At 49.5% G+C, this 71,020-nt stretch overlaps 1 protein-coding gene across 3 annotated transcripts; it reads left to right on the top strand.

The window, feature by feature from the left end:
- Nucleotides 1–22,762: 22,762 nt before the first annotated feature.
- On the top strand, nucleotides 22,763–60,330 carry KCNA6 (potassium voltage-gated channel subfamily A member 6). Of its 3 annotated transcripts, none has more exons than XM_027967988.3 (2): nucleotides 22,763–26,149; nucleotides 59,917–60,330. In XM_027967988.3, exon 1 carries the CDS (start codon nucleotides 23,475–23,477, stop codon nucleotides 25,068–25,070), a length of 1,596 nt encoding a protein of 531 aa, XP_027823789.1. In that variant the 5' UTR covers nucleotides 22,763–23,474; the 3' UTR covers nucleotides 25,071–26,149; nucleotides 59,917–60,330. The 3 variants fall into 3 exon arrangements, with proteins under 3 accessions (XP_027823789.1, XP_012030929.2, XP_060270241.1); XM_012175539.5 differs by having other exon boundaries at nucleotides 22,763–28,198; XM_060414258.1 differs by having other exon boundaries at nucleotides 22,763–46,295.
- The last annotated feature ends 10,690 nt before the right edge of the window (nucleotides 60,331–71,020 follow it).

The following is a 71,020-nucleotide window of genomic DNA, read 5'->3' as shown; positions in this document are numbered from 1 at the left end:
ATCCTCGGTCGTCCCCTTCTCCTCCTGCCCCCAATCCCTCCCAGCATCAGACTCTTTTACAATGAGCCAACTCTTCGCATGAGGTGGCCAAAGTATTGGAGTTTCAGCTTCAGCATCAGTCCTTCCAAAGAACACCCAGGGCTGATCTCCTTTAGAATGGACTGGTTGGATCTCCTTGCAGTCCAAGGGACTCACAAGAGTCTTCTCCAACACCACAGTTCAAAAGCATCAATTCTTCGGTGCTCAGCTTTCTTCACAGTCCAACTCTCACATCCATACATGACCACTGGAAAAACCATAGCCTTGACTAGACAGACCTTTGTTGGCAAAGTAATATCTCTGCTTTTTATTATGCTATCTAGGTTGGTCACTGGAGAAGGCAATGGCACCCCACCCACTCCAATACTTTTGCCTGGAAAATCCCATGGACGGAGAAGCCTGGTAGGCTGCAGTCCGTGGGGTTGCTAAGAGTCAGACATGACTGAGGGACTTCACTTTCACTTTTCACTTTCATGCATTGGAGAAGGAAACGGCAACCCACTCCAATGTTCTTGCCTGGAGAATCCCAGGGACGGGGGAGCCTGGTGGGCTGCCATCTATGGAGTTTCACAGAGTCGGACACGACTGAAGTGACTTAGCAGCAGTGGCAGCAGCAGCAGGTTGGTCATAACTTTCCTTCCAAGGAGTAAGTGTCTTTTAATTTCATGGCTGCAGTCACCATCCGCAGTGATTTTGGAGCCCCCCAAAATAAAGTCTGACACTGTTTCCACTGTTTCCCCATCTATTTCCCATGAAGTGATGGGACTGGATGCCATGATCTTCGTTTTCTGAATGTTGAGCTTTAAGCCAACTTTTTCACTCTCCTCTTTCACTTTCATCAAGAGACTTTTTAGTTCCTCTTCACTTTCTGCCATAAGGGTGGTGTCATCTGCATATCTGAGGTTATTGATATTTCTCCTGGCAATCTTAATTCCAGCTTGTGCTTCTTCCAGCCCAGCGTTTCTCATGATGTACTCTGCATAGAAGTTAAATAAGCAGGGTGACAATATGCAGCCTTGAGGAACTCCTTTTCCTATTTGGAACCAGTCTGTTGTTCCACGTCCAGTTCTAACTGTTGCTTCCTGACCTGCATACAGGTTTCTCAAGAGGCAGGTCAGGTGGTCTGGTATTCCCATCTCTTTCAGAATTTTCCACAGTTTCTTGTGATCCACACAGTCAAAGGCTTTGGTGTAGTCAACAAAGCAGAAATAGATGATTTTTTGTAACTCTCTTGCTTTTTCCATGATCCAGGGGATGTTGGCAATTTGATCTCTGGTTCCTCTGCCTTTTCTAAAACCAGCTTGAACATCAGGAAGTTCACAGTTCATGTATTGCTGAAGCCTGGCTTGGAGAATTTTGAGCATTACTTTACTAGCATGTGAGATGAGTGCAATTGTGCGGTAGTTTGAGCATTCTTTGGCATTGCCTTTCTTTGCACCTCCCAGCCGAGAGCAAAAGGAGCCCCCCACCTTGGAAGATGCTCCTCAACCGAGATGACATTTATTGATCATCTACTAGGTGCTGGGCTCTGGGGCTGTGCAAATGCTGTTCATCATCCTCCAAACCACCTGAGCATGTAAGCATTATGCCCACACTCTACAAAGGCAGAAAGTAAGTCTCTCAGAGATTAATATACCAGTTCACGGTCACAAAAGTGGTGAATGATCAGATGAGGACCATAACTGGGTTTCCAGGGTGTACCAGGATTGAAAAATATAGCCTTTGAAATAAACAAAAAACATAATTTCAAATCACTTTTGTTAAAGCACACCTTTCCTCCAGACTCTATAAATGATATGTATTTATTGAAGAAACATTGCTACCAATCTCTTTCTTTTCTTTGGTCCCTCGGTTTGGGAAGTCTCTGCTTATCTGATTTTCCTTTCTGGGATTTTTTTTTTGAAGATTTTTTATTTTAATGTGTACCATTTTTAAAGTCTCTATTGAATTTGTTACAATGCTGCTTCTGATTAAGGTTTTATTTCTCTGGCCATGAAGTATACGGGATCTTAGTGCCCTGGTCAGGAATCAAACTTGTGTCCCCTGCACTGGAAGGTGGATTTTTAACCACTGGAACTCCAGGGAAGTCCCCAGGATTATTTGTCTCAGGGTCAACTGATCGCTTTATTTCTACTGTGCTGAGTAACATATCTTAGTGATTGGTTACAGGCATCAGGATGTGGAGACCATTGGAGGGGCCATTATTCTACTTACTACCGTGCTGAGTGGATTTATGTTAGGATTCTGCTTATTCAGCCATCTACTGCAATCTGACACATGGATGTGCAAAGGCTGTTGTGAAGCACAAAACAGGAACATTCCCCCCAGACTGGAGAAGGAGAAGGCAGCTGGCCAGAGATTTAAGGGGGTGGGATGGGGCTGGGGGTCCATGCAGCGCAAACAGAGTTTGGAAAGACCTGGGTGGGATGGCAGTTAGGATTGTCTACATTGCTGGAGCATAAGGTACTTCTCCATGCTCTGCCTGTGTTGTCCTTGAGGAGGGGGCCTGAGATGGACAGGTAGGAACAGGCAGGTCTCGGGGGACCCTGGGTGCAGTTAAGGTGCTGGACTTCATGCTGCAGCCACAAGTAAGCCACTGAAGGATTTCTGAACAGAGGAACAGTGGTGCCAGCATCCTGGCCAGGTATCATTACATTCCAGGGATTCTTCCATGCGTGCTTGGGGCTTCCTTGGTTTCCTCCTGGGGACCACACACACTCTACCTCTTTCTAAAATGAGCACAGTGCAGCTCTTTAAGACCCTCTTAACACATCTTCTGGGGCATCCCGGGTAGTGCCAGTGGTAAAGAACTTGCCTGCCGATGCAGGAGACATAAGAGATATGGGTTCGATCCCTAAATTGGGAAGATTGCCTGGAGAAGAAAATGGCAACCCACTCCAGTACCCTTGCCTGGAAAATCACATGGGCAGAGGATCCTGGCAAGCTACGGTCCATGGGGCTGCAAAGAGTTGGACACGAATGAGGGACTGAGCACAGCCCACCCTCTGGGTTAACCCTGGTGCCTGCTGTTGCTAAGGCTGCTGCAAGGTCCTCAAAGGTGACTCTGCAGAATCTCTTCCCATATCATGTCCAGGACGAGGCTCTGATTATCTCCCTGCTTCGAGTGTCTTCCCCTACCTCCCGCCCCCCAGGGGCCATCTTCATTAAGGTCCTAATTAGGACAGCATCAATGAGCTGTAAATGCAGCTGTAGGAGATGATCGCTTGTCTCAGCAGTTCTGTTGTTTCTCTGAGAGCAGGAGCAGAAGCAAGGATGGAGCAGCTGTGGGATGGGGTGGAAGCACCGGTGTTAGTCAGAAAATCTGCCTGTGAAGCCCAGCTCTGCCACTGAACAGCATCTCACAGTGAGCAAGTCACAGAAATTCAGTTGTAATTCAATTGGATAATCTTTAGAATGGGGGATGTATTAGCCCGTCAGGCCCCTCTGTCAATGGAATTCTCCAGGCAAGAATACTGGAGTGGGCTGCCATTTCCTTCTCCAGGGGATCTTCCCCACCCAGGAATTGAACCCAGGTCTCTTGCATTGCAGGCAGATTCTTTACTGTATGAGCCACCAGGGAAGCCCTGTATTAGCCAGGGTAGGCTAACTGCGGTAACCAACGTTTACCTAGTAGTTTAACTCGATAAAAGTTTATGAATTGCTCATAAAACAGCCACGCAGGTGTTCTGTTTAGCTCTCCTCCACCTTGTGACTCAGGGACTCAGCCAGCCTCTACAGTATGGCTCCCTCAACCCCCCCACCCTGCAGTCCTCGGCATCCTCTTTATCTGGTCAACAGATACGGGAAGGCGAGAGAGTGTTCAGGTTTGTGTGGGTTCATGGGCCAGCCTGGGAAGTGACCCACATCCTTTTCATCCACATTCCACTGGGCCAAACCCAGTCACATGGCTGTATCCGCATAATTGCGAGGGAAGCTGGGAAATGTAGTCCAGCTGTGTGTCTAGGATGAGAAAGGAAATGGCTCGCTGCACACCGGGTCAGTCTTTCCCCCTATCTAGCTCTATGGGCAAAATGTTTACAGAGTTAAACTGCTGATAGATCAGTGCCTCTAGCAGTGCCTCGGACAGGTAAGTGTTGAAAGTGGGTTTTTTCCCCATGAAAAATTCACACTACTGTATAGTGAATTAGCTCTATGTATACATACGTGTCGGAGAAGGCAATGGCACCCCACTCCAGTACTCTTGCCTGGAAAATCCCATGGATTGGAGGAACCTGGTAGGCTGCAGTCCATGGGGTTGTGAAGAGTTGGAGATGACTCAGTGACTCCACTTTCACTTTTCACTTTCATGCATTTGGGGAAGGAAATGGCAACCCACTCCGGTGTTTTTGGCTGGAGAATCCCAGGGACGGGGGAGCCTGGTGGGCTGCCGTCTCTGGGGTCTCACAGAGTCGGACACGACTTAGCAGTATACATACGTGTGGGCTTCCCTGGTGGCTCAGAGGTTAGAGTGTCTGCCTGCAATGTGGGAGACCTGGGTTTGATCCCTGGGTCGGGAAGCTCCCCTGGAGAAGGAAATGGCAACCCACTCCAGTATTCTTGCCTGGAGAATCCCATGGACGGAGGAGCCTGGTGGGCTACAGTCCACGGGGTCGTGAAAGAGTCAGACACGACTGAGCGACTTCACTTTCACTTTCACATGCACACACTGGGGCTTCCCTAGTGGCTCAGTGATAAAGAATCCACCTGCCAATGCGAAAGACACAGGTTCCATTCCTGGGTCAGGAAGCTCCCCTGGAGAAGGAAATGGCAACCCACTCCAGTATTCTTGCCTGGGAAACCCATAGACAGAGGAGCCTGGTGGGCTATAATCCATAGGGTTGCACAGAGTCGGACACAACTGAAGCCACTTAGCCTGCACGCATGCATAAGTAGTGTCTATACGTCAACCCCAATTTCCCAAGTCATCCTACTCCTCCACACTGTTACCTCCTGGCTGTCCATACGTTTGTTCTCTACGTCTGTGTCTCTATTTCTTCTGTGAAAATAAGATCATCTGTACCATTTTTCTAGACTCCACATAGATGCGTTAAGGTATGCTGTTTGTTTTCCTGAACGTGGTTTTTGTGCCCAGGAAAGTGTGTCTCTGAAGAAAACAAACACCCCAGGAAGGAAATGTAAATTGTGGGTTGTGAGAGCTCTCCTCCTTCATGGTTGCTTTAAATGTACCAGGAAACAAGATTCAGTAAGAAACAGTCCATTAGCAGCAGTAAAACATCCTTCAAAGGAAAACTGCATTAGCCTCGGCACCCTTAGGACAGAGATGCTGTCTGCCAGGGGATGCATCTTCCTGTCTGCTCTGATGGGGTCAGAGTCCCTAGGCTTCTTCAGCTTCCTTTGCTGCTGCTTCTTCAATGACTTTTCCCCTTTCCCATCCTCAGACCACTCCCCCACACCCACACTACTTTCCCTCATGGAGGAGTAATAGGGGCTGACTCAGGAGTGATACACAGGAGATGGGTGGGTTACACTGGACCAAATAATTTAGAGGAATAAGTAAGGCAACCTCAGTCACAAATGGCTCAGTAGGTAAGGAATCTGCCTGCAATGCAGGAAAATCAGGAGACACAGGTTCAATCCCTGGGTCAGGAAGATATGCCTGAGAAGGAAATGGCAATGCATTTCAGTATTCTTGCCTGAAAAACCTCATGGACAGAGGAGCCTGGTGGGCTACAGTCTATGGGGTCACAAAGAGTTGGACACGACTGAGTGACTAAGCACACAGTCATTGAAAGGAGAATGAAGTGGCATTTGGCCTAAGAGAAAGGTCCGGACTAATTCAGACGCTTGTGCAAGGGAATATGCGCATCACTTGAACAGAAAGCACAGGGACCGTTCATGCTAACGTCTTATAATGAAGTAAGACTGTTTCTTCCAAGTGTTAGGGCCCTAATGCTTTTCCAGTCCCCCATCCTGCTCGGCTCCCACGTCAGGATGGAAACTTAATTAGGAATGGAGGACCTTCCATCTCCCTTCCTGCATATTTCAGGACTGCTGATTTCATTAGGGCAAGGATTTATTTTCTGAAGACATAAGGTGGAGATTATTTCTTCTCCCTTTCACCAGTTCAAGCCCTACCTTGGAAAAAGCAGCAAGAAGCAATTACCAAGTGAGCATGCTGCTTTTACAGCCATCCCGGGGGACAGATGCGTCTCCACCAAGTGTCTGGTTGTTGAGAGCTGCAGCGAGCTCGGTAATGAACCCTGTGATCCGAAGGCTGGGGGCTGGCTGGGAGGGGCCTTCTAAGGATGGCTTGGGAAGCAAGTCTGTCTCTGAAGATGCCCAAGAAGAAGCCATCCAAAGGGAACCACTGAGCTGTGTGTGTGAGGGCTGCGGGGCAGGCTGTAGAGAGTGATGAATGCGGGTCGTTGGAAAGAAAGGACACGATGAGTTAAAGCGAAATGATGCTTGTGGCTCAGGACTCAGAGCTTTTATCCAGCCATGAGCTATTCTTGCCCTGCTGGGGGTGGGGAGAGGGCTGGAGGCTGCTTCTGCTTTAGCAGGAGGATGTGAAAGAGAAGAGAGGGTGCTGGGCTGAGACTCAGGGGGCAGACTGGAGGTTAAGGCTCGCTCCGCCCAGGAGCCAGAGGAGAGCAGAGGAGGAGGAGCTGAAGAAGGCGCCTGGTGGTGATTAGAGAACCCAGGACTCAGGATCTCTGTCCTAAAGGCCCCAGGGTTCCTGTTCTAGGGGCGAGGACCAAAGAGAGATGATGGGTGAAGACACTGGGTGAAAGATCTCTGTCTGTTCTTCCTTTTGACTCTTTTCCTGGTGGCAGATCTCCTCTGGAAAGAGGGTCCACATGTGTGTTGTTAAAAGCCTGGATTTGGGGACTTCTTTGGAGGTCCAGCGGGGTTTCAGTGGCAGCTCAGTGATAAAGAATCCACCTGAAGGCAGGAGACACAGGAGACACGGGTTTGATCCCTGGGTTGGGAAGATCCCCGGGAGGAGGAAATGGCAACCCACTTCAGAATTCTTGCTTGGAGAATCCCATGGACAAGAAGGGCCTGACGGGCTACAGTTCATGGGGTCGCAAAGAATCAGGCGTGACTGAGTATGCACACAGGTATTACACACTGGTGGTCCAGTGGCTAAGACTCCACACTCCCAATGCAGGGGGCCTGGGTTTGATGCCTGGTTAGGGAACTAGATCCTACATGCTACAGCTAAAAGATCCCTCATGCTGTGACTTAAAAAAATCCTGCAACAAAGACCCGGTGCAGCCAAATAAATAAATAAATATTAAGAAATGTTTTTCTTAAAAAAGCCTAGGTTTGAATTCCAACTCAACCATTTGTCAACTTGGTGAACTTGGAGAAGTTTGTTAAACTCTCTGAGCTTCAAAGAACAGTGAGGATTAAAAGAATAATGTATGTAAAACCCTGACAGTGTCTGGTTCATAGCAATCACTTGTCAAAGTTAACTGATGCTGTGAAAAATTCTTAGTTTGATCAAGGAGATGAATGTGGGAAAGACATCCCAGACAGTGTGAGAGAGCTGTCCTCATGCAAATAGAAATCTGAAGGCATTTTTCATGAGGTTTGCCCCCATTTGGAGTTCAGAGACCTGGGTTCTAGTTATGGTGCCACCACTGACAACCTATGCCACATGGAGCCTTTCAAGAGCAGGCCCTCTTGTTAGAAATCAGGACGATGCTGAGGGTTTTCTTGGCTGCATGGGGTTCCATGGGGGTCATCCAAAAAACTGGAGACAACTCATGAAAGGCAAAAGTCTACATGAGGGGTCACAGGTGGGTGAGCTGGGAGCTGAGACAAGATGACTAGGGCGTGAGAGATGGAGGAGGAGACAGAGAATGTACTAGAAGCTCTGGTAACCATCAGATTGTTTTGAGTCCGTTCTAGTGAGGTGGGGGAACCTAGAATCTGTTATACAGAGTGAAGTAAGTCAGAAAGAGAAAATCAAATATCATATATTAACACACACATATATAAAATCTAGAAAAATGGTATTGACAAACTTATTTACAGGGAAGGAATGGAAGCACAGATGTGGAGAAGAGACTTGTGGACACAGTAGGGGAGGGAGAGAGTGGGATGAATCGAGAAAGTAGCATCAACAAAGATACACTGTCAGGTTTAAGATGGATAGCTGGTGAGAAGTTGCTGTGTAGCGCAGGGAGCCCAGCCTGGCCTTCCATGATGACCTGGAAGGATAGGATGCAGGGAAGGGAGGGGGATTCCAGAGGGAAGGGATATATGTAGAATTATGGCGGATTCCCTTTTGTTGTATTGGAGAAGGAAATGGCAACCCTCTCCAAGATTCTTGCCTGGAGAATCCCATGGACAGAGGAACCTGGTGGGCTACAGTCCATAGGGTTGCAAAGAGTCAGACACAACTGAGTGACTAACACCCTTTTTTTGTATGGCAGAAGCCAACACAACATGGTAAAAAATTTTTTTTAAAAAAGCAAAGAAAAAAAGGATCGTTTTTTATGTCTGTGAGTCTGTTTCTGTTGTCTAAGGAAGTTCATTTTTTCCCTATTTTTGAGATTCCACATATAAGTGATGTCATACATTTGTCTTTCTCTGTTTGACTTATTTCCCTTCATGTGATAATCTCTGGGTCCATCCATGTTGCTGCAAATGGCATTGTTTCATATTGTAGATGGCTGAGTCGTGTCCCATTGTATATATGGACCTCATCTTGTTCATACAATGGAACATATGTATATATGTTCCATTCATCTGTGGATGGACACTTGAGTTGCTAGCAGATTTGTGAATCAGTGTGTGTACCAGCACATTGCTGGCAGGAGGCCAACGGAGAAACTCCTAGAGCTCTAAAGGGGTGAGAAAAAGTGATCAGATTTGGGGCATATTTTTAAAGCTTCCTCCTGTGATGAACTAGGATGAGTGACCTTCTTGCTCTCATTCAATCCTCACACCAGCTCAGAGCCAGCTTTAGCCCATAGAGGACATCATGCAAATTAGAGAAAGATGCCCCTTGCTCTGGAAGTGAGCAGCCAGGTCAGGGTGCAGCCTGCCAGTTCACGACGATGTCCTTCTAACTCCACTGACGGAGGTACTGTCAGGACTCCTAGTTCATAGATGAGAAACAGGCAGTCGCTATGAGTTGAGTAACTTCCCTGGAGTGGGGGAGAGGAGATTGAAACCCAATATACAACCTCACAGCCCAAACAGAACCTTCATACCTGGGCTATAAGGCACCCAGACTGCAAGGGCAAGGAGGTAGAAGAGGAAGAACCTAGGGCCACAGACTTCTATGGGAAAAGTTTTTTCCTTGTGCCAACAGAAGGTAAAGTGAAAAGAACTACAGATATTAAGTTTCTACTTGATGAAAAGTATCCCATATGTCTTCACATTCATTTGGGGGAAAAAGACATTTTAGCTTCATGTTTCCCCCGCTTTGGTCTATGCTTCTTTAAAATAAATTTTTAGCTTTAGCTGGAGGACAACTGCTTCACAATGCTGAGCTAGTGGATCAGCTGGAGGTGCACGTATTTCACCCCCTCCCACCACACCCATCCCACCACTCTCGCTGAGCACCGAGCTGGCTCCCTGTGCTATTCAGCACTTTCCGCTGGTTCTTTACTTTCTCCGTGGTAGCGTATGTACGTCGGTGCTGATCTCCCAACGCGTCTGCATGTCCATTCTCTGTGTCCATGTTGCTATTCCTCCCTGCAACTGGCTTATCAGCACCAATTTTCCAGATTCCGTATATATGCATTAGCATGATAGTTTTCTCTTTCTGACTGACTTCACTCTGTAGAACAGGCTCTAGGTTCGTCCATCTCAGCTCAACTGGCTCAAATGTGTTCCTTTCTACGGCCGAGTAGTATTCCGCTGTATATGAGTACCACGTATAGATGGGAACACGGAGGCTCAGGGAGGCTGGGAAACGCATCCAGGTTCACACAGTTGGAAGGTGGCATCTGGCCTGTGCTCCTTCCTCGTCATCTCCCTTGAGCTTGGGCCCTACCAGTGGGCAAAGGAGCTCCCCCTCTTTCTCAGATCAGTGGGCATCTGAATGGGGAGCAGGCCGCCCACTCCCTCATATTTTAGGGGCTTGACATCAGGGCAGTTGTATGGAGATCATTTCTTTTTTCCACTCATTCAATAAAGTATGAATGTCTATTATTTAGACAGTGATGTATGGGGGCGGCAGTCAGATCACGACGGCTTCTCTCTGACCTTGTAGATTAGTTCACACCCTGCCTGGCTCCCCTTTACAATTTGGGGTGCAGGCCCCATATACTCAGTCCCCACCCACCCAGGGTTCCAAGGGAACCTGGGGATGCCCGTGTGGTTTGATATTTCCCCAACTGGGAATCGAATCTGGACATATGGAAGGTGGGCTTCCCTGGCAGGTCAGTGGTAAAGAATCCACCTGCCAAGCAGGAGATGCGGGTTTGATCCCTGGGTTGGGAAGATCCCCTGGAAAAGGAAATGGCAACCCACCCCAGTATTCTTACCTGGGGAACCCCAAGGGCAGCGGAGCCTGGCGGGCTTCAGTCCATGGGGTCGTAGAGTCAGAAAGGACTTAGTAAGTAGGCAACAAAATATATGAGAAGTATCAAAAGTTGCAACTTCCCTTTCCTGTTTCCATAATGTCCCTTTGCCCCTTCCTCAGCCAATTCCTGAGCTGATGACACTGAGAATACAGAGAGCAGAATTTCCAGAGAGTGGGGGCCCACCCTCCACCTCCCCTGTCCCCCTGTGTCCCCCATTCTCAACCTCCTTGTTTTTGACAAGAGAGCAGGAACCTGTTTTGTAAGGATGCGAGGCTCTTCCCTAGCACGGGCCCCTTCCTGGCTTCGGGAAGGACCAAAGGATTTTGCTGGACGTGTTTTTCATGGAAATGGAATTCAAATTGGAACCTTATGTGTTGCAGAGCAGGGCTAGAGTGTGGCCTGCACCAGCCAGACTCGGATTCCACAGGTCTGCTGACTCGGCTTAGCTGAGCTGCAGCTTTCTCTCTAAAGGAGGGGCTTTCTGCTGGTGCTTTTCCTGCATGGACTCCCTTCTGGTGATGGGATGGTGAAATGTGATGCCTAGGGGTGAGTGAGTATGTGTGTGTGTGCGTGCATGTGCACACGTGTGCATATGTGTGCAAGTGTGTGCACGTATGTTTGCGTGTGCATGTGTATGTGTTTGTGTGCATGTGTGTGTGTGAGTGTGTGTGTGAAGAGAAAGTGCAGAGGGCTAGTCCCACTTTGAGGAAAGTTCTGGGCTCCCCTGGACTCTACCACCCCGCCCTCACTCCCCAGGAGGCAATCTATTGTCACAACTCAGCTGGGCTGGAACTTCCGCCATAAAACCTAATAGCTGAGCAACTCTCTGCAGGTTATGTGGCTGCTCTAAGGGGTTCAGTTATCTCTGTCAGCATCACAAGGCAGCTGACACCTAATGTCTTCAAATATTGATTTGTTATCATCATAGCTCATGATTCTGGGGCTCAGGAATCCAGAAAAGTCAGAGTGGGGATGTTCTGTATCTCTTCTGTGGTGTCTGGGGTCTCAGCTGGGATGATGTGAATTACCGAGTCCTGAAACAGCTAGGGCTGCTTGAGGAGTCTCTCCGTCTCTGTAAATGTGTGTGTGTGTGTGTGTGTGTGTGTGTGTGTGTGTGTGTGAGGGTGTGTGTGCACCTGTGTCTATACACCTATGTCTGTACATGCATGCGTGCTTAGTTGCTAAGTCGTGTCCAATTCTTTGCAACCCCATGGACTGCAGCATGCCAGGCTTCCTCTGTCCATGGGATTCTCCAGGCAAGAACACTGGAGTGGGTTGCCATGCCCTCCTCCAGGGGATCATCTTGACCCAAGAATCGAACTGGCGACTCCTGCATCTGCTGCATTGCTTCTCATTTACCCACTGAGCCACCTGGGAAGCCTGTACACCTGTATGTATATACTTCCCCCTCCCCAGTTAGGTCGATTGTCCTGGGGGTTAGAGTCATGCTTCTGACTATTTCATTCAACACTCTCAACCCAGCATGTAACACAGTGCTGGTATACAGGAGATGCTCCATGATTATTTGTTGAATAGACGAGTGACTGCCTCTCGGGTTACCAGTGTGTGTGACCAAGACTGTGGGCGATGACAAGACAAGTGAGCATGGTGACAGCCCTCTCAGGAGCCACTTGTCCCCTCCCCACACAGAAACACTGCTCAGGTCACCCTGGACTAGGAGAATTCTACTTGACAGCTAGTACAGCTTGAGGAGTCCAGGACTCACACAATCTCATCCATGCTCTGTCTCATATAGCTGAAAATGTGCACATTGACTGCTCTAGTCTTTTCGCATGAACAGGTTCTGGGAATAACTAAGAGACACAGAGTGCTTTGAGATCTCGAGATGACAGATTGGGTGGGAAACATCCTCTACTGTAATTTGCTGTTAGCGTCAGATCCTCCGTCTTGTCCTCATGAGCATGTCCCCAAGCGGAGTGGTCCAGGCTTGCTCGGGAAGATGGGGGGAAGTGGCCTCTGGGTGTTGGGGGTGTCTGCCTTTTCTTTCGCTGCCTCTGAGCACTGCAGCTGGTGATACACATCCTCCTGGGCACCACCTCCAAGAATCAGGTCCCGGGCCAGCTGCGGGCGGTGGGGGGGTGGGGCGGTGTGTGTCTAGAGTCGACCTCTCCCCTTACTAAGGGAAGGACCTAGTGGGTGATGCCAGGGATCATGATGTGAGACTGGTATTGGGAAACCTCTCTCTACTGATGCTGTTGCTTTGGAAGAAAATGGAGTTCTTTCTACCTTCAGTGAACAAATCCCCAGAGACTTTCTGAAATGGTAACAGCCTAGGATGAGGAGCTCACAAGACAGAGAGTGAGGGTTGTAGAACCAGGGTTAGAATTTACCTTAGACCCCAAAGACCTCTCATATAAACCTCTCACTGTGCAAGCGAGGAAACTGAGGCCTGGGAAAGTGCAATGTGGGCTGAACATGGACACCCCAGATCTGGAAGTCAAGCTCCCCAACTTCGACTTCAGGGCTCAAGGCTCTAAACGTGACTGTTCTTTGCCAACTGTAAAGCACTGTGAACAAGTGAGGGCCTTATTCACGACATTATGAACACGTGTCCGCTGATCATTGGATGGGAAACATACATGGAGAGAGAGCAGCCATCACCCCTCCCCTTTCTCCCCTAAATTTCCCCTCCCACCTCCACCCCGCCCCCACCCCTTCTCTGGACTCTGACCCCCTTGCTGGTGACCTGGCCTGGCTGGGAACGACATGTACATTTTGGAAAAGAGGCTGTGGAGGACGAAGAACTTGTGTGAAGGCTGCTTGGCTGGGCTTCCAGGTCTTCAGAAGAAATTCACGAATGGTGGGGAAACCAGGCGAGAGTCACGACTCCCCTTCACTCTCCTCCTGTGTGGCCCTTGAGGCCCCCGAGGCCCCCGAGGCCCCCAAGGCCCCCAACCTCCAGGTGTCCCGGAAGACCTGCGCTATGCAGCAGGATTCTGGAACCCCTGCTGCCAGCCTGGCAGCCAGCATCCTGCCTCCACTGTGGTCAGAGCCCGGCTGCCTCTGGGAACTGTATATGGGTGGAAATGAGGTCCTCCCTTCCCCAGGCCATCTCCAGGCTTCCTGAACCGCTGAGAGCAGTGGGAGGAGGGATGAATAATTTAGTAAAAGGCCATCAAATATAATTTGTTCCTGGGAGTGAATTAGAGGCTGTAGTTAAAAAAAGAGAGAGGCTACCATCGGTGGACCGGGAGTGTTGCATTATTCAGCCCCAGCTATTTCATTCCCTTGGGGAAGTGGATGAGCCAGAACATGAAAATCACACTCTTAGCTCCTCAGAAAAGGAAGCAGCGCGTTGGAGGCCCAACTACATCTAACTTAGACTCACTGGGCAAGGGACAGTGGCTCTCTGCCTGCAGGGTGCTTGGGGCTTTGTTGTTGTTCAGTCCCTATGTTGCAGCCAACTCTTTTCGACCCCGTGGACTGCAGCACACCAGCCTTCCCTGTCCTTTACCATCTCCCAGAGTATGCTCAAATTCATGTCCATTGAGTCAGAGGTGCCATCCAACCATCTCATCCTCTGTCACCCTCTTCTCCTCCTGCCTTCAATCTTTCCTAACATCAGGGTCTTTTCCAGTGAGTCAGTTCTTTGCATCAGGTGGCCAAAGTATTGGAGCTTCTTCAGCATCAGTCCTTCCAATGAATATTTAGGGTTGATTTCCTTTAGGATTGACTGGTTTGATCTCCTTGCAGTCCATGGGACTCTCAAGAGTCTTTTCCAAGACAATTCAAAAGTATCAATGCTTTGGCACTCTCTGGCACTCAGCCTTCTTTATGGTCCAGCTCTCACATCCATACATCCTTACACTTGGGGGGTGGGAGGCATATGTGCTTTGGAGGGAACCAGGCACCAGCCGTCTGGCCTCCCCCACTGCTTCCATCTATTTGTATCTGAAAGAAAGAGAGGGGAGTGGTGGATGCTAGTGGGGTCTCCTCTTTCTGTAGAGTCCTCCCTAACTTCCTCCATCTCTTTCTCCAAAGCAGCTCTGTCATTATCCAAGGGGAAGCCAAGCCCAGAAGAGATAACAGGCTAAACGTGTACACCAGACATCTCTGTTTCAACCTCTGAGTCCGACAGGCTGCCTCTCAAAGTCTTTGTGACCTTGCCTCCCCACCCTGTTTGGGGACCTGCCCTCCTTGATAGACAGCCTTCTCTAATTTCTTCCTTCTTATTTTATTCTCTTTCTTTCCTTCTTCCTTTAAAAAAAAAATTTTTTTTTTTGGTGGTGCTGCATAGCTTGTGGAATCTTAGTTCTCCAACCAAGGATCAAACCCATGCCCTGGGCAATGAAAGGGCCAAATCCTAACCCCTAGACCGACAGGGAAGTCCCAATTTGTTCCTTTTCAGTTTCCTGCAAGTTCCTGACCCTGGGAAGACAATCAAGAATCATTTTACTTCTGTTTTGATGCAAAACAATAGAATTTCCTTTGCCTTAAGCTCCCATCACAAACCTGCTCAGTTTCACCACTCTTAATTATAAAAATCCTTTCATTTGTCATCAGAACTAAAAGAACTTTTTACTCCATGGAGTCCCCAGCTAGCAAAATCAACTAGACAAACAACTCCTTTAACTGTGTCAAGGCTTCCAGATCTATCTCTTCATGAACTTGCACTTCACAGTGGAGGAAGAAGCAGGGAAATATTTCCTCCATCTTTTCTGAGCATCCCCTCTGCAGGATGATACGGTGGAGAAAGAAATAACTAACAACAAGAACGCCAAGAACAAAAGAGTTGGCCAAAATTAAGCTTTTGAAATGAATTTCATGATTTATGTTCAATGTTTTTCTTGTGGCCACAGAAAATAGAACATTAGTGATCTCTGTTGGGCTTCCTTGGTGGCTCGGTGGTGAAGAATCCACCTGCCAATGCAGGGGACATAGGTTTGGTCCCTGGTCCAAGAAGCTTTCACATGCCATGGGACAACTGAGCCCAGGTGCTCCGACTATTAAGCCTGTGCTCTGGAGCGCGGGAACCAACACTACTGAGCCCACGAGCCCCAACTACTGAAGTGTGCTTGCCTAGATCCCCTGCTTTGCAACAAGAGACACCACCACGATGAGAAGCTGGTGAACCATGGCTAGAGAAAAGCCTGTGTAGCAACGAAGACCCAGCACAGCCAAAAAATAAAAGTGATGTCTGCTGTGTGTATCTCCAAGCAGGAAAACAAGTAGGTGAATTAGACAGGCGAGGCTAGGTTAAGCTGTAGTAATCAACATCCCACACCTCTCAGTGGGTTCCACTGAAGGATTATTTATTTCTCAGGCTATGCATACCTCATTGCATTCTTGGGGCCCAGGTTGCTGGAGCGGCCACCTTCTCAAGCACTCAGGATTGTTATGGCAGAGAAGAGTCTTGGTATTTCAGGGCTGCAGGCCAGATAGGACACAGTCAGTTCAGTTGCTCAGTCATGTCCGACTCTGCGACCCCAGGGACTGCAGCGCTCCAGGCCTCCCTGTCCATCCCCAACTCCTGGAGTTTACTCAGACTCATGTTCATTGAGTCAGTGATGCCACATATGGAACACAAATCACAGTGAATTGGCTGGAACTAGTCATGTGACCCCACCCCGCTGAGCATGGACCAGGAAGGACACAATCCTACCACGCACTCAGAAGGTACGAAGATGGAAATATTTGGTAAATAGCAGCAATGACTACCATTGTCTGCACTCCTAATCAAAAATGTTTGACCATCACAGGCAAAATGCATGTACTTTCTAAGGGAGACAACCCAAAAGTCCTATCCAGTCCAGATATCAAGCTCAAAGTATAGGACCTCCAGTGATGGGCAGTAGTCTTTGTGTTCAAAGGGACATGTTTGATATTAGCACATATATAAGGAATCTAGAAAGATGATACTGCTGAACCTATTTTCAGGGCAGCAATGGAGATGCAGACATAGAGAACAGACTTGTGAACACAGCGGGGGAAGGAGAAAGAGGGACGAATTGAGAGAGAAGCGTAAAACATATACATTACCATACGTAAAATAGATAGCCAGTGGGAATTTGCTGCCTGATGCAGGGCGCTCAAAGCAGGTGCCCTGGGACAACCTAGAGGGGTGGGAGACGGGGTGGGAGGTGGGAGGGAGGTTCAGTAGGGAGGGGATATGTGTATACCTATGGCTGATTCATGTTGATGAGAGGCAGAGACCAACACAATATTGTAAAGCAATTATCCTCCAATTAAAAATAAATGCATTTAGAAAAGGGACATGTTCTGGTCTCTAAATCAGTTATGGACATGGCTCCTCCTCATTCAAAACCTCAGGGAAACACAAAGATAGATTATCTTTCCTTCGTCTACAGCACAACAGACAAAGGTTGATTTGGGCCTTCCCTGGTGGCTCAGACGGTAACGAATCTGCCTGTAGTGCAGGAGACCTGGGTTTGATTCCCTGAGTTGGGAAGATCCCCTGGAGAAGGAAATGGCAACCCACTCCAGTATCTTATCAGGGAAATCCTACGGACAGAGGAGCCTGATGAGCTATAGTCAAGGGGGTCACAAGGAGTCGGACACGACTGAGTGACTCACACACACACACACACAACCTTAATAAATATTCCCATTCAGAAAAGGGAGAGATGGAAGCAGTGTAGCCGTCCCTGGACTGTGGTGGTGATGGTTCTGAACAGCTCTTCACAGAATGAGGTCCTCATGTGGCTGCATGGGAGGGATTCCCAGGTCACTGTTCTTTGTCCCCCGACTTCTCCCCCGCCCTTTTCTCTGTCATTTTCCTTGGTCCTACCTGAGATGGGTGTTGCAAGTGATATGCTCCTTGGAGACAGAGCAGCTTTCTCTGCCTGCTTCTTGAACATAAAGGTTTAGGATGCTAAAGATCATTGCACATCAATCAATGAAAAATAAATAAATATAATTTTAAAAAAAGATTGTTGCAAGTCTTGAACAGTCCTGCATAGGTTAGTCCAGATGGCGCTTCCCTTGGTGGCGTGACTGGTGTAAATCATCTTAGACTTTCTCCTATCTGTCCAGGCAGCTCTCTGGAAATATAGCCATACATCCTGGAGCCACTAACCACATCCACAGTTTTCCCTGAGATCAACCTAACAGTGGATAATTTGAGCCTATTAGTTTCCTTTTTTTTTTTTACAATTAAAAAGAAATTAAGTCTTTATTGAATTTGTACAATATTGCTTATGTTGTTTATGTCCTGGTTTCTTGGCCATAGGGTATATGGGATCTTGGCTCCCCGACCAGGGATCGAACCTACACCCTCTGCATTGGAAGGTGAGGTGTTAACCACTGGACCAGCAGGGAAGTCCCAAGTTTATTGGTTTTCAGTTGAAGCTTATACACCTCTAGCTTCTCCCCTCTATCCCACAAGTCACTTTGTCTAATTCTAATACTTATTTTTTGAAAGGCACAACTTTAATTAGGCTTTTGTAAAACACCTTATTTTCTTCAGAGTATCAGCAAGGGGCATAATTGTCTTATGCTTGACTTGTTCATGAAGCAAGCCTGAATCCTAGTCAGCCCTTCTTTTAATTTTTATTTATTTCTGATTGACAAGCAGTTGCCTCCACCAACCCTGAAAATCTCCATGTTTCCAGACTCTTCTCTTGTCCATCTCATCTCTGCTGGCCAATAGTAGCCACCATGTGATATTAACAACCTGGTTTCCAACTTTTTCACAGACAAGCGAAGTTTTAGGTACATTATCTGCCTTCTAAGTTATCACCAGTAACGATTTTTCAAATATTTTGCCACTCATAACATAAATGGCCCATAACAGCCTCCAGTAAAGTGTCTTTATTGCCCATAACTTGGCCCCTGATTGTTGGCTGTGGTAGTTGTTCAGTTGTGTCCAATTCTTTGTGATACCATGGATTATAGCCCACTGGGCTCCTCTGTCCCTGGGATTCTCCAGGCAAGAACACTGGAGCGGATAGACATTCTGTTCTCCAGGGGATCTTCCTGACCCAGGGATCAAACCCGGGTCTCCTGGATTGCAGACAATTTCTTTACTGTCTGAACCACCTGCTGCTGCTGCTAAGTCGCTTCAGTTGTGTCCAATTCTGTGTGACCCCATAGACGGCAGCCCGCCAGGCTCCCCCATCCCTGGGATTCTCCAGGCAAGAACACTGGAGTGGGTTGCCATTTCCTTCTCCAATGCATGAAAGTGAAAAGTGAAAGTGAAGTTGCTCAGTCGTGTTCGACCCTTCTCGACCCCATGGACTGCAGCCCACCAGGCTCCTCCGTCCATGGGATTTTCCAGGCAACGTACCAGATCACAAATTTTAGGTTTTGGTTATAGCAGTTTCTCACTTCTGGGTATTACAGTGAGTCAGTGTGGGTAGACTACATTTGGCCATGGTAACAAGTCCATCCCCAGATATCAGAGAATTAGAACAACAAAATATTTTTTCTTACTTACGCTTCATCCCCGTTGCTTTGTCTGGGGGCCCTGTCTCAGGTCACCTCACTCTGGGACTCATCTCACTCTGCCAGGGCAGTCACCATCATGGATGATGCTGACCACTGTGGCTATGATAAAGCAAGCTCTGGAGGCTTTAATTAAATATTTTGATTCAGAAATGGCACACATCACTTCTGCTCACAGCTCTTTGGTTAGAACTACTGGCCTGGTCCAACCATAAGTGAGGCAGAGTGTACAATTCCTCACCTTCCGGAAATGAAGAGTTGGAGACATTTGGAAAATATCACTGATGATGCCACAGTAGGGAAATGGGATGAAGAAGTAGGCTGCAAACTTGCAGAACTAACAAGTGCTCTTGGGATCCTCCCTGCATGATAAAATGCTCTTTATAGATTTATTTCTTGGCAGGGTTAGTCATCTCCTAGGGCTGTTGATTTGCACGACTCAGATGTCTAATGCCTTCCTTTTCCAATATTCCTTTTCCACTCAACTGAAAACTGTTAGATTTCTCTCCGGTGGATTCTGGAGCATCATTATCTCCATCACCAGTCTGTAGCTGATATCATCACCATCATCGTCAAAAACTTCAGCTAAGCAGCTAATTATAAATGATCCTTATCTATAAGGCGTATTTGCATTTGTCCTTCCTCTCCTCATTTTGGTCCCAGGGAAGGCCCACAGGGAGGGAAATGGTCATGGGACACGGTGTCAGGGACACTTATTATTCCTGTCCTCAACAATCTGCGGTGAAAAGCTAGAGAGAGGTGATTCTTCTTACGGAGAGGGTGTGTATACATACCTATAGACAGGTAGGAACTGAGGGAGCTGACCCCTTACCATTCTTTCCTTCCACGGAGGTCTGTGGCTGAAAGGGCAGTGGAAAGGACCATTCACAGAGATTACTCAGAGAAGCAAGGCTAAGTCTCCCCAGAGGAAAACCATGAAGATCCCACTGCTGGGGTAATGACAAGCACACACGCTCGTGCACACACACACACACACACACACACACACACACACACACACACACCCATGACCTGCCTAGCTCAAGGCTTTGGAACTTGTCTGCCCAGAATGATCTTCCCTGCTTGTAGCAAGTCTGGCTCATTCTCTTCTTTGAATTCTCAGTTAAATCAGTACCTCTTCAGAAGGAACTTTGCCAACCACCTGAGGCTTCAAAGCAGAATTCCCAGGTTTGTGCCTAACTCAGCATCCAGTTTATTTTCTTCAGAGCCTTCAGTACAATATGTAAATATCTTCTTTATTGTTTACTGTGAAAATTTTCCATCTAGAATGTCATATATTTACTGCAAGAAATAAAAGCAGATGGTCTGTCCAGGTTACTCCTAAAACCCCAGCACCTGGCACATGATGGGCACCCAATAACTTCTCAATGCAAGCATATTAAATAAATGAATGATAGCGACCATCAGTGAAAATGTCTGGCTTTAGACAGAATTAGGGAAGCCTATGCTGTCATGAAACTGGGGCTCCATGAATTCTGGAGAAATGTTCACTTGTGCAGTCTGAGGATGGGGTTATTCCTCTCGTCTTCCTTCACGTGGGAACTGGCACTTCTAAAGGTGTGATTTTACTCACCCTTTAATATCGGCTTGAGAGGAATGATCTAGAGAAAAGGGCTTTTCTGTGGCTAAGAAATGAGTCTTTCACACAAGAACTAAAAACAGAACTCTGATTCATGAACTTGCTAATGGGTTTTCCCTCGGGGGGAAACTTTCTGTGCACAGTGAAACCTCTCTTGGGGTAGAGCCTTATGCCGCATGTCAAGTAACTATGGAGCTTCTCTCTGCCTGTAGCTTGGAAGCCTTAACCCAGGTGACACTCAAAGGTCTGTTCCCATCACGATTTTAGACAGAATTCAGGTTCCTCCCTACATTTCCCCAAGGTTTGTTTGGAAGAGTGACTGGCCTAGGGGACAACCTTGTGCATAAAAATGGCAGTGACGAAAACAAACAAGCCAATGACTATTTCATGGTAAAAACTGATCACCAGAAACAAAAGGACTCATGAGTAAGTCAGTTTACCACTCAGAAAAGAATTACAGGTAATTGGACAGGGGTAAAAACAAACAAACAAAAAAACCCCCAGGACTTTCTGTGGTATACTTGTAGCTTTCCTTTTTTTTTTCTTGGAAGAAAAAAAAAAATTTAATGGTGCAACCTACTAGTGCAAAGTTTAAATTGATTAATGATAATAGCTTGTGAAAAAGAAAGGTACTGACTGGATGATATACTTGCGCTCTTGCCATTCACCGAAACATGCAAGGTGGGAGAAGGGAGCAGAAACGACCAGGAATGAAACGGAAACAACTACCTAGAAGGCGTGGTGAGCCACCAGACTAGAGAAGGAAGACGCAGTGGTGCGGCCATCTGTCTGCACTCGCTCATCACTTGACCTCTGCCCCACACATCCAGCACACGTGGTTCCCGACTCACCTTCCTCCCCAGCACCCTGCTGGGAATGAACCGCTGTGGTTTTACAACACCGCGTTTTATGCAAAGAACTCTCACACGAGTCTCGTGGTTTGAGAGAAGCTCTATGTATCCTTCCCATCATGATCGTCCATGAACTACCAGTGCTCTAAGAGCGCCAGGGGGTACTAAAAACACCTTCTTGTTCTGGTTGTCAGCCAACTTATTTTTGTCCATAGCCACCCCAAAAGGGGAAAACTGAGGCAGCGAGAAGCCAGCATCAGCCCTGCTGGGTAGGTAGGCAGTGTGAAACCATCAGACCCTAACCTGTCTGATCTAGTGATGGTCTCTGGCTGAAATGGGTGGAAAACCATTCTTACCTCCTCCCTCCTGGAGACTCCCTACAACCAAATGGGGTCCCTCCCCAAATACTTCCAGGTGGGTCTTCCTTGTAACATTGCACGTCTGTGCACAGAAGCACAGGCCATCTTTCTTACAAGATTGTAGGGGAGTGATTGAGACGGTGAAGATGAGGCACCCAGAGGTGATTGGCACGTATTAGGTGCCCAGGAAGCACAGCTCTTAGTTTAATTAACACGCCCTTCTCAGACACTCCAGATTCGTTCCCAGGGAGGCTGGGAGCTTATGAATTCCAGGATGTATAATACTTCCTTAGATTATGCTACCTGTGAGATGCCACCATCTTCTGGTTCTTTTTTCCCTGGGACTGCTGCCCAAGCGCCCTTGGAAAACCTCTCTTGGGAAAGGCAACAGGCGACCTCCCACCCTTCTCACTTTGCAATCCTAGAAGGGCAGCCTCACCCGCCTTCCTAGGTTTGCAAAAAGACCCATGGGATTCTCTGGGGAGTGACACTCAAGTACAGTTTAAATCGGGAGCTCTCAGGCCATCAAACGTGCTTCCTTTATTTTTTAAGTAGGGATTGAAGAAACTGGCAAATGGGTCTTTGTAAATTCAGAAAGAGAAAAGATGACTTGATTTTTTTTTTTTTTTTTTTTGGTCATTCAGTTTTGGGGTGAGTGGAGGCACGAAGCTCTGTGCCGGATGGCAGGGCGGAGTGTTTTCTTATTGATGAAATGCACTGCGCAGGTCAACTCCGCAAACCGAAAAGGGAGAAGCGGATTGCGGGGGCGGGGGGGTGTGGCAGAGGGGTAAGTGCCTGTTCAGAGGGCGGTGGATGCGGACGCGCTTAAGGGAGAGGCGTGCCAGGAGAGCGCGGGAAAGACTGCCGGAGAGGCTAGGGTGCTTCTGCTCGCCGCGCCCGGGCTCGCGCAGCCCCTGGCCGGGCGAGGGGTGTCATGCGGGAGTGGGGTGGGAGGGGGCAGCAGGCGGGGCCTGCCACGTCACTTGGAGAGAGTGTGTTGGGAAGGAAGGGCAGAGCGGAGAGCCGAGCCGCTGCAGTTGCGGCGGCTGCAGCAAAGGCTTGAGCGCTGGGGAGGTGGGTCCGCGCGCCCCGGCCCCCGGGGCGGCCCCAGGGCCCCTCTCGCAGGCCGGCGGCGCGGCTCGGAGGGAGGCGGTGGCGGCCGTGGCGGCGGGAACGGCGACCTTGGTCAGCGGAACGCGCGGTGGCCGTTGGGCGGAGGCCGAGCCCCGCCGGGCTTCTTGGCCGAGTAGGTGGGAGGCGCATCTGGGGCACGGGTCCCGGCGGCGGCAGGGGGTCTGGAGCCGTGGGAGCTGGGACGTGCTGACACCCAGGGCGGACCCCCGCGTCGCGGAGCCCAGTCTGGGGCGGGGCGAGAGGGGCCAAGCCACGCGTCTTTTTCGGGCGTCCAGCTGCACACGCGCCAGGCTGCGGTTCCAGGTACTCCAAGCTCCATCTGGCATCCGGCGCGGATACCTGGAGGCGCGGGGCCGAACCCTCCGCGCCCTGGTCGCCTCCCCAGACCTAGCCCGGCAGAGACCAGGGCTTCGGAACTCAGGGACCCGCCGCCGGCTCGAACTGCAAGCCCCACCCTGCAAAGAGGGCGCCGCCGAGAGCTGGGAGGCGCCGCGGCGCCCGGGTGGTGGTCGTGTCGTGGGCGCCGTCCTAGCGGCGGGGAGCGCAGCGCGGAGGGGACATGCGATCGGAGAAATCCCTGACGCTGGCGGCGCCGGGGGAGGTCCGCGGGCCGGAGGGAGAGCAACAGGATGCGGGAGACTTCCCGGAGGCCGGCGGCGGCGGCGGCGGCGGCGGCGGCTGCTGTAGTAGCGAGCGGCTGGTCATCAACATCTCGGGGCTGCGCTTCGAGACGCAGCTGCGCACCCTGTCGCTGTTCCCGGACACGCTCCTGGGGGACCCCGGCCGCCGCGTCCGCTTCTTCGACCCGCTGAGGAACGAGTACTTCTTCGACCGCAACCGGCCCAGCTTCGACGCCATCCTCTACTACTATCAGTCGGGGGGCCGGCTGCGCCGGCCGGTCAACGTGCCGCTGGACATCTTCCTGGAGGAGATCCGCTTCTACCAGCTGGGGGACGAGGCCCTGGCGGCCTTCCGCGAGGACGAGGGCTGCCTGCCCGAGGGTGGCGTGGACGAGAAGCCGCTGCCCTCCCAGCCCTTCCAGCGCCAGGTGTGGCTTCTCTTCGAGTACCCGGAGAGCTCGGGGCCCGCCCGGGGCATCGCCATCGTCTCCGTCCTGGTCATCCTCATCTCCATCGTCATCTTCTGCCTGGAGACGCTGCCCCAGTTCCGTGCAGACGGTCGAGGTGGAAGCAACGGTGGCGGCGTCTCCCCAGTGTCCAGGGGCAGTCAGGAGGAAGAGGAGGATGAAGGTGACTCTTATACCTTCCATCCTGGCATCGCCCCCGGGGGAATGGTGGCAGGGGGCTCATCCTCACTAAGTACTCTTGGGGGCTCCTTCTTTACCGACCCCTTCTTTCTGGTGGAGACGCTGTGCATCGTCTGGTTCACCTTCGAGCTGCTGGTGCGCTTCTCCGCCTGCCCTAGCAAGCCAGCCTTCTTCCGGAACATCATGAACATCATCGACCTGGTGGCCATCTTCCCCTACTTCATCACGCTGGGCACCGAGCTGGTGCAGCAGCAGGAGCAGCAATCGGCCAGTGGCGGGGGCGGCCAGAACGGGCAGCAGGCCATGTCCCTGGCCATCCTCAGAGTGATCCGCCTGGTCCGCGTGTTCCGCATCTTCAAGCTGTCCCGCCACTCCAAGGGGCTGCAGATTCTGGGCAAGACGCTGCAGGCCTCCATGCGGGAGCTGGGCCTGCTCATCTTCTTTCTCTTCATCGGGGTCATCCTCTTCTCCAGCGCCGTCTACTTCGCAGAGGCCGACGATGACGATTCGCTCTTCCCCAGTATCCCGGATGCCTTCTGGTGGGCGGTGGTCACCATGACCACCGTAGGTTATGGGGACATGTACCCCATGACGGTGGGGGGCAAGATCGTGGGCTCCCTGTGTGCCATCGCCGGGGTCCTCACCATCGCCCTGCCCGTGCCGGTCATCGTCTCCAACTTCAACTACTTCTACCACCGGGAGACAGAGCAGGAGGAGCAAGGCCAGTATACCCACGTCACTTGCGGGCAGCCTGCCCCGGACCTGAAGGCAGCTGATAGTGGACTTGGCAAGCCTGAATTCTCGGAGGCCACCCGGGAGCGGAGACCCAGCTACCTTCCCACACCACATCGAGGGTATGCAGAGAAAAGGATGCTCACTGAGGTCTGATGGATGCGGGCAGTGCCTGCATGGAAGGAAGACACCAAACACACCCTTCCTTAGGGACCTTTCTCATCCTCCGCTACTCTCACCCCAGCTCCAGGTGACCTCCTGACTCCCTCACCCCACAGTGGTTGGCGCCAGGCCCATACACCTGGACTGTCAGCCTCGTTACTCGACCCCTGCAGCACCCCAGGTTTCTCCATCTAAGTGACATTTTTGAAATTCTAATGGTGCCACCCATTCGTGCCCATCTTATGTCACGTGGATGAGATTTCCATCTGACCTTCCCTTGAGACTCTTGATTTTTCACGTTTGGGACTGGTGATGCCTCTAGGAAGAGTAACGTCGACAGGCTGGAAACCAGGCATACCTGGGTCTTCTTTCTCCTTAGCATCCTTCACTTTGGGGCATGCACCCTCCCATCGTAGCTTCTGGCCACGTGCTAACTAGCCGAAGCCGGTGGACAGAAACAGTACTCATCCTGTTGTTTTCCTCCAGTGCCCTGTAAGGTTGGCTGGTCATTCTGCAGAGAAGCCTTAGGAGAGCCTTCAGTTGCACAGCCTGAACATATGTTATCTGTCTCTGATCTTGGATGCAATTAGAGAAACTACGATGACACTTGGATGCCATTTGGAGGACGTGAGAGGTCAGTCCTGGACCAAAAGGGCCAGTGGATTCTTCTAGCATGACCTGGCACGATAGATGTTATTCTCTGTTCTCCACTTGGCTATCTCGACTCTGATTCCCCTGACTCTCTGGCTTCCAGGAAGGCTCCTCCTTCTCAGAGCCAAATACTCTGTCTGTTCAGGTGCCTTCCTGTGCGGAGAAACTGACAAAGGGGAACCACGGAGCTGCGAGAAATGGCCGAACAGAACCACGTACCTGGCCTGACCGCTTCTTAGAGAAGCAGTGTCCCTTAGACAGTGCCATCTCGGAGCGGTGGAGGAGTCATTTTGCTGACAGCAAATTCCTTTCCCTCACTTCCCCCAGCCCTCTCTAGCCCTCCACCCTTCTTCCTGGGAATCTGACTTAGGTTTGCAGCCGAAGGCTTGCTAAAGCAGACTCCAGCTTAAATCTGCCGCCAGGTAGAAGCACACATTGGATGCTAGCGTGGGTTTCTGTTTGCATTTTGCGGGCAATGAGACAGGAGGTTTAGAGTAAGGAAGAAGCATTGTTCTTTTGCCTCACTGGTAGAGGTTTTTTGTTTTGTTTTGTTTTTTGCTGAGTCAGGTAAACATTCTCCTGCTCCAGCCCTGGAGCCGAAGCCGCTGGCTGTCACTGGGGAGATGCCCAGTGGTGCCCCCACCTGGTCTGAGCCATCTTCTTTCATCGGGAACTGAACTGCTCTTCCTGTAACACCTCCCCACGTCCCCTTTTTCTCCTCTTTGCACTGCCATTCATTTGCTGCCTTGATCAACTGTGATGTACTGTTCTGAGCTCTCCTGGGTGCAGTTCAGAAACCGGAAGGACTGTTAACATGTTTTTAGTTTTATAATCTAGGCTTTAAGACTCCTTGATGAGAATTTTTTTTTTAAGCTTTTCTCGAAGAGCCAGCTTACGAGGTACAGCCTCTTGAGGGTTTTCTTGAGAGACACTGTGTCTGGATGTTGCTGCACTTTACAGGGTAAATTGGGGGCCACAGTTCCTCTTTGTGCCTCAGTGTCCCCACCCATTTGATGGGAACATTGACGTCTGTCCCTCCACCCCCACTTCTTGGGGAATGGCCCAGGAACTCAGCTTGGATCCTGGGGGTGATGCTATGCAAATGCGTGAACTTCTGTAATGATTTCTAGCTCATTATCTTGCTTCCCCCTGTCCCATAGGCAAAGCCTCCTCCCAGGGTTCCCGCTTTGGGTCCAAAGCCCACGTCCAGGCCGTTCTGGGTCCTTAGCTTTTTAAATCCCTCCCTCGCCTCTTGAACTGGGCCTTATTCTTTGCTTCTTCCCCTTCAGCAAGGAAGGTGCTCTTTGGAGCGATTCAGTGGCATCCTTTTACGGCCAGCACCATCTTGACTGGGTGCTTGGCTTCTCCAAATCTGAAATACAAGAGAAAATGCTCATGATTCAGACACCTGCTCTGAGGCAATGAAGTGCCAGTTTCCCACATCTGCTCTGGAATATTACTCCTGACAGTTCAGGGGGAGGGGAGAAGAGAAGGTCCACCCAGAGGCAAAAGGGATGCTCACGTCGAGAGTGAATGTTGAAACACGGATGTGTCCTTCTCAGAATGGGTGTGTGTGTGTTTTCATCGTCCTCACCATTTCAAGTCAGAGCATGCCCGAGTGGAAAGGGTTTATGAAGAGCTGGGCTCTCCGGGGATTCTGGTTGCCGTAGCAACCTTCCAGACTGTTCTATCTTCTGATTTGGGCGGCCACGGAGAATGAGAGACGATGTATTCCCAGCTTCTGAAATGGGGACGCCCCTCACGTAACGTTGTTTAGGGGCTGGCAGGGCTGGGACAGGGATGTGTGGCCTTTGGAAAAAGAAAGGGAAACAGGTCCCCAAAGCTTCCTATCTGGACCTTTCTTCCTGGTTTCCCCAGCCCATCACTGGAGCTATCTCATCTCACTCCTGAGTCTTCAGAAACTTGAATGCTAGGCAACTGCCAGTTAGACCATATTCTTTCTTTCGAAATGGCCTTGGAGGGGACTAGCTTCTCAAGAGGCAGCTGCTACTAGTGTTAGTCCATAATAGTACCATGGAGCCCTCACATTGGCCCCTCCCAGCTCTAAGACAGAGAGATGATGCTTCTTCCCAAGGAAATGTCTAGCTCCTGGGAGGGACCTCATAGATGGCTCTTCTTAAAGACATCCAAGACAAACTGGGAGGCTGTGACCTGACCTACTTCCTCTGATGGATTTCGCCAAGTGACCCCCTTTGACTCTGAGCCTCTTGATGTGGATTTTGTTCCCTGAGCACCGAGGGAATCTGTGCCCCGTGTCGCCGTGACAGCTGGGGTGGCGATTTCACAGCTGTCAGCAGAGGGGTTCAGGTCGTTGTTACACCTGAATTGGGCCGGCAGGAGCTCCCAGAGGTCTTCCTGGATCTGTCAGGCTCAGCTGAGACGTGGGGGGATTCCTCCTGCCTGAGAAGCCCCAGGAGAGAAGGGGACAGCTGGCCATCTTTGCACCCGAGGTAGGTTCTGCTGTTGGGGAATTTTGTTCTGGCTCAGTCTTTCGGGTCAAATGAGAACAGGAGTGGGGAGGGGCAGAAAAGGGGCGGGAGAGCATGCATCTGGGGAGAATGAAGCCTTTGACTGTCTTTCCTAAGCAGCCTCCTCGCTCGCTCTCTCTCTTTCCGTGTGTTTCTGTCTCCATCGATATTACTCTCCTCTGTTTCTGCTTGCACACTGCTATCTCCCTTCACTCCCCCTTCTAAATCACCTCCCCCTTTTCCTCTGCATTTTCCCTCCTTCCTTATTCTCTGCAGTCTCACTTGCTCTGCCTTTCTTTCTTCTCACCTTTCTGGCTTTCCCTCATCTGCCATTTGAACCTCTTCTTCCTTCTTTGTGCATCTTTCTCTCACTTTCTCAGGAGCTGGGAGCACCTTAGGGCGTTTCAGTTGGGCTCACTCTTTGCATTTGAGGATGGCTGTGACCTTGGGTGTTTGCTCAGAAGGTTGTTCTCCAGCTGGTGGACTCTCTGTTTTCCTGACAGTACAGCGTCCTGTCCTAGCGTGCTCACCTCTGGGGGTGGAATCCTGAGTTTCTGGAGCAAGATGAGATTGCTGTGGGTTTAGAAAACATCTCTGATGAAATGTCCTGAATCTGCAAGTAGAAAATAGAGAAGGCGGGTTGGAGAGAAGACAGAGGACCTCATTTATTTCAAATAAATATTTTGCTTGTGTAGCATTGGACTCTGCTCACTCCGGGTCCCCAACCTTGAGAAGCTTGCGGAAGAGTTCCAGACAATGCACTATAGATACAGTGAAATAAACACCGAAAAGAGGATGTGGGAGGAAGGCATAGAGTGGAATTAACCTAGAAAAAGCCTTAATTCAAGGCTGGCCTTCTGAATGCCCTGAATTCACTCGAAGGTTCTCAGAGCTGTCTCTCTCATATCCTGAAAGCAGAGTTCGTAAATCCCAGTGGTGTGAAGTGCAGGAGACGACTCTCCTTAGAAAGGTGGCTTAAGATTCACCAACCGGTTTATAAGGAGGCTTTTTCTTTGTGCGTCTCTTTGCTGGAGGTCATGTAGACTGAGTCCCATGTGTATCAGGATATTAGGTTTTTGCAGGGTTGTTGTTCAGTTGCTCAGCTGTGTCCGACCCTTTGCAACCCCATGAACTGCAGCACGCCAGGCCTCCCTGTCCTTCACCGTCTCACAGAATCTGCTCCAGCTCATGCCCATGGAGTTGGTGATGCCATCCAACCATCTCATCTTCTGCTGCCCCCTTCTCCGTCTGCCTGCAGTCTTTCCCAACATCAGGGTGTTTTCCCATGAGGGTAATGGACATTTTCTAAAAGAGGATTGCTGTGACAGTTGTACTTGATAAGTTAACTCACAAAAGTCACTGAATTTTTTTTTTAAAGTGACATGAGGCTGATAACTCCAGAGTTTCATGTCTTGTCTGGGAGATGGTTTGGTTTTATAAATCTAGACGTTAAGCCTCTTTGAAGATGGACCAGACTGCATACTTGAGAAGAATGACAGTTTTTTTCTCTGCCGCATGGGGACACTTCAGAGCTTTCGTGCTGCTCCCGTCCAGTGCTAGGAACCGTTTGTTTTGTTTTGAATTTTGACAGTGAGACCATTGTGGGATTGACGTGCTCCTTTCTTTTGGCTCTGGAGACAGACTAAGCCATTTCTGGTCCATGCAGAGCCTGGTCAGCTTGTCTTGAACTATGATAAGCACGTTGAACATGACTCGTGACAGCGCAAAGACAATGAACTTGCCCACCCCGCCCCCACTCCCGCAACCCGCCCAAAGCTAAGGGGTTTACACTTTGCTGGCAAAAGCTCACAAACAAATGCAGAAAATTCCACCTCATCTCTGTTTCCCTGGAAACTCAGAGTTCCTTGAGAAATTACATATGAGCCAAGGTGTTATTCTCTTGGTCTGCCCCCCACCCTCCAGTGGCTGATTGGGTGTTGCAGGCTTATGGCGCATTCAGAAAACAGAAGAAGCGGGGGTGAGGGTCTTCCCTTAGCTGGTCCTCCTCTTGGAGTGCTCATCAGATGTCATTGCTCTTTGCTCTCACTTGCCTTCCCCCTCACTGATCCCTTCCTTCCCCTCCCCGCCCTTGGTGCTTTTCCTTACGTGACACCTTCCAGTCCTGCTATTTATCATGCCTTCTCTCGGCTGGCTGAGACCTTGCTTTTGGCAATGTTTTGTCCCCCGGCATCTCTCCATAAATGCCAAGATAGATTTCCAAGGAACGCGGTCCTCCTGGGACAATCTGGCTGGAACCTGCCGGGCTGGCTCTGATTGGTTCTGACTGTGAGTTATTGCCCAGGGAAGCAAAGTTTGGTCTAATTCTAGCTTGTCAGGGTCACTTAGAGAAGGAAAAGAAACCCATTCTTTAAACTGAAGGATTTCCTCTCTCACTCCCATTTGATGCTGGGCTGCTCTGGGGTGCGAGGCTCTCTTGGGGCAGAATCGGGCTGGAGCTTGGGGCTTCTCCCGAGAGAGAGCCTCTAGATGGAAGCCGCTGGGAATGAAGACAGATGGGCTCCTAATGCCTGTATTATCATGTCTCACGATGAACCACTTTCCTGATCTGGGCCTGAGGTCCCTGCGGGGCTGGAGACGGTCATTTCTTTCCCCTCCCTTTGCTCTGAATTCCTAGAGAAGGGCGTTCTTGCCACCTCTTTGTTCCATATATTAAAAAAACCTTTTTGTTGGAGACTACTTGATTTACAATGTTGTGTTAATTTCAGGTGTACAGCAAAGTGATTCAGCTATGCCTATATGTATATCTACTCATTTTTAAAGATTCTTTTCCCATATAGGTCGTTATGGAGTATTGAGCAGAGTTCCTTGTGCTATAAGTAGGTCCTTGTGAGTTATCTTGGTGCTCCCTAGGAAGGAGATGAAAACCTATCAGTGAGCACCTTGGAAAGGTTTTCTAGAATGAGTGACTGCTTCTTTCAGAACAAGAAAGAAAAAGAGGCAGACACCTCAATACTGGTATCTCACCTTGGCCACCCGTACTGGTCTAACCTTGGCCATCAGCATTAGCTAGCCCTGGTGGAATTTATGACAATTAAAAAAATTATTTTATTGAAGTATAGTTGATTTACAATGTGTTAATTTCTGCTGTACAGCAAAGTGATTCAGTTATACATATATAGACATCCTTTTTCATATTCTTTTTCATCCTGGTTTATCTATGACTTTTTTTTTTTTTTGAGCACAGCTCTGACCTCATCCTTGTTGCTATGGAGAGGGTTTCCTTTCGTCTGTCACGTGCCAGGCAGACACTCTTTGCTTGGCCCTAGAAAACGTCTTGGAGCCTTAAGTGGCCTTCATCACAGGTGCAGGGAATGCAGACAGACCCTGTCTCTCTGGCGAGAGCGAAACCAACATCTCCAAGGAGCTTGCAGCCGAGCTGTCTACGGTGCTGCTATTTTTGACATGCTTGCTTGCTCCCAGGACTTGACAACCGCTGTCTCCAGGAGACAGACAAACCCTGCTTTTGGCAGCAGACATTTTGCCTTGGAAAAAAATATAGGAAGACAGTCCTGCAGTCAGGAGGGGCTGGTGCTGTGCTTTCCCGCTCCTCCAGGAGGCTGGCACCCGGCCAGTGGGGTGGTGGGTCTGAGGCTGGGGCAGCACCCCTATCTGGGAATCCATCCTGCCCCATGAGAGTGGTCCTAACAGGAATGAGAATGGCATCTTTCATTTAAGAAAGCATCTCAATTCAGTGCTTTCAGACATCATGTCTTATAACAGAGGTTAGGAGCCTGGACTCTGGAGCCAGTTGTCTGGGTTCAGATCCAACCTCTGCTGCTCACTGGCTGGGTGATGTGAACCAAGTTCTGGAACCTTCTGTGCCTCAATTTCCTTCTCTTTAAAATGGGGGCATAATGGGGCCAATCTCATAGGGCTGTTTCAAAGATTAGATGAGTTAATATCCTGTTTATGTAACACCAAGTAACACTACTTACACAGTGTCATGTAAGCAAGCACCACACAGAGGTTGATATTATCATCAGTGCTGTTATCCTTCAACAACCAAATGCAATGGGAAGGCTAGGCATCGTTTTCCTCTTTGGCAGAGAAGGCAGTTGAAGCTCAGTGGGCAAGTTCAAGGGCACCTGGCTATCGAGTGGTCCACCGCCCTCAGGTGAGACGTGATGAGCAGAACCCAGGAAAAGTCCAATGGATATTCAGCACGAAGAGAGAATGAATCATGGTTCCTGAATGTGCACATAGCTTTTTGTTTGGCCACATCTCCAAGCATCCCTAGTTCCCCAACCAGGGATCAAACTTGCTTTTCCTGCATTGCAAGCGTGGAATCTTAACCGCTGGACCACCAGGGAAGTCCCCGAGAGGCTTTTACTTACTTGCCAGTTTGTCTTTTAGACTGAAAATCCACAGGCTTCCTATGCTGTTTTCCTTCTGGGGCTCTGAAGGCTCAGAACTGCTCATGCATCTTTCTAGAGGATCTTTCCTCACACCATCACTGTTCTCCTCCCCTCATGCGTTAGCAGTCTGGGAGGGTGGGAGTGGCTCTCTTCTAGAGCCTTCCTCTAACACTTCCTTTGAATCCTCTTCTTTGGAACAGATGCAGGGTCTCACAGGTGGCCCTCGGAACAGAACCCATAAGCTGGACCCTGGCTCAGAGTTTTTGTCTACAGTTCTAGCGGCTTTCAAATCCCACTTCCTGGTCCTCACCCTCAGTGTCCTTTTATGTCCCACCATGTCTTTCCTCTCTGCAGTGGGGTACCTGCTGACATTCCTTGGTTGTTTTCCACTGTTTTTTCCTCCTTTCAGGGGCTTCCCAAGTGGTGCTAGTGGTAAAGAATCTGCCTACCAATGCCGGAGACGCAGGAGATGTGGGTTCGATCCCTGGGTCGGGGAGATCCCCTGGAGAAGGGCATGTCATCCCACTCCAGTATTTTTGCCTGGAGAATCCCATGGACAGAGGAGCCTGGCGGGTTACAGCCCATGGGGTCACAAAGAGTTGGACACGACTGAGTGTCTGAGCAATTTCCTCCTTTCAGAGGGTACAGGAGATCCTAGGGTCGAAAGAAGCTGCTCCCCCACCTCCTTTGGTTTTCTGGTCTGCTTCCACTGCGGTTGAAGGGCCGCTGCTGGCTTGGGGGGTCTCAGTTCCGGGCCAACAGCTGTACACATCCTTAGCTCATTCCTGAGGCCACTGCAGTGTCCTGTGGGGGACTTGGCCCCAGGCAGGAAATGGGACTGCCCTCCCCACCCTGAATTCAGAACTTCCTGGCTTCCTTGCTTTCAGAGTCAGAGAACTTAGGTCTGAATCATCTGTTAGCTGCACCTTGTATAAATCTCTCCATGCTTCTGTTTACCATCTGCAAAATAAGGAAGCGAATTCCACTCAACCCACCTGGTGGTTGCGAGGTTGCAAGCGAAAGCATTTCCCAGGCCACACACTCTCAGGAGAGCCTGGTTCCCTGCTCTGCCAGGCAGCTGAGGGGGCTTCAGTGACACTGATCAGCCACCCAGAGTGCCCAGCCACCTGCACCTCAAAGAAAGGGTGTCCCAGGTGACTGCAGTTTTGTTCTCTGAAACCAGCATTGAAATGAAATACAGAAAAAAAAAAAGACTCAGGATATCAACTTTTAAGCTCAAAGGCTCTTTTCCTAAAGGATTCATTGCAGAATCTCTAAATAACTTGCACGTAAGACATGATTTAATATAGAGAAATTAAAAGATGCTTGCTCCTTGGAAGAAAAGCTGTGACAAACCTAGACAGTGTATTAAAGAGCAGAGACATCACCTTGCCAACAAAGGTCCTCATAGTCAAAGCCATGGTTTTTCAAGTAGTCATGTACAGATGTGAGAATCGGACCATAAAGAAGGCTGAGCACCAAAGAATGGTTGCTTTTGGACTGTAGTGCTGCAGAAGACTCTTGAGAGTCCTTTGGACAGGAAGGCGATCAAATCAGCCAATCCTAAAGGAGATCAACCCTGAATATCCAGTGGAAGGACTGATGCTGAAGCTGAAGCTGAAGCTCCAGTACTTTGGCCACCTGATGCAAAGAGCAGACTCACTGGAAAAGACCCTGATGCTGGGAAGGACTGAGGGCAGGAGGAGAAGGGGGTGACAGAGGATGAGATGGTTGAATGGCGTCACCGATTCAATGGACGTGAGTTTGAGCAAACTCAGGGAGATAGTGAAGGACAGAGAAGCCTTGCGTGCTGCAGTCCATGGGGTCATAAGGGGTCAGACATGGCTTAGTGACTGAACAAACAACAAAAATCACAGGACCAGAGTCAGACAGAGTGAAGTTTCCAGAGGCTGTGGTAGCTGAGTCATAAATCAGACGGACGCTCATCGGCTGCTTTAAGGCAATTTGGCATCCCTGGGAAGAGAGAAAAGTCTGGTGTGCTTGGGAAAATTCGAGTGGCCTGTGAGGTTTGCTCTCTGCTGTAGGGGATGTGTCAGGCTTTTCAGGAGCTACATATATTTGTGTGTGGTGAGCCCAGCTTCTCATTCACCCCTAGACCTCAGGCAGTTGCCCTCTGCTCATCTGGAAGGGTGTTTGTTTCCGGTTTTATTTTGCTTTTAAAAAGTTTTTTTTTTTGGGGGGGTGTAGACCATTTTTAAAGCCTTTGCTGAGTTTGTTACAATGTTGCTTCTGTTTCATGTTTTGGTATTTTGCCTTCATGGCTTATGAGATCTTAGTTCCCGGACCAGGGATTGAACCCGCGCCCCGCTGCACTGGAAGGTGAAATCTTAACCACTGAACTGCCAGGAAGTCCCTGTCTGAAGTCTGGGAGTGAATGACAACCTGCGCTCCTCATGTACACACCTTCCTTTTTATTTTACTTTCAGTTCAGTTCAGTCGCTCAGTTGTGTCTGACTCTTTGCAACTCCGTGGCTTACCTGTCCATCACCAATTCCTGGAGCTTGCTCTAATTCATGTTTATTAAGTTGGTGGTGCCATCCAACCATCTCATCCTCTGTCACTCCCTTCTCCTCCTGCCCTCAGTCTTTCCCAGCATCAAGGTCTTTTCCAACGAGTCAGTTCTTCGCATCAGGTGGCCAAAGTATTGGAGTTTCAGCTTCAGCATCAGTCCTTCCAATGAATATTCAGGACTGATTTCCTTTAGGATGAACTGGTTTAATCTCCTTGCTGTCCAAGGGACTCTCAAGAGTCTTCTCCAACATCACAGTTCAAAAGCATCAATTCTTTGGCTTGGCACTCAGCTTTCTTTATACTCCAATGCTCACATCCATACGTGACAAATGGAAAAACCATAGCTTTAACTAGATGGACCTTTATATTACTAGACATAGCAAAGTAATGTCTCTGCTATGCTGTCTAGGTTGGTCATAGCTTTTCTTCCAAAGAGTAAGTGTCTTTTAATTTCATGGCTGCAATCACCATCTGCAGTGATTTTGGAGCCCCCCAAAATAAAGTCTCTCACTGTTTCCATTGTTTCCCCATCTGTTTCCCATGAAGTGATGGGACCAGATGCCACGATCTTTGTTTTTTGAATGTTGAGTTTTAAGCCAACTTTTTCCCTCTCCTCTTTCACTTTCATTATGAGGCTCTTTAGTTCTTTGCTTTCTGCCATAAGGATGGTGTCATCTGCATATCTGAGGTTATTGATATTTCTTCCAGCAATCTTGATTCCAGCTTGTGCTTCGTCCAGCCCGGGATTTCACATGATGTACTCTGCATAGAAGTTAAATAGGCAGGGTGACAATACACAGCCTTGATGTACTCCTTTCCCAATTTGGAACCAGTCTGTTGTTCCATGTCCAGTTCTGTTGCTTCTTAACCTGCATACAGATTTCTCAGGAGGCAGGTAAGATGGTCTGATATTCCCATCTCTTTAAGAATTTTCCACAGTTTGTTGTGATCCACACAGTCAAAGGGTTTGGCATAGTCAATAAAGCAGAAGTAGATGTTTTTCTGGAACTCCCTTGCTTTTTTGATGATCCAGTGGATGTTGGCAATTTGATCTCTGGTTCCTCTGCCTTTTCTAAATCCAGCTTGAACATCTGGAAATTTACGGTTTACTTACTGTTGAAGCCTGGCTTGGAGAACTTTGAACATTGCTTTACTAGCATGTGAGATGAATGCAATTGTGCGGTAGTTTGAACATTCTTTGGCGTTGCCTTTCTTTGAGATTGGAATGAAAACTGACCTTTTCCAGTCCGGTGGCCACTGCTGAATTTTCTGACTTTGTTGGCGTATTGAGTGCAGCACTTTCACAGCATCATCTTTTAGGATTTGAAATAGCTCAACTGGAATTCCATCACCTCCACTAGCTTTGTTCATAGTGATGCTCCCTAAGGCCCACTTGACTTTGCATTCCAGGATGTCTGGCTCTAGGTGAGTGATCACACCATCGTGGTTATCTGGGTCATGAAGATCTTTTTTTGTACTTTACTCTTTGTTTTTGCTTTCTGCATCTGCTCTGCCCTGGTACATGGTTTTACATATGTGCAGCATTCCAAACAGCTATCACAAAGTGCCTCACCTGAGATTTCACAGCTACTTCTGACCACATGTCCTAAATCAGAGATGATGGGACACTAAGAAATGCTGGGCACGACAGTTCTGTCTCAGTAAAGGTGGAAAGAATAGAAAAAAATGAAACAGAAGAAATGTTGGAAGAGTTCACATGCAGCGTTGGATTTTTGTTTTCTTCTGAAGAATAATGGGTCTGGTCTCCTTGGGCTTGTGTTTCAGTTTCCTAACATTGATCAGAAGCACTGAACACAGTCGCTGCTTCGGAAGGGCAGAGCGATCCCTTTGTTTAAAAAAAAATAATTATTATTTATTTGGCTGCACTGGGTCTTAGTTATGGCACGCAGGATCTTTGGTCTTTGTTGCAGCATGCAGGGTCTTGAGTTGAGGCATGTGCGATCTAGTTCCCTGACCAGGGGTGGAAACCAGGCCCCCTGCATTGGGAGTGTGGGGTCTTAGTCACTGGACCACCAGGGAGGCCCCAGGCTGGGTGCTCTTGCCCGGTACCCATGGAGGCACTGTGCCTGTAGCGTTGGGCTTCTCACAGGAGGAAAGACCTCTTCCTACATGTGCATTTGAACCCCAGGCTGGAACATCAGAGGCTGAACCATGGTGCCCTGGTCTCCTCCATCTGGTGACCTGTGGTCGCTAGCTTGTGTGGCCACTCTTGGAAGCCTTCCTGCGGGATCGTGTTGGACTGAGTCACAGCGGACTTGTAGATGGGGGTGGGAGGAGGGTAGTTATCAGACACAGACAGTGGGAGGAAGCGGAGGTGAGGGCTGGCAGCTGGCGAGGAGACAGTCACAACTCCAGACGAGGGATGTCCCTGCAGGGGAGCAGGGACCTCCCGGCAATCAAGAACACGCTCAGTTAATGTGCAAATATAATGTGCAAATGTAACACCCTGGGGCTCTCTGCCATCACCCTTGTGTAGGTTCTCAGCACCCGATGTTAGAATTATTGCAATGTTAGTCACTCAGTCATGTCTGACTCCTTGTGACGCCATGGACTGTAGCCCACCAGGCTCCTCTGTCCATGGAATTCTCTAGGCCAAAATACTGGAGTGGGTAGCCATTTCCTTCCCCAGGGAATCTTCCTGACTTAGGGATTGAACCCAGGTCTCCTGCATTGCAGGCAGAGTCTTTACCATCTAAGCCACAAGGGAAGCCTAAAATTATTGCAATAAGACCATTCAATTTGGGGAAAAAAGAACACCCTAAGTTACATGCGCTGTTCAATTACATGGGCAGGGACACAGGTGGGTGTGGAGCAATAAAGGTTTTCCATCTAAAATGACTAGAATGAGAAAAAGGCAAACTGTGGTGTTGGGCTATTTTTCCCATTTGAGGATGACCTCCTGCATCTCTGATGTCAGATAACTAGGTGTCTCCTATGCCTGTCGGCTGGGAGCGGGACAGAATTGAGAGAGGACATTCCTAAAGTGGGACCATATGGCTTTTCTGGGTCATCACTTGCTCACAGCCTGGACTCTGCATTTGTCGGATGTCTGGGACAGCATGACCCCGCTGTCAGCCCCAGACCCCTTCTTGTCCTTCTGAGATTATTCCCAGTGAGTTTCGGCTCCCAGGGGAACTCTTGTGTTTGTGAGATTTACTGGCTGAAAGTTAAATCATTGTAGAATTGGATCCATGTCCAACATATTGCCTTGGGAGGCAGATAAGAAAGTCTCCCTTTTTTCAGTGCTTTACGGGTAATTTCATTGCGATATTTCAGGGCTAGAATTCAAATGGAAAGTCTCAAAAGCAATTTGAGCTGCAATCAGCTCAAAATCCTCTGGATTCCAAGAGAGGTGAGGTCATCCCTTACCAGGGACAGCTTTCACTGCAGAAAACCCAAGTTGAAAAAAATTCTATAACCCTTCCTTCCATTCCCCCTAAAATATCTGCTGTTTCCAGGAGTGTGGAAAAAATGAAATCAGGTTGGACTTCAAGGAAATCCATCATGGGCCTTCCATCTTAATGCTTCTCTGCCTCACTTTTTCCAATAGGTGCACTTCTAAAAAGTTGCTGTTTTTGTTGTGTGAGTGTGTGTGCATGTGTGTGTATATAAAATAATAGATTCAGTTTCTATCAGAGGTGTTTTCAATAGTAGGGAGCCTTTTCACATTAAAAAAATCGCAGTATAGCTAAACTTACATGAGGATATCTGGTCTATAGAAAAAGGAACGTTGACTAATTCGTGGCACACTTGCTATGAATACCATCCTAATTCCCTTTCTCTAATGGTGGGTAAAGGAATACTCTCAGAAAGATTTAAGAAAGAAAGAGCCTTTCTGTTTGTTGGCAGAAGCAGGGGATACTTTTCAAAATGCATCTTCAGAAGTGGGCACTTGAGGCGAGTCTTACCATTTCCATGACTTTCTTACTGCATTTTGACTCTAGGTGCTGAATCTGCCAGTATTCCGACGTGTTCGAGTTCGGTCACTCAGACCTGTCCGACTCTTTGTGACCCCATGGGCTGTAGCCTGCCAGGCTCCTGGTGGGTTGCCATTTCCTCCTCCAGGGAACCTTCCTGATTCAGGGATTGAACCCGCATCTCTTGGGTCTCCTGCATTGGCAGGCAGATTCTTTACCACTGTGCCACCTGGCAGCACTGCATTTTCCGTCCCTGTGGCCGTGTCAGGTGAGGCAGGATGGGAGATTTGAGGACACAGTTCTGAGCCCCTAGTTTCTCTGTAAACCAAGTCGGAAGAGGTGATCTCAGCCAACCCGGGAGGTGGCGCCCAGTGCTGCCGCCCTCTGGCTCTGCTGCCATGTGGCCTTGGGGGTGTTGGGAACCTCTCTGAGCCTTTTCTTCCCTGTGAAAACATCCCTCATGGTGGCCAGTGGGATGCACTGAGGCAGAGCTGGCCCAGGTGTATCACACGGCCTGGCAAGCGCCCAATCAGAGAGCAGTATTATTTCCATGGCCTCTCTTTTCTTTCCCTGGCTCAGTGGGATGTTGAGGCTTCAACTGGCAAGCGTCTGAAAACTGTCCAACCTTTTGGAATGGTGGAGACCACTCGGAGCTCTCATAAATTAGTCTTTTGGGAGATATAAGTATCTATAATAGTTTCTATTGCTTTGCAAATTTAGATTGGCTGACCACGATCCAGCTATTCAATCATCAGATACTTGGCTGTCACAGAGGAGACTCATGGAAAGGGGTTGAATGCCCTTTTCAACTTGAAAACTACTTCCAGGCTAAAAATGCCAGCAGAAGAGAGTATCCAAGGATTCTAGTAAATCCCTTTAAAGAGGATGTAAGCAATGAGGCAGCATATCCCTGGGAGCAGTGAGAGCTTCCAGCTCCCTTAGGAATTAACTGAGCATGTGAGTAAGCGAGTGTAGACAGATCTGGGGCTCAGCTGGTTACCTGCCTGGCTTCTGGGCCCAGGTGGGGTGCTACCTGGGGTGCCCAGCAGCTCATTGATGTGCCTTTTGTTATGTGTTTGGGGTCAGTGGTCTTTGAAATTACGACACAAACTGTTGGGAAATAGGATTCAATTTACAGAGAACGTATTTCTTTATATGCAGCATTTCAGGATGTGTTTCATTTGCATGGAAGTCAGTTGAGTTCCATGGTAAATACGTAGAGAATAAGACAAAACGACATGGAATAGTTGAATAAGAAGAGACTTCCAGAAGTCAGGGAATACAGTGCTCTGCCTTGCACTTGAGTAAGTCCCTAATTTTCCCAGGCCTATTCTTCTTCTTTTTAATATTTGCTTATTTATTTGGTTGCACCTGGTCTTAGTTGTGGCACGTGGGATCTAGTTCCCTGACCAGGGATCAAACCCGGGCCCCCTGTATTGGGAGCCCAGAGTCTTGGCCACTGGACCACCAGGAAAGTCCCCCAGGGCTCTCCTGAGACTTCCTCAATGAGAATCCGTATCCCACACCCCTTCAAGGACATGTGTTTGGGCTTCACAGCCTTTGTTGTCGGGGCTTTTTCCTCCTATGTCAGTTACGCATCGCCTGTGGTGCTTTAACTTCCTCGTGTTTTTTCTTCTGCTGCCGCGTATACTGGCCAGATTACTTAGAGTAGCTCCTTCTGTCAGCTCCTCAAGGTGATCTGCCGAGCACCAGTCCAACATCCCCACGGGAACAGAATCTCTGGGCGTGATGCCCGTTTCAGAAATGATGGTCCTAGTGGTTAAGAATCTGCCTTGTGATGCAGGGAATGCAAGTTCGATCCCTGGTCAGAGAACTAAGACTCCACCTGCTGAGGGACAGCTAAGCCTGCGCACTACGACTACTGAGCCCACGGGCTCCAGCACCCACGAGCAGCAACTGGAGAGTCTGTGGGCCGCAGGAAAAGATCCTGCACAAAACAAGGAAGATCCCAGGAGCTGCAACTAAGACCCGACCCAGCCAAATAGCACTGCCTCTGAGAGACACAGAAGGCATATGTGCAGAAGAGTAAAGCCTCTGAGAAGTCCTGCAGCGAGTAAAGCTATTTCCCTTCTCAAGTCAGTGCTGTTCAAAGTTTTTTTTTTTTTTTTTTAACCTCAGAAGCTCCACCTCTTTTTGGAGGGAACTTCTATTCATGTCCCACAAAAAAAAAAAAAAAAAAAAAAAAACCCTGTAATCCAAGGAATATTAATACATTTCGAGAAACTCAAAGAGATCTGAAACTCCCGGCAATGGATTTGAGTCTGTGAAACCTCAGCCCTTTAAATAAGGTCTTCTCAAATGGATCGTTGGGGACCTCCTTAGCAACCGTCTTCAAGTTTTCCACACGCCTCTTAAGTTTGTGCAGAGGCTTACGGAATCAGTGAGTTGATAAGGCTCTGAATAATGCGGAAGGAGACATTCCCTCCCCTGGTGACCTTGCTCTTAAGTAGAAGTCCTTGAGAAAAAGAACTGGAAGCGTTGTTCTTTGTTAGAGGTGAAGTTTATGTTCTGCTTTGCTTGCAAGTGGCCACACTTGACATACACTTCGCCAATGGATGACTGACTTCAGGGTTGCCTTACGGTGCTAGCAGTTTGATTTCCATGCACGTTGTTAACCAAATCAGAGATCGCACGCCTGTGTGCTAAGTCGCTTCAGTCTCGGTTGACTGCGACCTCATGGACTGTAGCCCACCAAGCTCCTCTGTCCATGGGATTCTCCAGGCAAGAATAGTGGAGTGGGTTGTCATTTCCTTCTCCAGCGAATCTTCCCGAACCAGGGATCGAACCCAGGCCCCCTGGGTCTCCTGATTGTAGGCAGATTCTTTACCGCTGAGCCACTGGGGAAGTCCCTTCTGTGCTTAGAGACAAAAGGAGGGGATGTGGTTGCTCTTGACCTGCTGTTGCCTTTGTCTCGGCTCTTCTCCTGGACATCCTGGACTGTGCGTGAGGAGGAGCTTCTGATAACTGACTGTTTTGTCTTTAAATCCACCAAGAGTCAGAACAAGTGGACTGTGGAAAAAGTGGGAATCACATTTAATTCTGGGTCTGTCACTGGCTTCGGAGAAGGCAATGGCACCCCACTCCAGTATTCTTGCCTGGAAAATCCATGGACGGAGGAGCCTGGTGGGCTGCCGTCTATGGGTCGCACAGAGTTGGACACGACTGAACTGACTAGCAGCAGCAGCAGCAGCAGCTGTCACTGGCTTGCTGTGACCCTGAGCAGGTTGCCTGCCTGGCACTGGGCAGGGATTAACTGTCGGTATGATTCTGTCCCAGAGTCTTCATCTGTACAGTGAGGTGGTTGCATTAGACAATTTTTGAGCTTTTGCTGGAAAATTCTATGGGCGCTCAAGCCTATTCATTAAATGTACAGCTGGTTCCCTTGATCACTTGGCCAACTTTATTGCTTGACTTTTGCCACTAGAGTGATCTTTCAAAGAGAGAGTGGGCGTTAACTTACAATTTCAACTTTACATAGAATCATTCAGTTTTAGAGGTTATCTGCTCCAGTCTCTTACAAAGATCAGAACTTAACACTTTAAAAATATACTGAGCTGGTTATAGCAAAGTCTTGGAAGCGGTCATAGCTTTTTATGTGATACCGAGTATGATAAATCTCTTCCCTCTGCTTCTCAGTTACTTTCCCTCTCTCTCTATCTTCCCTCCTCCCGCCTCCTCTCCATCTTTCCTCCTTCCCTCCCATCCTTCCTTCCTGTTTGCTTAGATGAAGTCTTTCTTAGTCAGTGATTTCTTAATCTTTTAAATCTCAGAGTAGCAAAATAAGCGTTCCTCGGTGTTGTCTGTGTCAGAACCTTGGCTTTATGACTGGAAAGACGTGGGGTGTGGACGGCGCTTCTGTGTTAAGGAGAAGCAGGGAATGCAGACCAGCAAAGATGCTGATCTAGTATCCTCCTGGCTCTCTGGCTCCCCACTTGCAGAGGGAACCTGCAGAAAAGACAAAGCCAGGTAGGTACAGCTCTTTGGTGTCTTCAAAGTAGGAGCTGCCTCTTGCTGTTTCTGGGTAACCCCGAGGGCGGTGTTGGACTGTTTGCTGGGATGTTCCCACTGAGCCATGCAGTTTCTCTGATAGGAAGGCCTGTCCAGCTCTGCCCTTTCAGCTAAGTCCCAGGAGCTGGGGCTGCACTTCGGGACCAGGGTCCTTGTTGAGCTGGCTCCCAGTCCTGCCCAGCTCCCAGGTCCTAGTGCTTTTTGGTGTTTGTGCCTCACCTTTATCCCGTTTTGCCTCGCTTCCTACTGCGGGTGCAGCCTGACAAGCAGCAGAGGGCTGGCCAGAAACAGAGGAAGCCCATGTGGACTCCGAGCATGCTGTTTGAGCAAACGGCTTGAAACAAACAGTTTTATTTACTGACTTTAAAAGTTGCATCTGCTCATTATGGAAACCTAGTGCAATTTAGAAAAACATAAGGAAGAAAATAAAAGTTCCCACAGTCCCATAACCAGAGACTTTCAGTGTTGGAATTTTGTTGGTTTTTCTTCCAGACCAGCTCTGTCTCTGCATCTCTCTCTGTTGAGATCCATTTTGTATTTCATTAAAAAAAAAAAGCTCCATATTTTGCCTCTAATTTTCTCATGCAGTTATCACATAGATGCACCATCGTTTTGGTAACCTACCGCCTACTGTGGGTCATTCTGGTTGTTTGCTAGCTTTTTGTCCTAAATGATGCTACGGTGGACATTTTTCCTCTATATAAGTGTTCACATTTATGATTCTGTCCTTAGGTTGTGTTCTTCCAAGAGTCAAGTAGCATAGATAAATTGAGCAAATTATTTTCTGTACCTCAGCTTCCTCACCTATCATAAAGCAACAACAGAAACAACAGGAGACGCTTCACCAGCGTGGCGGATGCAGCCACATTTCTAAGCACGTCGCCTGCTCCGATTTGTTTGCTTTCCCAGCAGCTCTGTGAGAAGCTCCACCCCAGAGGAGCCGCTGGTCCAGGTCTCATGGTCCAGGCATTCTAGCTGTAGCATCCTTGCTCTTAACTTCCCTGTGAGACGTGGAACAGACCCTTGATCTCTATCCGGTCCTAAGGTCATCTACATCATTTATTTCTACACTAGCCGTGTTCCCAAGTAACACGGTTGCCTGGGGTGAGTTCTTGACTCCTTAAATCCTTGAATCCTCTTCACCCTGGCATTTGTGTGTTTAATGGGATTGGACTGTGTGTATGTGTGTGTGTGCGCGCACGTACACACACTTATGTAATCTCAGGAATGGAGCAGAGCCGACGAGAGAGTGTGGGGCAGAAAAGCCTGGATATCTGTTGATAAAACAATGAAGTGCGGTTATTCGGTGTTATTCGTTAAGGATAACTCATCTCAGCCTCTATGGCTGGGAAATTGGTCATGTTAGAATCGGGCGGTCAGTCCAGTGGAGCAGGAATGGGGTGGGGAGCACTGTCCAGTGCCATCCCATCCCCAGAGCACATGTCTGCATGTATTCCCTGAAGAGGGCACGTCCCCTCCCCAAGTCGCTCTGTCCACAGCAAGGTGATGCCTGCAGGTGTGACTGTTCATCCTGCAAGGAAGAGGGGATCACAGACTCATCACAGAATGACGGTCCGGGCTGCCTCACCATGGTGTTCAATACAGACACCACTCGGCCTCCCAGAAACCCTGATGCAGGATCTGGGAGAAGCTGAGGGTCTGCTTCTCTAAGACGTGTGTGCCGCATGACTGTCTTCAGGAAACCTGAGGAGATCTGAGGTGGTGGGTCTCCACCTTTCCAGTGCTTCAGAATCCCCCTGAAGTGTTAGTCACTTCAGTCATGAGCGACTCTTTGTGACCCCATTGACTGTAGCCCGCTAGGCTCCTCTGTCCATGGGTATTCTCTAGGCAAGAATATTAGAATGGATTGCCATACCCTCCTCCAGGGGATCTTCCCAACCCAGGGATTGAACCCAGGTCTCCTGCACTGCAGGCAGACTCTTTACCTTCTGAGCCACCAGGGAAGCCTGAATCACCCTGCTGCTGCTGCTGCTGCTGCAAAGTCACTTCAGTTGTGTCTGACTCTGTGTGACCCCACAGACAGCAGCCCACCAGGCTCCCCTGTCCCTGGGATTCTCCAGCCAAGAACACTGGAGTGGGGTGCCATTTCCTTCTCCAATGCATGAAAGTGAAAAGTGAAAGTGAAGTCGCTCAGTCGTGTCCAACTGTCCGCGATCCCATGGACTGCAGCCTACCAGGCTCCTCCGTCCATAGGATTTTCCAGGCAAGAGTATTGGAGTGGGGTGCCATTGCCTTCTCTGGAATCACACTAGGAGCTTTATTTTAAAAAGTACCGCTTTCTGCCCCTTTTGCTGTCTTAACGCCTTCTCGCTTCTCCAGTTTGAACCACTGATCTAAGATGCAGTCAAGAAGCAACACTTAAAAAAAAAAGCTTCTCGAGAGACTGTAGGGCACAGCCATATTTGGGGACCACTGGTCTAGGAGGTTCTAGCCCCCATGCTTTTATACCTTCACCTGTACGTGCCCTTCACATTTCACAAAGCTCTTTCACAACAGGACATCACAACAGTTCACCGAGACCGGCAGAGCAGGCATTTTTATGACTTTCCTTGGCCCAGAGAGGTTGACTGAGTTGCCCGTGGTGGCACAGCTTCCCCACCAGTCAGAGCAGAGATTCCCTGCCCAGCCCCGGCCAGTCCCGCCCAACCCTTTGGGAAGGGGCAGCCTCCCTTCCCCTGAAGATCTTGCAGGATGGAATTATCTCAGCCCCCTTCTTGTGGAACTTCCTTCTTTGCCTTCTCACCCACATCCCTTCTACTGCAGCCCTGCCTCATCCTCAGAGAGCTCCTCGTGAAATGGTGCCAGTCACCTCTTTTCCCCAAGCTCCACCCCCACATAACAGATGGCCCCAAGGACAGAGAGGTCTGACCCCCAGCCCCCGCCCTAGCCTTTCGTGGCCGATCCTCTGCATTAGTGCGTGGCAGGAGCCAGCAGAGCTGCGTCCAGCAGCAGCTGTCTGGGACTCCCTCTGCTTTTCCCCTGCTGTCACCTCCTGTCTGAATTCTCCCTCCACCACCAAAGCTTCTCTGCTGCACCTACTCCCCTCCCACCCTGCCCCCAGGATAGCCTTCAGGCCCACCTGAGTCCTTCCTGTGAGCCCCTGCAGTGGCGGGTCTCCTCTCTGGACATCTGGGACAGACTGGTGCTTGACAGTGTGGACCAGGTTGAGGAGAACAGAAGCAGGTACCTGTATATGCTCTTCTCTATCCATCCTCTGCCCAGGAACCAGCTATTGGCTCACACTCTCCCCCGACTCGAAGCGACGACTTCTGCTTCTCTTTCCTTTTCCTTCCCTTGTTCGAACCTTTCCCCTCATGCAGGCGGGATCCTGGACCAGCTCCCAGGGACTGCAGGCTCCGAGTCAGAACCCTGCAGCCTTGGTCCCTGGGATGCTGAGAGGGGGGCGGGGGTAGGGAGGAGGCGGGGTTTTGCACTGCAGGCTGCGGAGCTGTCCCGGGAGGAGGTGCAGGTGCGGAGGCCCTGCTTCCCTTTACTTGCTCAGCATCCTTGTGACAGGGGACGGCACCCCCTGGCAGATACCAGCAGTGACTGCAGCATCAGAGCAGGTTCCAACCCTGCCTCTCTGACTCGCTAGCCTTGAGACCTTCTTTCTTCTTTGATGCTTTGTGTTCCTCAGCTATAACATGGAGAGCATCGTGCTTAAAAACTTAAACAAAACTGACTTTTCTGGGCACAGAGAAGCAGGGCAGGGGATGGCAGCAGTTCTGAGAATCTGTAGGATGGAGGAAACGCCTTATTCAGTGTCTGGTACCCACTCATTCTTTCTTAACAGACATTTATAATGGGCCCACATGAGCCAAACCCTGGAGAATCAAAGGTGAGCAGGGCTTAAAATCTTGAGGAAGGAGGTACATGGCAGACATGAGTAGATAGCTGGCCATAGCACAGTGTGCTCAGTGGTGGAAGCTACGGGGACAGGCTTTCCGTGAAGCCTGCGCCGTCCTTCCCTCTCATCACTCCTGAGCTCTGATTGTGGGTTGCTGCTGTTGTTTACTCAGTTGTGTCTGACTGTCTGTGACCCCATGGACTGCAGCACGCCAGGCTTCCCTGGCCTTCACCATCTTCCGGAGCTTGCTCAAACTCGTGTCCATTGGTCGGTGATGCACAGACAGACACTGATGCAGGAATCAGGGGACAACTTAATTAGCATCAGAGCAGCACTCAGATCCTGCAGCTCGGGGTGCTGGGGTAAAAGGCCAAGCTGAAACATGCAGCTGGGACTGCAGGCAAAGTGGGGAGGGACTCTTACTCCTTTCTACCTTGGAAGGAGCTTCCAGATCACATTGCAAAGGACAGAGCAGGAAGTTTGAACCACTTTTGCCCATGACCGTGATGAAGGGCTTCCCTTGTAGCTCAGCTGGTAAAGGATCCATCTGCAATGCAGGAGATCCTGGTTCGATTCCTGGGTTGGGAAGATCTGCTGGAAAAAGGATAAGCTACCCACTCCAGTATTCTTGGCATTCCCTGGTGGCTCAGCTGGTAAAGAATCTGCCTGCAATGTGGGAAACCTGAGTTCGACCCCTGGGTTGGAAAGACCCCTTGGAGAAGGGAATGGCTACCCACTCCAGGATTCTGGCCTGGAGAATTCCATAGACTGTATAGTCCATGGGGTCGCAAAGAGTTGGACACAACTGAGTAACTTTCACTTCATGATGCAAGGCTCAGGGGATCCTGCTCTCTGGGGCTTGGCCCCCCCGCCTTACCTCATGTCCACAGAAGGCTGCAGTGGTTCCAGAAATCACGTCCTCATACCACCATGTCCAAAGGCAGGAAGAGAAGAATGAGGAAATAAGAATCTGACCAGCTCTCTTAGAGGTGACCTGCAGGAGGAGAGAGAGCAAGACTCTGAAATTTGCAGTGGTCGACATTCCCAGCGGCTTAATCCTTCCTTGGAAACCATATGCAAGATGTTCCTGGTAAGAAAGGTAGAGAATTCTCCTGGAGGCTGGAGGGAGTCAGGGGAGGTTTCCCAAAGAAGTCAGTATATCAGCTGGGCCTCGCAAGATGAATAGGAGTTTTCAGGATTGAACATTCTCAATAGAAGGAATAACTTGAGCAAAGGCACGGGGACTTGGGACTTCCCTAGAGGTGCAGTTGTTAAGACTCTGCACAGGTTTGATCCCTGAGCTGGAAACTAAGATCCCACATGTTGCAAAAAAAAAAAAAAAAAAAAGGTTCAGGGACCCAAGAAAAGGAGGATGTGTTCAAGGAACTGGGAGCTGGGAACACATAGGGTGGGACAGACTGTACTGCAGAGGCTGGGAGAGAGAGGTTGGATTCAGGTGGTGATGAGCTGTGACACTGTTAGGGGCTGGATTCGTTCTGACACCCGTGGGAGCCGCAGGAGCTGTCGGTCAGAGGCAGGACCTGCTGAGGTGTCTTTTGGGAATGATCCCTCTGGTTGAAGTGAGGACTGGAGTCGAAATGAGGCTCGAGACCCAGTGCTATGCAGTGGCCGGCATGGCACGTTGTGGGGAAGCATGGTGGGAGTGGTCCGCCGAGGTTTCGTCACTGACATTGTTCATCATTGCTGGCACAGGTGACCTCTGGCCAGGTTATTGTGAACAGGGCAGTCCTTTATTGCCCCTGCAAGGGCAGACTTGTCTTAACGCACTGCTCCTGGTGTGCCCCTGAAGGAAGGCTCCTACAGGAATCCAGGTAAATAGAGGAAGTTCTGGTCATGTGTGCCGGGAGCTCTTGGATGGACAGGCTGAGCACTGGCTCTACAGTTTGGAGGTGGATTTGAAAAGAGCCTTTGTACTTGAGGTGCTGTGGCGCCAGGCTGCAGAAGCTGTCTGCCTCCAGGAGTTTCTTGAAAGTGGAAGCTGCCCACGTGTGTGTGCTTGGAGGGTGTGGAGTGGGAATGGGGTGGGGGGAGTTGTCACCATCCTGCTGACCTCAGGGGCACAGGTCTCACAAACCCCTTCTCCTCTGGCCACCCTGTCTCCCCTGGATCCTCTCTGGGAGCCTGAGAAGCCCTCCCTCCACCGCTGAGAGCCAGTGGGAAGGAACAGCCACTCTTTTGTCCCTGGAACTTTCTCTGAAAAGAGTCAGGGCTGCCAGGAAATCATCAAGGGGAGGTGTTTGACAAGCAGGGTTATTCAGAAGGAAAAGCCTTGCCTGCCAGCCTCCATCCCCCAGGCTTCCATAGGCGCTGACTCCCACCTTTGCTGCCTGGGGAGCTGTAGCAGCATGCCATCCTTGCCCAGGGTAGGGGGTGGGCAGCAGGGATTAATGTGGGTGCTCTCAGTGGGGAACTGAACCTGAGGAAAGCAAGACTGCTTCCCTTGACCCCCGATGGCTCTGTAACCTAAATAAAATGTGATTCAATGGACCAGGTGACTTAGTTGCCTCTGAAAAGTGAAGAAATCTCCCTGCAATGCAGGAGACCTAGGTTCGATCCCTGGGTTGGGAAGATCCCCTGTAGAGAGGCATGGCAACCCACTCCAGTATTCTTGACTGGAGAATTCCACGGACAGAGGAGCCTGGAAGTCTACAGTTCATGGGGTCACAAAGAGTCAAACACAACTTAGCAGGACTGTGAAAAGCAGGACACTTTATCTGTTTGCTCCTGGCCTGCCTGCCTGTGAACAGTCTATCTTTATGGATCTGTTGTACCTGGGTTTCTTGGAGTGAAGTTGGGTTACTGTGAGAAATAACAAACTAGATGCATTGTACACTGGATGCCATGTCCTGGGTAAATGCGCATGAACAATTCTGCTACATTTTCATATAATTATACGAAACAGAAGTGACTTATTGGAAATCTGGTGATAGCTCATGTCCAGCTTAGACAGTGTCCTTATAAAGTGGAAAATCTGCAGCTTTCCAGCTAATTTCACCAATGGAGTCAGCTTTGACTAATGCTTCGGAGGGTCAGGTCAGTTCAGTTCAGTTCAGTCTCTCTGTCGTGTCCAACTCGTTGTGACTCCATGAATCACAGCACGCCAGGCCTCCCTGTCCATCACCAACTCCCGGAGTTTACTCAAACTCAAGTCCATCAAGTCAGTGATACCATCCAGCCATCTCATCCTCTGTCATCCCCTTCTCCTCCTGCCTCCCAATGCCTCCCAGCATCAGAGTCTTTTCCAATGAATCAACTCTTTGCATCAGGTGGCCAAAATATTGGAGTTTCAGCTTTAGCATCAGTCCTTCCAAAGAACACCCAGGACTGATCTCCTTTAGAATGGACTGGTTGGATCTCCTTGCAGTCCAAGGGACTCTCAAGAGTCTTCTCCAACACCACAGTTCAAAAGCATCAGTTCTTCAGTGCTCAGCTTTGTTCACAGTCCAACTCTCACATCCATACATGACCACTGGAAGAACCATAGCCTTGACTAGACAAACCTGCGTTGGCAAAGTAATGTCTCTGCTTTTGAATATGCTATCTAGGTTGCATAACTTCCCTTCCAAGGAGTAAGCGTCTTTTAATTTCATGGCTGCAATCACCATCTGCAGTGATTTTGGAGCCCCAAAAGAATAAAGTCTGATGCTTTGGAGGTTACACGATGCTAATGGGCATTTGGCATGACTCAAGTGAGCCCCGAACCTGCTCTCAGATCTGCTTGGAAATCAGAGGAACATGGTAGCACTGAGGGGACTTCCTCCATCCACTTTAGTTTTTAATTTAAAAAAAAATTACTTTATTTTTGGTTGTGCTGGGTTGTCACTGCTGTGCGCTGCTTTCTCTAGTTGCAGAGAGTGGGGTCTGCTCTCTGTTGAGTTCACAGGCTTCTCATTGCGGTGGCTTCTTTGTTGAAGGGCGAGGGCCCTACATATGCAGGCTTCTGTAGTTGCAGAGCCTGCTGAGTGTAGGCTCCAGTAGTTGTGGCGAATGAACTTAGTTGCTTCGAGGTCTGCAGAACTTCCCAGACCAGGGATGCAACCCACATACTTTGCATGGCAGATTCTTAACCGCTGGACCACTAGTGAAGCCTCTCCTCCCACTTTAAACAAGGTTCTGTTTGTGTGCTGTTCCTATGCTTGGCTTCTATCAGGGATATTTGTGGGAGGTAAGTTTCTGTTTTTTTTTTCTTTCTTTCTTTCTTTCTTTCTTTTTTTAAAACTCAACTGGTAGTACACCCAAGCCTAATAAAAGAATTCTGTCTCTAGTGCGAGACTGGAATTTAGAATTCTAAGTCTAGACAGGATGGTAGTGTGGCATACTGGTGGAATGTGGGGCCAGTGTCTTAGTTTCCTATTCTGTCCATCTAGCGGGGTGATTTGAGGGTAATTATTTAGCCTTATGGTGCCTCAGATTCTTCATCTGTGAAACAGAGAAAATAATGTCTATCTCAAAGGACGAGTGGGCTTATTCATGAGATAACATATTTAAAATATCTTGAACACACCAAGTGATGAGCAAAGTATAGCTATTATTTTAATTGGGCTGCAGAACGTAGGTGTTAGTGATTCTATAATTAAATGGGTCCAGTTAGCTTTCTTTGGGTTAAAAGAGACTAAAATGTCTGGCTCAAACTAATTTATTCCAAAAGGGAAATCTACTACTCATAAATTCATTTAAAATTGGGCTTTGGTTAGCAGAGATACCATAGAATAGGCCAAAGCATGGACAGCTGTAGGGGGTGAATGACTCTTTGGTGGTTTAATTGCTAAGTCCTATCTGACTCTTGCGACCCCATGGACTGTAGTCTCCCATGCTCTGCAGTTTGTGGGACTTGCCAAGCAATAATACTTATGTTCATGGGATTTCACTTGTGTTCATGGGACTTCCTAGGCAAGAAGTGGGTCCCCATTTCCTTCTGTAGGAGATCTTCCCAACTCAGGGATCGAACCTGCAACTCTCACATCTCCTGCAGTGCAGGCGGATTCTTTCCGCTGAACCTCCAGGGAGGCCTAAATGTAAGGCTTACAGAGGCCTTCCATAGTAAGGCCCAAATTTTAACAAAATGAAAGTACTAGAATGCCTAGATAATGTAATGAATAGCTCTAACTGCTGAATTTTTGTAATATATTGAAAAATGCTGACTATGAGATATTCAGGCTGTCCCGAGGAGGCCAATGCAAGCAGCAGGACAAAATCATTAAACATAGGACACATCCTATGTGTGCTGGATGCATGCCAACCTCCTCTTTAGGCTCAGGGTATATCTACCCATGAAATCCTATCTGTTCCTATAAATGTTTCCAGTTAGTGTTATTAGACTCAATTAATTTCATTCTCATATCCATTAAATTAACCAGAGCCTGTGCTGGAACATTCAAAATAAGTCTAAGGTCCATAGTATGTTACTTGAAAATAATACAATTCTTTTGAAAAATTGGGCTTCAGGTACAGTGTGATCCAGGAGACAGATTTTTTTTTTTTTCATTTCTCTTAATGTAATTCTGCTGTTCATATGGACTGCAGATGGTGTATGACGGCCAGTAGCTCTAGGCATATATCCTCCCAGGTTCTAGTCCCATAAACAGAGTCTTTTATTGATCGGAAAAAAATCCATGGTCTGATTTTCATTGGTCAGAATTTCACCTCATTTTCTTGTCTAATTGGACATATCTGGGTCATATGTACACTCTTGGAGCCAAGGTTGGGGTCAGTTTTATCCAAAGCACATGGACTGAGTATGCAGTGTGGAGACTGTTTTTCTAGAGGAGAGTTGGTGCTCCATGAGGAACAGAAGGAATAACATAGATGTTGGGTAACTAAAAATGTATCAACCATCCTCCCCAAACAAACAAAATAGTGACTATCTATTATATCCAGGCTCTTCTGCACCTCTTTTAGCCAGAGAAAAATATCATAGCTTAGGTAAATCAGCACCGAAATAGTACAAGGAACACGGCTCTGACTTTAAGTAAGGTGCTTCTAAAACCACACGTGGGCTTGCCGCTTTAGCTTTTTAGATTATCAAAGAATACTTTGGTATAATTCTTTTTTAAAAGTTACTGGTACATTTTCCCCCAACTTGTAATAGCTTTACTATTTTATTCTAATTATTAGGATAACATAGTTGACTCTTGAACAATGGATTTGAATGAAATGGGTCCACTTTTATGCAGATTTTTTTTTTCAATAAATACGTGTACTACAGTACATAGTCCGAGGCTGGTTGAATCTGAGAATACAGAGGGCTGGCTGTAATGTTATAGTCAGATTTTTGATTGCGTGGAGAGTGGACACCCCAGATTCCTTTGTTGTTCAAAGTTCGACTGTATATGCAAAAAGGTGTATATCGTAATATAAAGGTCACCAATAATCCCACAGTCCAGGGGTAATTCCTGTCATCATAGTATAATTATTCCAGATGATTTGTGTGTGTGTTTATATGTGTCTTGTATGTATAAAACACTTAGCTAAAAATAAAGTCAAACATAAACTTATGAATACTTTATTACCTTTTAAGTTCAATTATATATTCTGGGCTTCCCTGGTGGCTCAGATGGTAAAGACTCTGCCTGCCAACGCAGGAAACCTGGGTTCAATCCTTGGGTTTCGAAGACCTTCTGGTGAAGGAAATGGCAACCCACTCCAGTATTCTTGCCTGGGAAATCCCATGGACAGAGGAGCCTGGCGGGCTATAGTCCATGGGGTCGCAAGGAGTTGGACGTGACAGTGACTAAACAGCAACAGAACATTCATGCATCTTTTTAAAAAATTAAAAAAATATATTTTTGGTTATACTGTGCAGCATGTGGGATCTTAGTTCCCCAACCAGGGATGGAACCAGCACCCCCTGACATGGAAGGGTGAAGTCTTAACCACTGGTCCACCAGGGAAGTCCTCTATAACATGTATTTTTAAAGGTGCTTTCCTCTTACTGTATTCAAAGTCTAAAGGAGTTCAGGCTTTTGAAAAACAACACAGGCAGCCTCTGCTTATGAATAGAATAGTACAGTTTGTCTGCTGAGCTCAAAAGCTTCAGAAAGAACTCAATTTAGAGATATATACCCTTCATAAATTGAATACTTATCTATCAAAGCAATAGATGTCCTAAATCATCTTTTCGGCACACAAAAGCACCTTGTGGGGATATAAAGTGTGCCCATTGGCATTTATTCACAGGTACATGTGCATAAGAAGCAGACTGGAGGTATATGAACAGCAATAATAGTCATAGTTACCAGTTACTGAATACTGTGCTGTACTAAAATATTATTGTAAATCCTCACACTGTAAGGCAGCCTCCATTATTATTATTGCCACCTATCAGATGAGACTGCATAAGTAACTGGGCTCAACCTGGATCTGTGTGGCTCCAAAGGCAAATGATTCTGTCTGAGTGGAAGGGATGTGTGTGAAGTTCAGTTTCCTTTTATAATTTTCCTTTATAGTTCCTCCACTGCGTAAAATGAGTATGTACGTTTTAGGATCAGAAAGGTTATTTCCACCTTGAAAATTTATAGTGCGTGGTCAATGGATAGAGATGGAGAACAGAAGGAATCGCCAGCTCTAGGTGAGACTGTTTATGTCACCAGACAGCTTTGAGTTGGGGAGGGTGGCTGTTCACTAGATACACATTAAATGGTATCTTGTGTAGCTTGTATTTTGTTGCTAATTATAATGTTCACATGCTCTTTAAAAAAAAAACAACTTTTGACTTTATATTGGAGCATACTTGATTCAGGGCTTCTCCAGTGGTTCAGCCATAAAGAATCTGTCTGCAATGCAGAAGCCTCAGATGTGGGTTCGATTCCTGGGTCGGGAAGATCCCCTGGAGGGGGGCATGGCAACCCACTCTAGTATTCTTGCCTGGAGAATCCTGGAGGACCTGGTGGTCAGAGGACCTGATGAGCTACAGTCCATGGGGTCGCAGAGAGTCAGACATGACTGAAGCGACTTAGCATGCATTGCACGCACTGTTGATTTAAAATGTGGGGACAGTTTCAAGTGTACAGCAAAGTGATTCGGTTTTAGATTTTCCCGCTTAGGTTGTTACATAATATTGAACAGAGTTCCTTGTGCTTTATATACAGTAGGTCCTTGTTGGTCGTCCATTTAAAATATACCAGTGTGTACATGTCAGTCCCAAACTCCCTAACTCTCCCTTCCCCCTACCCTTCCCTTCTGGTAACCACAAGTTCTCTTAAGTCTGTGAGACTGTTTCTGTTTTGTCAATGAAATCATTTGTATCATTTCCTTTTAGCTTCCACATATAAGCATTATCATAGGGTATTTCTCTTTCTCTGACTGGCTTCATTCAGCATGGCAATCCCTAGGTCCATCCGTGTTGCTGCAGATGGCATTATTCAACTCCTTTTCATTGCATATATATATATATATATATATATATATATATATATATATCACATCTTCTTTATCCATTCCGCTGTCAACAGGCATTTAGGTTGCGTCCATGTCCTGGCCACACACTCTTAAAGATAATGGCGAACCTTAAGCCTTGGGGGAGACTGGCAGCCTCCCTGTCGGTATCTGGAGCATGACAGAGCCCTCACTTTGCCGCGAGGCATATCTCTGTCTCTCTGGGGATGCACAGGGTTTGGTGACATACCCCAGAGGGGCAGAAACTTTGATCAAGCTCAAAGTTTCAAAGAATGCCAAATTCCACATCACTCACAGATAGGCTGAGTGGTTGGAAACCAGTTGGTGAGCCTACCTCTGAAAACAGTGATAAGACCAGCGAGTGTAGACACGAGATTGAAGTGGTCAGTGGTTCACACTGGGTCCAGCAAGAAGCCGAATCGTCCAGATTCTTCTGGTCCTTGCCTTCCCCTGCCCATGTGGCATGGTCCATGTTCTCAAGACTGCGGCCCTTTTGAAGATGTGACGCCCCTCTCCCTGCCAACAGAAATTGCCAGGAGTTGATTTTAGGGGCAAAGGAAGGGGTGTTTGAAAAATACATGCATGAGAATTCTCACATTTAGTTGTTCAACTGTGCTACATTGGAAACATAAGAATTTAAGACTCCCCCTGGTTATTTTAGCTTGTGTCTGAAGGGGATAAAGGAGACAGTCTGACGGCCTTACTGTTTAAAAGGAACTTTAAAGAACGTTTGATTTTTCATACGATTCTGAATAAGTAGGAAGAAATGGATGAATTAAAACCTGCTTTACTCAGCAAAGGGTTAAATGAATACTGAATTACCAGGTAGTCCCTAATTGCGCAGGAAGTGTACACAAGTGGTGCTCAGCGTTAGGTGTTCAAATTTGGAACCCGCGATGCCCTATTTTACGCTGGGTTTGGAATTTCGTGCGTTAGCTGCAACAAACGGTCATTCTCACGGTGGCCCTGTCTGTTGGCCTGTGGCACTGTCTCTTCTGTGCAGTCGTGTGCATGCAATAATTCAGCTACTCCATTGCATGTTTTGCCTTTGTTTTAGAAAATTGAGAGGGACACAGAAAAATTAAGAGCACCAAGCGATGATGTTAGTAGAGCTGAGACAAGATAAGAATCATTCGGTTTGCCGGAAGTGCTGTATCTTTAGCTTCAGTCAGCAGTTCACTGGGATGCAGCCAGTTGAATCCGTTGGATTATGAAGGGAGGAAGCATATTGAAAAATCATGTGTGAAGTGCTGGAAATAGACCTGGATGCTTGTATCTGCCCGGCAAAGCGTGAGGAAGGATTTCATCAGACCTTAGCACTCCGGGATAGAAACCCCACACAACATATAATCTTTTGCACATTTTACATAAATACACATTTCCAGAAATTATGCGTGAAGATGGGAACTGCAAGTTTAGAGAGGTGTGAGCGGAAGGGCTTTAAAAAAAGCACGCAGTCTCTGAATCCTAGAGTTTTAAGGCAGAAAGGAGTTATGCTCCCCCCAAGCAATACATATTGATTGTTGCTGTAGAAAAAGGTAGTGGTTCAACAGATTCAGTGTTTATTCATTGGGCTCCTGTGTGTGCTTGGCAGTGGTGATAGAATGATACATGAAATGAGAACGATAAAATGATAAGTGAAATCATGAAAAATGATTTCTTCCTTTGACAGAATTGGTGATAATCATGAGGTGTGTGTGTGCTGATGGGGCATAAGGAAGCAGTTGTTAATCTAGTAAACCCCAACGTAAAACTACAGCTGTGATCAGTGTTGCAAAGCATGGATATCCACATACCTGAGCTACCAGGACCTGAAATGGGGGGATTTGACTTAATGATATTCAAATGATGAAAAGGGAATTGAACAGGCAAAGGTTCCAGAAACAGCATTCCAGGCAGAGTGAACTATATCCAAAGGCCCTGTGATGGGATTAACACAGTGAGTACAGAGATGGGGTTGCCAAGGGAACAAGGGAAAGGGTGCCGGGGGAGCAAGGAGGTCTCACCACAGTGCAGTGGGCTGGACGCACTGTATGGATCCAGGTGGACTGGTCACGGAATTTTTGCTGGCATCCAGGTGGATGATGGCATTAGAACCCTAATGATGGAGACAGAAGAAGGTGAATGGATTTGACAGCAATGGGGGAGGTGAGCGCTTCCAGCCTTGCGGTGAATCAGAGATGTGGTGGGTTAGAGAGAAAGAGGTGGACGAGAGGAAGGAGGTGATTTTTTTAGGATTGATAATACAAAAGAATAGGAAATCCAGTGCTCACTTCTTTAGTATTGCGACGAAGTATGATTGGAGCTGGGGGAGGTGCAAACAGCATATTTAAAACATTCTCATTTTTATTCGAGACACACACACACACAATTTGAAAAGCCGCATAACACTGTAAGGCTTTTACGGAAACCCGGCAGGCTCCACCCCTCTTCTCACCATGAATCCAAGACCTCAGAGGCCAGCGCTTTCAATTATTTTAAGTTACTTTCTGGCATTTCCCTTCGTTTTTCTCTGTAAATACTTATGTTATTTCCTAATTTGCTTTTTCAGCTAATAAATATTGATAAAGCACCTGAGCACAGTACACACAGTAAAGAAAAATATACACGATAAACGAAAACACACGTCATACAAATACACGCGGTGAACAAAACCCCCCGCCCTCACGAAGCCATCGCTCCAGTGTGGAGGATGCCTAAAGGTTTAAATAAAACATCGCTGTCAGCCTCTCAGTGCATAGAGGCAGTGCTCCGTAGGGATGCAAGTGTTAGTCGCTCAGTCGTGTCCAGCTCTTTGCGACCCCATGGACTGTAGCCCGCCAGGCTCTTATGGTTATAGGTAATATGGTGAAGAATAGGCATCCATGGGTGTCCTGTGGGCACTTCTGGGGAGGAATGTAGAGGTCAGTAAGGGAAGGAGGGGAAAGGGATGACCCACCAGAGAAACAGCATCCGAGCAAAGACTGGAAAGATTGCGGGGAGAGCCCTGTGGGTGTGCAGGGAGAGGGCATTCCAGGCCAGGGCAACAGCGAGTGCAGAGGCCCTGAGGCTGGAGGAGGTTGGGGGTCACTGAGGGTCCAAACAGCAGAGAGGCCCTTGCTGCTGGAGCGAGGTGAGTAGGGAGGGCCCTGGGGGTGAGGTCGGCTTGGTGGGGTGGGGAAGCCCAATGGGTAGGGTTTTGTGGGCTGCTGGAATGACCTCGGCTTCTACGCTGAGTGATGGGACGGCACCTCATGTCTTGACTGGAAACCATATTCCCACTTACCCTGCTTCCAGCAGACTTTTTGGTTAAATCGGTCTTCAGGGTTCCCACCATGATCACTATCAAATATTATTTCCTGGATTGCCAGCATCATTTGTTTTAGATTCCACGTACAGGTGATGTCATATGGTATTTGTCTTTCTCTGTCTGACTCTCTTCACTTAGGAGGGTCATCTCCAGGTCCATCCCTCTTGATGCAAGAGGCGTTATTGCATTCTTTTGCATGGTTGAGTAGTATTCCATGGTGGACGTGTACCGCATCTTTATCCATTCATCTGTCGAGGAACCCAGGCTGCTCCCATGTCTTGGCTATTGGGGATAGTGCTGCTGTAAACGTAGGGGTGCAAGCACCTCTTCAAATCAGATAAACGTCCCCTCTTCTGACCGAATGGCAGAGGGGTAGGGGCTTGGTTTTGTGGGAGTGGGCAGGATACCTGGAGGAATTTGTCCAAGGCAACCCTGGCCTAATCTTGAAGGGCTTTGTGGGAGTTACAGGGACATGCTGGCACATCCAGGTGGCTTTTTCAGCCCAGGGCACAGTAGATACAAACCTTGAACATGGAACACTGGGCTCCCAATCTCACATGCTTTCCAGTAGAAAACAATGATGTCTGATATCACATGGGACAGACTGCAAAGGCTTCAGGAATCAGAGGAGAGAGGGATCCATTGTGTTGGTGTGGCCAGGGAGGCTCCGGGAGGCTCTGGGGCTCAGCTGGGCCAGGAGGGATGGGGAGGGGATGGAGGGAGGTTGAGGCAAGAGGCAGGAGGTTCTGGTGGGCCGAGGGTGAGTAGCCAGGCTGTGGCAAGAACGCTTTCATGGAAGGATGGTGTGCCTGATGGATGCCGAGGGTCAAGATGAGCCCTGGAACCCAGGAGAACGGTGTCAGCGTCCAAAAGAAGGGAGCTCAGCTGATAAATGTATGAACCTTCGTCTTCCTGGGCCTGGGAGTTGAATGAATTGCTTGGACCTGATTTTGGAGACTGAGGGGCCATTACAGGTGGAGTATTTGTGGTCATGTATAAAGGCAGCTTCTGCAGGAGGCTTTCAGGGCTCAGCAGTTACTGATGGGCTGTGGGGACTCTTGCGGAGCCTGTGAGGTGGGAGGTGTGGTTTGAGCGAACCAGAGAGTCCAGGGACGGGGAAGGTGGGGGACCAGCATGCAGAGGAACCAAGAAAGAGGCTGGAGCTCCGTCCCAGGTCTCCTGGGGCCACTCCTTACGCAGCCAAGCCTCCCATCACTAACTCACCTCCTTTTCTTCTGATTTGTCCCTGGCAGGGAAGAAAGAAAGAGGCTGGCCCAGAATTCCAAACCAGGAGACCTACACCTGTATTTTTGATAGCGGCTGGACAAAGAGGACCAGGACCCTCAACTTCTCCAGAAGACGAGACACACCCCCCACCCTCCTGGGGTGGACGGGCCTGACACTCCTCCAGTGGCCTCCCATGAGCCATGACCAGGCTGGAAAAAACTGGGACGGGACCCATGGGCATTTAAAGATGGGGCCTGGGATACTGGGCTGAGGCTGGGGCAGGGAGGTGAGACGGAAGAACTGAGGGTGCAGACAGAAGAAACCAGGTGTGGAGGGGCCGGGGGTCGAGTGATGCCGGCAAGCGCATGGCTGTGCTGCAGGACCGTCCAGGAAAAGGGTGGCCACGAAGGACTCACAATAAACACACCCGGAGTCTCGGAGGCTGTATGTTTCAGTGCGTGAAAACACCAATGGCTAAGCTGAGCAGATGTGCCAAGCTGTGACAAAGGCAGGCAGGTACCCGATGCTGGACACTTGGCCAGCATCCCAGGGGCCACCCACAGATGGCATCAGAAAAAGGGGTTGAGTCCCTTCCGCGGTGACCCCACCCTGCAGAAGGGGACGTTCTCCAGGGAGGCCAGGTGTGTCACCCGAGGTCAAGGAGTGGCCTGCCTGCAGGCAGGTGTCGAGGCCAGGTGATGAAGCCGTGTACGGGGTCTCCCAGGACAGCAGGGGCTTCTTTCTAGTGTGTGACCCACTCCACTCCTGGCCTGTCCCCTGGGGAAAGAGAGCAATTCCACTTCTGGGACGTCCCTCCTTCTCACTTCTGTCCCTCCTTGCAGCAACCGTCCAGGGTGCTCTAGGAGGGGACATTCCCACGAGCACCCACTCATCCAAGTGTCTTGCCCTCTTGGTGACAAAACGCGTGAGGCTGATTTTCTTGCCGTGGGCTTACTTTTCTAATTAGGTGTTGCCAGGGTTACTGTCTGCTTTCATGCCGGGCCCTCCCAGATCTGAGTGCTGGGTCACCAAACTGCTGCCTTGGCAGTGGGGACCATCTCCTCAGCCACATGCCCACCTGATGTCTGGTAAAGCCCCAGACGTGGACTCATCACTCACAGAGTATCTGGTGAATGAGTCAGGTTGTGGATGAATGAATGTAGGCTCTGGTTACTATACACAGTTAGCACTTGTTTAGTCGCTAAGTCGTATCCGACTCTTTGTGACTCCATGGACTGTGGCCCACCAGGCTCCTCTGTCCATGGGATATCCCAGGCAAGAACATGGGAGTGGGTTCCCATTCCCTTCTCCAAGAATCTTCCAGACCCAGGGATCGAATCTGTGTCTCCTGCATTGGCAGGCAGATTCTTTACCATTGAGCCACCTGGGAAGCCAGAGTCAGGTTAATGTAGGGGGACAGGAGAAGGCTGACCTGGAAGCTGCTCTCTTCGAGTGGAGAGCAGAAGTGGTCAAGGAATGAGGGAGGTCTTCTGGATGAAAAGGCCTGGGGGTGAGAGGCTTGCTGGCGTGTTCTAGGAGCGCAAGGGGGCCAGCATGGCTGGAAGGCAGTGAGCCCGCAGGGCACAAGGTCAAGGTGAGCTGAGCGCCGAGGGTTGTCCAGCCAGGCAGGGCCTTGGAGGCACTGAAAAGACTTTGCCTGGACTTGGACTTGGAGGGATAGCCATTCCTCCAGGGTTCTGAGCGGAGAAGGGATGTGATCAGACTTAAAATTGAACAGACTTTCCAGTTGGGAAGCTGGTGGGATAACCTAGGTGAGAGTGGCTGCTGGTTGAACTCTGCTGTCTGCAGTCGGCGGTAGTGATGAGAAGCACAGATTCTGCATAACTTAGAAAAGAGAATCAACAGGAGGGATTGGGTGTGGGGTTAAGAGAAAGAGTGAAGGCAAGGATGACTTCCAGCCTGTGGGGGAGAGACGGAACACCAGAGACTGGACTGTGCTAGAGGATTCTGTGGCTGCGCTGGAGACGCCGCAACCCCCTCCCAGAAGCTGGGATGAGGGGTGACCTTACCCTGCAGACTCCGCCCCCCTCACAGCCTGACTCTGCCTCCAGCCCCACTGCCCCCGCTGGTGGATGGGTGAGGGTCAGCTGCTTCTGCCCCCGCTGTCTGTCTCCCTGACCCCATGTCCAGGACAGACTGCGTCTGCGTTTCTGTGATTCATTCTAGTCTCTCCCTCCTGGGAAGGTTGGGGACCTGGCTGGCCTTGGCCTTGGTAGTCAAGGTATTGTCGCCTCCCAGGGCAGCCAAGCCGAAGTGGGGACACAGGAAACCAGAATTGCCTGAGGCTGAGACCTTGGGGATGGAAATGGTGGGATGGTTGGGGCGCTCCAGTAGAACCAGAAATCGATCTGAGAAAAGAAACAGCAGCGGGAGGCCGAGAACACCTCTCTCCTGGCTCCTGGAAGGGCCCGTCCAGAGTGGACAAATGGACAGTAGGTCCCCCTCAGACTACCCTGCTCTCTGCCATCGGTGTGCACTTGGGATGCACCATTTCCGGGGGTGGCGCTTGTCTTCATTTCTAAAAAAATTTATTTATCTTAATTGGAGGATAATTACCAGGTTGTGATGGTTTTTTGCCATATATCAACGTGAACTGGCCACAGGCATACATGTATCCTCTCCATCCCGAATCCCTCCCACTTCCCTCCTCACCCCCCATCCCTTCAGGTTGTCGCAGAGCACCAGCTTTGGGTGCCCAGCGTCATACATCAAACTCGTGTCTTTGTTCTGAGGTGAGATAGCAGGAATATGATTTACGAGGCCACTTGCAGGCGCTGTGGGCTGGTGTCAGGAGGAACGCTGCTTCCTGAGCTCAGCTGTGCTGGCTGGTGTCCAGGGAGCCCATTGTGCCATCCGAGGTGAAGGTTCTTGGGGCTGCCCTCCAGCTCAGCTTAGCTTTCTCAACACAGCAGAGCGGCAGGTGCTGAAGGCTGAGAGTCTGGAGACCCGGGACCCAGTTCCAGCTCTGCCACTAAACTCACTGCATGGCGCTTGTTGAGACTTTGCATGTCCTTATCACTTGGGAAATGTGGAACCGGGCCCAGCCATCTCTCATGTCTCTTCCCACTTAGAATTCTGAGATGTTTAACTCCATCACTTGAGTAACTGAGAAGCGAATTGATTTCCGGATACCTGACGGCAGACGAAAGCCCTCTCATCTTGCTTAGGGAGATCGCATGTATTCAGTTCTTATTAAGCATCTGTACCTGCAAGGTCCGTATAGTCAAAGCTACGGATTTTCCAGTAGTCATGTACAGATGTGAGAGCTGGACCATAAAGAAGGCTGAGCACCAAAGAATTGATGCTTTCAAATTGTAGTGCTGGAGAAGACTCTTGAAGAGTCCTTTGGACTGCAAGGAACTCATCACTGAATATTCACTGGAAGAACTGATGCTGAAGCTCTAATACTATGGCCATCTGATGTGAAGAGCCAACTCATTGGAAAAGACCCTGATGCTAGGAAAGACTGAGGGCAAGAGGAGAAGGGGACAACAGAGGATGAGATGGTTGGATGGCATCACCGACTTGATGGACATGAGTTTGAGCAAGCACCAGAGTTAGTGTGGACAGGGAAGCCTGGCGTGCTGCAGTCCATGGGGTCACAGACACTTGAACACTACTTAGTGACAGAACAACAACATACCCACAGGCACTGTAATCACCAGGCAATGGGCTCTGTCTGTTCTGGGATCCAGGCAGGAATGGCTTGCTGATGGATCGCCTGCAACACAGGGTTGTCCTGATTACAGGCGTTAATGCAAAAACAGAGCCTGGCCGCCATCAGCATGTTAGTGACAGTTAGTCACTGTCATGACTATCATGGGCTGGCCGCAGAGACGTCTTTTCCTGCTCAGTTCAGTTCAGTCACTCAGTCGTGTCCAACTCTTTGCGGCCCCATGGACTGCAGCACACCAGGCTTCCCTGTCCAACACCAACTCTCAGAAATTGCTCAAACTCATGTCCATCGAGTCGGTGATGCCACCCAACCATCTCATCCTCTGTCGTCGCCTTCTCCTCCTGCCTTCAATCTTTCCCAGCAGCAAGGTCTTTTCTAATGAGTCAGTTCTTTGCATCAGGTGGCCAAAGTACTGGAGCTTCAGCTTCAGCATCAGTCCTTCCAATGAATATCCAGGTCTGATTTCCATTTGGATTGACTAGTTTGATTTTGTAAGGAGAATTCCTGGGTCTCGTTTTCTCAGGCTTCCAAGTGCAAACCCTGATTGACCCCTTGGCCCAGAATGCTTGGCCCTGCAGGTTGCAGAAGGGCCTCCTCCATCTCTCAGCTCAACCTCGGACTATGATGCTGGCCCGGTGGTGGGAGAGGTGAGGCCGAGGTGCATCAGACTGTCATCATGCTCCTCCTGGAAGTGCTGGGTGACTGTCAGCCTCCCTCCAAGCGTAGGAGATTATGAGCAATGCTGTGCTTCTTCGTAGGTGAGTGGTAGACCGTGGGCTCGTCAGAGAGTCAGGGCATCTCAGAGCATCACAGGGATGGGTGATCAACTGGTTGACAAACACACACTGCCCCACAAAAACACATGGAGGAAGACAACCCCCAGAAAAGTGACAGGGGTTTGTCCACGGTGGGCAGTGAGTGGCTGGAAGAGACGTCCTTGTTGGGAGGTTAGGGCTCAGGGCCCTTGGGCTTGTTGCTGATTCTGAGGCCTGCAGTCACAGCCTCCTGTTCTGGAGGTGAAAACAACTTCCTCCAAAATCAACTACTTGAGATGACTTGTGAGAATCTGGACTGCGCTCATCAGCTCCATTCCTGCCCTGCAGGTCCTTGCTGCTCCCTTTCTGGTCCCCAGTCACCTGCCATTGCAGACATCGCCACTAGAGGGAGCCATCACTACTTCTGTTTCTCCCATTGGTGGGATGGGACACCCCGCGGCTGCCCTGGGAGCTGGACACCTCCTGGCTCTCGGTCACTCCGAGGGGTCCCTGCGTGTCTAGCCATACCTGCTGATTGAGTCCGTTCAGGGCTGAGAGTGTGCACTGCTTTCCTGGGGCTGCCAGGGTCTCTACCCAGCAGTCCTGACGTAGCTGGATGTCCCGGGAGTGGGGATGACCCCCTCCCTGCCACCCCTTTGTCCATCCATGCAGGAGCCCCAGGAGGTGCTTCTCAGAGAGGCAGGGAAGATGCAGGGAGAGCACAGGCTCCAAAGGCTCCCGGATCCCTGGCCTGGGAAGTCCAGTGGGTAACTTGAGGGGGGGCCCTGCCTGGGAGTGTCCCCTACCTCTTGGAAGAAACTGCCTGAAAACTGCACTCAGAGAGGCCTGACATCCCAGGGACTTCTGCCTGAGTTGCTGTCAGTGATGGGAAATTATCCACAGGGGCCAGGAGATGACCTGGCAAAGAGATCAGGTGTCATTAGGAAAAGTGATTTTCCAGTTCAGATACCACTCGGTCACAGAGATACTCTGGAATCCCACCAGGTTGAATTATCCAGAATGCCTACCTGCCATCAGGGTTAGGAGGGGAAGTATGGATAAGTGACCTTGTGCATAACCTCATATCCTCCAGGGCAAGTTTTCACCTCTGGGCCTCAGTTTCCATCTTGGTCAAACAGGGGTTTCTATTTCTTTCTCAAGTTGTTTTAGGTGTAAGTTTCGCTTGTTAGGTTTATACTTCGATGCTCTATAAGGCCCCTCCTGCAAGGGATAGCAGTCTGTTCAGTCTGTCCTCTGGCCCTGTGGCTCATTTGCCAACTCTCTGCTTTCTGTGGTTTAAAGGCTGTTAAAAGTCATTGTCCTTCCCCACGTGAGCTTCTTTTAAAAATCCCACTAAAAATAAAATTAGACTGACCTCTTAGAACCAGTGAACTCATCAAAAATGATTCTGAGCCCTCTGTGCTTAGATGTTGACAGTAACTGATCATTTCACGGCAATAGGCTGGAAAAGCTCAACAGCAGGGGCCGGGGTTTCCATTTTCTGTGTCAACAATCGCTTGCCCGCTGTCTAGTTTCTTCCCTGGTCCTGCTGGTTTCTGAGGGGCTGGGACCAGCTCGTCTGGACTCTGTGATGCTGGCTCATGGCTTGGTGACAGGGTCCTCATTTCTCTGAATTTCCAGGCACTGCTTTGTCTCTTAAAGATGCCTCAGTGACCAAGACTCCATCCCAGACTTGGTTGTGGTGGAAAAGAAAGTGGATGACAATGGAAGGAGGTTGAAGAGGTTTCCTTAGAGGCAAGGAGAAGAAATTCCTTCCAATTAATACATCATTCTGGGCAACGCATGATTGATTGGAATAAGGAAGACATGCTTTTTCAGTTTTCTTTTTGCCTAGTGCTTTAAAAATGTCTTTGTTTTTTAATTATTTCTCTATTTGGCTGCACCGGGTCTTTGTTGCAGTCCCCGGGCTCAGTACTTACAATGCAAGCGCTTAGTTGCCCTGAGGTATAGGGGATCTTAGTTCCCCATCTAGGGATTGAACCTGCGCCTCTGGCATTGGAAGGTGGATTCTTAACCACTAGACCACCAGGGACGTCCCTGTCTACTGCCTTAATAGTCAAGAAAGGCTCCAGACATTAATGGGAGCAGGATACCAGGGGCATGTGCAATCCAGGGTAGGCCTTCTCACCCTTCACTGTGGATCCAAATCATCCAGAGACCTTGTTAAAGTGCAGATTCCTGGGCTCCAATTCCCAGAGTTACTGAAACAGTAGGTTTGAGAAGGGGCCCAGGAACTCACATTTCTATCAAGCTCTGGGTAACACCAAGGCTGCAGGTCAGGACACCAGGCTGGAGGGCGGCACTGGCCTGGGACACAATGACGCGTCATCTACCCCCAGAGTGGCGAGCCCTGTGAAGATCTTAACCGGGGATTGTCGCACTCATAGAGAACAGTCACCGCCATGGATGCTAGCACAGCTAAATCCCCAAGGAAACGGAAGGTCCCCACTCCCCTCCCATTGTTATTCACAAGGCTCTGGTGCTGACTAAGCAGAAGTGAAAGCGCCAGTTGCGCAGTCCTGCTCGACTCTTTGCGACCTCATGGACGGTAGCCCTCCAGGCTCTTCTGTCCGTGGGATTCTCCAGGCAAGAATACTGGAGTGGGTTGCCGTGCCCTCCTCCAGGGCATCATTCTTGACCCAGGGATCCAACCTGGGTCTCCTGCATTGCAGGCAGATTCTTTACTGTCAGAGCCAGCAGGGAAGGCCAAAACTCTTGGCTAATTACCATGTTGCCAGGAAGCATCCCAGGTCCGTGCTCTGAGCTTCTGGCCCCTGCTGGCCACCAGGTGGGGCAGGGTGATTTCTTTCCAGGTCTGAGGGGCTGACAAGAGGAAAAGTACTGTGGAGATGGGAGTGGAGACTTCCAGGCAGCCCTCTGTGTGTGCCGGCCTCCACAGTACCGCTGCCATCTCCGTGTGAACCTACTCCATCCACATCTAGGGTGTGGTGGGGAGGGGGTCTGTTGGCTTTTCAGGTTGCTTGTTTCTCTTCCTGTTGTCTCCCAAGAGCATCCTCACTCACCTGCTGTGCATCAGTGACTGTGGCTTGAGATGAAAGGGCGATGGCTCCTCCTATACCAGAGATGGAATGATGGGGGGAGGAGGGGGACCACAGTGTTATGAATGGAGGGACCAGAAGCCTCTCTTCTCTGGCTGGGGCCTGAAATTTTCTCCAGCTCCCTGTGATAGCATTTTGACCTGTGCAGATGAGCAGACTCCCTTTTTTGTGGATAAAAACAAAAAGATGTGTCTGTGTGTCTGTGTGTTTGTGTGTCTGAGTGTTTAGACTACAAGCTCCCACCCCACATACACCCCTTAAAGTGTCCTGGGTAAGAGATGTGGCTCACCTGGTAAAGAACCCACCTGCTGAGGCAGGAGATGCAAGAAACATGGGTTAGATCCCTGGGTTGGGAAAGAGCCCCTGGAGGAGGGTGTGGAAGCCCACTCCAGTATTCTTGCCTGGAAAATTTCATGGACAGAGGAGCCTGGCGGGCTACAGTCCATGGGATCGCAAAGAGTTGGATGTGACTGAGCGCGCACGTGCGCGCGCGCGCGCGCGCGCGCGCACACACACACACACACACACACACACACACACACACACAGCATCCTTAGTGAGCAGAGCCACATCCCTGCGCTGTCGGCTCACTCCCTAGATAGCTCTACTGCCAGCCGCCCAGATCATCTTAAACCAAAGACCGCGGGGTCCCCCTTCCCCTGCACTGATGTCTGGGATATAAATTCTGACTTTCCTAGTGACAGTGTCCCGAAGGGCTTCTTTGTCCCTTGCTGACAGTGGAGGCAGTCGCTCTCCAAGACGGAGCATCGGCCTCACCTCCACTGCAGCTCTTTGGATGGCAGGGACTCTCAGCATGGGATTCGAGGCTGCCCTACAGCCGCCCCTGAACTTGCATCTTTGGGGACACTGCAGGGCATGTCCCCTCTGGCACCTGCCCACCTCCAAGGCGGACTCCAGCCGCTGCTGCTTCCAGTGCAGCCTGCCCGCTGGGACCAAGCAGGGGTCCGGCGGCCCGCAGTCAGGAAGCAGGCGTGGTCCAGGGCCCTTCTCCGCGGAGTGAAATGCTGATGCGGGTTCTTGAAGGACCTCGCCCCACCCCCTCCCGCTCCGCCGTCCCCAGAGCTGTGACTGACCCGGAACGTCAGAGGCAGGAAAGTCGCTGCTCCAGTTGAATTTTGCTGCAGTTTCTCTCTTTTTTTTTTTCCTTCCTTAGATGCTGAGAGCTATTTTTAGCCACAGATTTTTTTTTTTTTTTTGCAGGGGATCCACAGTCTATTTTTAAAGCCCTTACGGAGGCTAAAGCATCCAGTGTCCCCCAAGAGAAATTTTGGAGTTAGGTGAGAGAGGCCTTCCTGAAGATGAGAGGGTGGTCTGGGAAGGCCTAGGGAGGGCTGGCAGAGGCTGGGCCCCAGGCGGTGGTGGGGGTCTATGGAGACCCCACCCTGCTTCTCCCTCCATCGAGCAGCCTGGGAGCCAGGACAGTCGGCTCTGGCAGTTGCAACGACACGGCCTTCATATGTGCCATTGGTTTAACGTACTGCGTTTCCTTCTGTTTCTTGAATTTCCACACTCATGTCTCTCCCCATCCCCTCCTTCCATGGCCCCCCTGGCAGAGGAGAGGTTGATTGTGGAAGGTTTTGGTCAATGAGTCCAGTAGGAGGCCAGCCCTGGGTGAGGAGAGAGGCTGAGGGGGCCCCAGGCGGTGGCTGGAGGTGGAGAAGTGGCCGGGCAGGGATCCGCTGACTGCAGGCTCCACAGGAGGGGCAGAAAGAGAAGGAACTGGGTCCCCAGGGCAAGGCCACTTCTAGGAAAACTCAGGTTCCATTCCAAGCCGCCTGGACAGAGATGCTGTTGGGCGGAGGTGCTGAGGGGGCCAACAGACCTGCCCTCCAGCTCCTTTAGGCTTTCCCACAACGGCCTGTGGGACTGGATGGGGCAGGTGGGGAGAGGAGCTGGGCTGGAAAATTCCAGACAGAGTTGGTGAAAACGTTCCACAGCTGAATGGAAGTCTCCTCTCTCTCTCTCTCTCTGCTCTGCACCTAGGGAAGGACAGAGGACACCTCACAGGAGGTCCAGGTCCTTCCGCACCTCTCCTTTCTCCCTCCTCCTGGAACTGAATCCACCAGGCTGCTTTGAAAATGACCAGGGCCTTAGTGCCCCCTGGTCCTGCCCCCTGCCCTTCCCCACCACCTCTGGCTGCACCTGGAGGAGAGGAGAAGGGAGGCAGGGATGTAGGGAGTCCTGGGTTCCAGCTCATTAGCCGACCATCGCCTGGCCAGTTAGCCAGGTGCTCTGAGGATGCTGCTGTGGGTCCATTGGAGTTGGCAGCACTACCCTCCTTGGACTCTGTCAGCACTGCAGACCATCCAGGTTGCCCTGGCCTCCCTGCTGTGGGAGGGCAAGGGGCCCAGTCCTGGGTGCCTCAAAGAGATGCCCACACTCTGCAGCTTCCCCACCATGACCCGCCTGGAATCAGGCCAATCTCAGCATGCCCTCCTTGCCTGGTTCGTTGGGGTCAGGCTCCACAGAGCCCAGGGCCCCCTCTTTCTGGAGTGTCTGCTCCATCACTCTGACTTTATCAGTGGGGCTCGCCTGCCCACTTCCATGTGAGATCGTCATCCCCTCCCCTTACCCATGTGTCCCTCCTGGCTGAGGTTTCTCACCATCAGACACACACACATCCTCCCATCTCCTATTCATTATCTGCCTCCAGTAACAAAAGTCCCATCAGGACAGGAATTTCCTTTCCTCTGTTCATGACAAGTCCCTCAACGCCCAGGGCAGCACTGGCATATTTTAAGCACTGAATGCGTATTTGCTGAATGAATTAATAAAAAAAAATGAAAACGTGCCTCGGTGGAGGCACCCCTAGGGAGGCTTTCTCTCTGACTCCCTCTTCCCTGAGCAGAGCATTCAGGGAGGTGACTAAATGGGGACATCTCCCTTCCCAGCACACACAGACGAAATCAGTTTTAGCCCCAGAATAACAAGCGATTCAGAAGCTCAGCAGGAAGGGACTGAAGAGGTCCTCAGAACTAAGCCCCATATTTGTGCAGAAGAGGGGATTGAAGCCCAGAGAGGTGAGGCCACCTGCCCAGAGTCACACAGCCCGTGAGAGTCAGGCAGCAGAACCTGGGTCCCCTGGGTCCCCAGGGTTATGATTCTGGGAGTCCCAGGGACCATCTGCCTGCTTTGCCTCAAAATGAGAGGAAAGCATTATATTCCCTCCCAGCCAGGGAGCAAGTGCTTTCCTGATCCTGAGGGGTAAGTGTTAGTCTCTCAGTCATGCCCGACTCTTTGTGACCCCATGGACTGTAGCCCACCAGACTCCTCTGTCCATAGAATTTTCCAGGCAAGTATATTGGACTGGGTTGCCATTTCCTCCTCCAGGGGATCTTCCTAACCTGGGATCAAACCTGGGTCTCCTGCACTGCAGGCAGATTCTTTACAATCTGAAACTCGGGGTGGACAGATCAGCAAACAACGTCCCAGGCTCCCAGCCAGCTGGAGGGCTCATTGCCTGTGAAGATGTTGGCTCTCAGCATGACCCAGACCAGGAGCAGTAAAGAACCCACTTGACAAAAAGAGACACTTTGCATCTCCAGGAGGCGACTGATGGCTGCGTCCCCTTTTTCCC

Source organism: Ovis aries, chromosome 3 (assembly GCF_016772045.2).
Source record: "Ovis aries strain OAR_USU_Benz2616 breed Rambouillet chromosome 3, ARS-UI_Ramb_v3.0, whole genome shotgun sequence".
Classification (NCBI taxonomy): domain Eukaryota; kingdom Metazoa; phylum Chordata; class Mammalia; order Artiodactyla; family Bovidae; genus Ovis; species Ovis aries.
This window is presented reverse-complemented; position numbering and strand designations above follow the sequence as displayed.

Coding starts and splice junctions, on each gene's coding strand:
- KCNA6 (XM_027967988.3), top strand. CDS start 23,475: ATGCGATCGGAGAAATCCCTGACGCTGGCGGCGCCGGGGGAGGTCCGC.